This window comes from Peromyscus maniculatus, chromosome 2 (genome assembly GCF_049852395.1).
Source record: "Peromyscus maniculatus bairdii isolate BWxNUB_F1_BW_parent chromosome 2, HU_Pman_BW_mat_3.1, whole genome shotgun sequence".
In the NCBI taxonomy this organism is placed as follows: Eukaryota; Metazoa; Chordata; class Mammalia; order Rodentia; family Cricetidae; genus Peromyscus; species Peromyscus maniculatus.
Genome location: NC_134853.1, coordinates 2,987 through 55,910, shown reverse-complemented (window position 1 = coordinate 55,910; position 52,924 = coordinate 2,987). Strand labels below are relative to the sequence as shown.

The 52,924-nt window shown below is 42.3% G+C and overlaps 1 protein-coding gene across 1 annotated transcript; it reads left to right on the top strand.

Moving 5' to 3' along the window:
* The first annotated feature begins 12,515 nt into the window (after positions 1–12,515).
* Ggh (gamma-glutamyl hydrolase) lies at positions 12,516–34,892 on the top strand. The gene is made up of 9 exons (XM_076563648.1): positions 12,516–12,681; positions 16,122–16,236; positions 19,064–19,114; positions 21,271–21,355; positions 22,220–22,358; positions 25,819–25,925; positions 26,022–26,112; positions 32,943–33,080; positions 34,521–34,892. The coding sequence occupies exons 1-9, from the start codon at positions 12,573–12,575 to the stop codon at positions 34,640–34,642; spliced, it is 957 nt and encodes a 318-aa protein (XP_076419763.1). The 5' UTR covers positions 12,516–12,572; the 3' UTR covers positions 34,643–34,892.
* Positions 34,893–52,924: the final 18,032 nt, after the last annotated feature.

Sequence of the window (52,924 nt, the reverse complement as noted above, 5' to 3'; positions counted from 1 at the left end):
GCAGGTTGCTAGGAGTCCATCTTTTAGGAATTCAGGGCAAAGGTCAACAGCTACTAAGGAGGGTACCTGGTACAGATCAGTGTTTTCTTAGCCATCACACACTGTAGACCTGCATAAGAGTGATCCATAATAACCACATGATGCAGTCAATACTAGGGCATCTTTAAATCTCCTCTACCAATGCCATTAATCCAAAACTCTTCAATTTAGCATTAGGCAGATTTTTAGGGCAAGGGTAAAAAGCAACCACATTCTTCACCAAAATAACACAAGAATGGTCTCCAGGTCAACAGATAATATTCTTCCCCTCTGAAACTCTGGAGCTGAGCCCTCACAGTTCACATGGCCCTTAGCACCACTATTTTGTATGCACCTATTGTTATGGACCATGAAGCCCTGTTTGCAGTATTCAATTGGTTTTCTAGTCCAAAGTCCTGAAGTCTTCCATATTCTTTAAATAAACAGTATGGACAGGTCTATCACAGCAATACACCACTTCCTGTTACCACCTTCTATCTTAGTCACTGTTCTATTGCTGTGAAGAGACATCATAACCAAGGCAACTCTTATAAAGTATTTATTTGGGGGCAAGTTTCAGAGGCAAGTCCACTATCATCATGGTGTAGAACATGGCAGCTGGCAGCCAGGCAGGCATGATGCTAAAGAAGTAGCTGAGAATTATTCTGATTTACAGGTAGAGAGAGAGAGAGAGAGAGAGTGAGAGAGAGAGAGAGAGAGAGAGAGAAGGGGAGGGGAGGGGAGGGGTGGGGAGAGGAGAGGAGAGGAGAGGAGGGGAGGGGAGGGGAGGGGAGGGGAGGGGAGGGGAGGGGAGGAGAGGAGAGGAGAGAGAGAGAGAGAGAGAGAGAGAGAGAGAGAGAGAGAGAGAGAGAGAGAGAGAGAGAGAACTGGGCCCTGTATGGGCTTTTGAAATCTCACAGCCCACCCCCAGTTACACACTTCCTCAAACAAGGCCATACCTAATTCTCTAAACAGTTCCACTCCCTGGTGACTATGCATTCAAAGATATCCATTACAAACATTAAGCATATACTACTTAGGAGAGAGAAAACAGTGTATCAAAAATAGTCAGGTAACAGTAAAGGGCATTTGAGTAATTCCAATAATGGCAACAGGAACAGCTGAGAGCTCACATCTTACATGGTCAGTAAGAGGCAAAGAGCACAGAGAGAATGGCATGAGTCTTTCGAAACCTCAAAGCCTGCCCCTAGTGACACACTTCCTCTAGCAAGATTGCACCACCTAATCCTTCCTAATCAGTTAGTTCTACCAACTGGGGAACAAGAATTCAAACATATGAGCCTGTGGGGGCCATTTTCATTTAAGAAAAAGAGACATGGGCAGAGACACAGAGAGGTGAACAAGTAGGGCATTTTTGAGAAATAGTAAATAGCCATGTGTTTTGTCAAGAAGGGTGGTATAAGGGAGTGGTTCAATTACCTAGGAATATGGGAGGCCTTGGATACCAATAGCAATAAATATTATAGATTATGTACAGTAGATTTGTAGACTCTGAGTCAGTGGTAGTTCACAGTTCTGTGTTACAGAAGGACATTTTTCTACAAGTATTTTATAGGCTAAAGTTATGTTTTAAGTTTAAATTATTGTGCTTAAGAGATCAATAAAAGAAAAATATCTCTAACCTGTGAGCCCCATTTGCCCAAGGACAGATCAGTTTCTGGAATGCTGGGGCTGTTTATGTAAGATCACAAGCTAGGCGTTTTCACTTCTGTAAACAGGGTTGATTGCCCCAACTGCACAGGATGTGCTTGATCACACATAGGCAGAAAGTATGTCAGGATGTATGTTTGCCCCCATTGAAAGAAGCCAGGAAAAACATAGCCTTGTGGGTTTTGCCTTTAATAAACACCTGACTAACATAATTTGTGGCCTCTCGCTAGGAATCTTTAGCATGGATCTGGTCAGTGTCTATTGTTCTGACCATTATTTAATTAAATCTTGCTTCAAATTTGGGTCCAAAATTGTAGTAATGGTCTTATTCTTGCCCAGTGGGATAAACACTCTACATTGCATGTTGAATGTATCCCGCATCCTATTCTCAATCCTTGCATTTCCCCTCCTCATCTCTTAAGTTCTCTTGGTTGCTCTAGAAGATTTCTACTTCATACCACATATACATAAATGACTGTGTATCTTTATAAAGATTAGAAACCATACCTGAGAGAAAATATACAATATTTGTTTTTCTGACTGGCTCAATTCACTTAAAATGATTATCTCTAGTTGCATCCATTTTTCCTGCAAATGACATCTTTGTCCTTTACGGCTGAAAAAAATCAGTTGTGTATGTATACCACCTTTTCTGTATTTTCTTTTGTTGCTCCATAGCTAGGTTGGTTGCACAATGTACCTATTGTGAACAGTGCTGCAATAAATATCAATATGCAATCATTTCTGTAATATGTTGACTTGGAGTCTCTTGGGTAAATATCCAGGAGTGCTATAGCTAGTTTATGGTAGATCTATCTTTAAACTAGTTTTAAATTATTTGTTGTTGCATTTATTCTGTCTGTGTGGAGTTGAACATGCCTATGCCACAGTGCATAAGTGGTCAAAAGATAATTTGAGTGAGTTGATTCTCTCCTTTCAACATGTGGGTCCTAGGAATTAAACTCAGGTTTACTTGGTGATAGCTATATTTACCCACTGAGATTTTTTAAGAAATTGTTTTTCATTTTATATACCAACCACAGATCCCTCTCTCATCCCTCTTTCTGTTCCCCTCCAGCTTCCTCCCCCCAACCCCCAACCTACTCCCCACTCCCTCCTTCAAAAGGTTAAGGGTTCCCATGGGGAGTCAGCAAAGCTTGGTACATTCAGTAGAGGCAAGACCAAACCCCTCCCCACTACATTAAGTCTGAGCAAGGCGCCCCACCATAGGTAATGGGTTCCAGAAAGCCAGCTCATGCACCAGGGATAGATCCTGATCCTACTGCCAGGAGCCCCTCAAACAGACCAAGCTACACACTGTCTCCTGTACGTAGAGGGCCCAGTTTGGTCCCATACAGGCTCCACAGCTGTCTGTCTATAGTTCATGAATTCCTATGAGCTTGGTTCAGTTGTCTCTGTAGATTTCCCTGTCATGATCTTGACACACACACCCCTTCACTCATGTAATTCCTCATCCCTGTCTTTAACTGGACTCCCAGAGCTCAGCCTTGTGCTTGGCTGTGGATCTCATCTGCTTCCACCAGTTAGTGGATGAAGGCTCTATGATGATAGGGTATTCACCAATCTGATTACAGGAGTAGGCCAGTTCCGGCATCCTCTCCACTATTACTAGTAGTCTAATCTGGGGTTGTTTTTGTGAATTCCTGGAATTTTCCTAGCACCAGGTTTCTCCCTAACCCCACAATGTCTACCTCTATCAAGATATCTCTTTCATTACTCTTCTACTCCGTCCCTCTCCCAGCTCGACCATGCTGTTCCCTCAAGTTCTCATCCTCCATTCTCTCCACTCTATTGCCCCCCACCTTGTCCTCAGTTTACTCATGGAGATCTCATCTATTTCCCCCTCCCAAGGTGATACATGCATCCTTCTTAGGGTCATCCTTGTTTCCTAGCTTCTCTGAAGCTGTGGGTTGTAGTCTAGTTATCCTTTTCTTTACATCTAGTATCCACTTATGAGTGAATAAAGACCATGCTTGTCTTTCTGAGTCTGGGGTACCTCACCCAGGATAATATTTTCTAGTTGCATCCATTTGCCTACAAATTTCATGATGTCATCTTTTTTTTTTTTTTTTTACAGCTGAGTAATAATCTATTCTATGTATGTACCACATTGTCTTCATTCATTCTTTGGTTGAGGGGCATCTAGGTTGTTTCCAGGTTCTGGCTATTATGATATTATGAATAATGCTGCTCTGAACATTGTAGAGCAAGTGTCCTTGTGGTATAGCTGGGTATGCTGTGGGTATATACCCGAGTGGTATCATTGGGTCTTGAGGTAGATTGATTCCTAGTTTTCTGAGAAGTCACCATACTGATTTCCAAAGTGGCTGTACAAGTTTGCACTTCCACCAACAGTGGAGGGGAGTTCCCCTCCTCCACATCCTCTCCAATGTAAGCTGTCATCAGTGGTTTTTGTCTTAGCCATTCTGACAGGTGTAAGATGGTATCTCAGAGTCATTTTTATTTGCATTTCCCTGATGACTAAAGACATTGAGCAATTCCTTAAATGTCTTTTGAGCAGTTGAGAATTCACTGTTTAGATCTATATCCCATTTTAAAAATTGGATTGTTTGGTATTTTGATGTCTAGTTTCTTAAGTTCTTTATATATTTTGCAGATCAGCCCTCTGACAGATGTGAGGTTGGTGAAGATCTTTTCCCATTCTGTAGGCTGTTATTTTGTCTTATTGACCACGTCCTTTGCCTTACAGAAGCTTCTGAGTTTTAGGAGGTCTCATTTATTAATTGTTGCTCTCAGTGTCTGTGCTACTGGTTTTATATTTAGGAAGTGGTCTCCTGTGCCAATGTGTTAAAGATTACTTCCTACTTTCTCTGTTATCAGGTTCAGTGTTGAGGTCTTTGATCCACTTGGACTTGAGTTTTGTGCATAGCAATAGATAAGGACCTATTTGCAATCTTCTATGTGTTGACATCAGTTATGCCAGAACCATTTGTTGAAGATGCTTTCTTTTTTCCATTGTACAGTTTTGGCTTCTTTGTAAAAAATCAGGTGTTCATAGGTGTGCAGATTAATGTCAGGGTCTTCAATTCAATTTCATTGGTCCACATGTCAATTTTTATGCCAATACCAAGCTGTTTTTATTACTATATCTCTATAGCAGAGCTTGAAATCAAGAATGATGATACCTTCAGAAGTCAATTTATTGTACAGGATTGTTTTAGCTGTCCTAGGTCTTCTGTGTTTCCATAGGAAGTTGAGTATTGTTCTTTTGAGGTCTGTGAAGAATTGTGTCCGGGATTTTGATGGACATTGCATTGAATCTGTAGATTGCTTTTGGTAAGACTGCATGGGAGATCTTCCCATTTTCTGATATCTTCTTCAATTTCTTTCTTCAAAAGACCTTGTTATACAGGTCTTTCACTTGCTTGGTTAGAGTTACCCTAAGGTATTTTATATTATTTGTGGCTATTGTAAAGAGTGATGATGTTTCTCTGATTTCTTTCTCAGCCCATTTATCATTTGTATATAGGAGGGCTACTTTTTTTTTTGAGTTAATCTTGTATCCTGCCACATTACTGAAGGTGTTTATCAGTTGTATGGATTCTGTGGTAGAATTTTTGGGGTCATTTATGTATACTATCATATCACCTGCCAATAGTGAAAGTTTGACTTCTTTCCATTCCAATTTGTATCCCCTTGATCTCTTTTTGTTGTCTTATTGCTCTAGCTAGAACTTTTAGTACTATATTGAACAGATGTGGGGAGAGTGGACAGCCTTGTCTTGTTCCTGATTTTAGTGGAATTGCTTTGAGTTTCTCTCCATTTAATTTGATGTTGTCTGTTGGCTTGCTGTAATTGGACTTTATTATGTTTAGGTATGTTCCTTATATCCCTGATCTCTCCAAGACCTTTATCATGAATGGGTGTTAGATTTTGTCAAAGGCTTTTTCAGCATCTAATGAGATGGTCATGTGTTTTTTTTCTTTCAGTTTGTTTATATGGTGTATTACATTGACAGATTTTTATATGTTGGACCATCCTTTCAGCATCTAATGAGATGGTCATGTGTTTTTTTTTTCTTTCAGTTTGTTTATATGGTGTATTACATTGACAGATTTTTATATGTTGGACCATCCTTACATCTCTGGGATGAAGCCTACTTAGTCATGGTGAATAATTTTTGATGTGTTCTTGCATTGGGTTTGCCAATATTTCATTGAGTATTTTTGCATCAATGTTCATAAGGGAGATTGGTCTGTAATTCTCTTTTGTTGTGTGGTTTGGGTATCAGGATAACTGTAGCCTCATAAAAAGAGTTTGGCAACGTTTCTTCTGTTTCTATTGTGTGGAACCATTTGAGGAATATTGATATTAGCTCTTCTTTGAAATTCTGGTAGAATTCTGGTCTGAATCCATCTGGCCCTGGGAATTTTTTGGTTGGGAGACTTTTGATGACTGCTTCTATTTCCACAGGTCTATTTAAATTGCTTATCTGGTCTTGACTTAATTTGGGTATGTGGTACTTATCCAGAAAATTGTCCATATCTTTTAGATTTTCCAGTTTTGTGGAGTATAGGTTTTTGAAGTATGACCTGATAATTCTCTGGATTTCTTCATTGTTCTTGTTATGCCTCCCTTTTTGTTTCTGATTTTGTTAATTTGGATATTCTCTCTGCCTTTTGGTTAGTTTGGATAAGGGTTTGTCTGTCTTGTTGATTTTCTCAAAGAACCAACTCTTTATTTTATTGATTCTTTGTGTTCTCTTTGTTTCTGTTTTATTGATTTTAGCTCTCAGTTTGATTTCCTGGCATCTATTCCTCCAGGCTGAGTTTGCTTCTCTTTGTTCTAGAGATTTCAGGTATGATGTTAAGTCACTAGTGTGAGATTTCTTCAGCTTCTTTATGTGGGCATTTAGTGCTATGAATTTTCTTCTTATCCCTCTTTCATGGTGTCCCATAAGTTTGGGTATATAGTACATTCATTTTCATTGAATTCTAGGAAGTCTTTAATTTCTTTCTTATTTCTTCTTTGACCCAGTGGTGATTCAGTTGAGCATTATTCAGTTTCCATGTGTTTGTAGGCTTTCTGTAATTTGTGTTGTTGTTGAATTCTAACTTTAAATCATGGTGGTCTGATAAAATATGGGAGATTTTTCAATGTTTTTTTTTCTGTCTGTTGAGATTTGCTTTGTGACTAAGTATGTGGTCAATTTTAGAGAAGGTTCCATGGGATGCTGAGAAGAAGTTATATTCTGTTGTGTTTGGGTGGAATGTTCTGTAGATGTCTAGTAAGTCCATTCGAGTCATAGCATCTGTTAACTTCCTTATTTCTCTGTTAAGTTTCTGTCTGGCAGACCTGTCCATTGATGGGAGTGGGGTGTTGAAGTCTGTCTATTAGTGTGTGGTTTGATGTGTGATTTGTGCTTTATTATTTATACACAAACATGTGTGTAATGTTTCTTTTATATATGTGGGTGCCCTTGTATTTGGGGTATAAATGTTCAGAATTGAGACTTCATCTTGATGGATTCTTCCTGTGATGAATATGTAATGTGCTTACAATCTCTTTTGATTAATTTGAGTTGAAGCCTATTTTGCTAGACATTAAGATAGCTACACCAGCTTGCTTCTTTATTTTTATTATTTTATTTTATTTATTTATTTTTTACCAGTTTGCTTCTTATGTCCATTTCATTCAAAAGTCTTTTCCCAACACTTTAGTCTGAGGTAGTGTCTGTCTTTGAAGTTGAGGTGTCTTTCTTGTATGCAGCAGAAGGATGGATCCTGGTTTTGTATCCATTCTGTTAGCCTGTTTCTTTTTATAGGCAGATTGAGTCCCTTGATATTAAGGGATCTTAATGACCAGTGATTATTAATTCCTGGGGTTTTTTTTTGGTGGTATTGTGTGTGTGTGTTTTCCTTCTTTGGTATTTGTTGGTGTGGGATTATCTATTGCCTGTGTTTTTATAGGTGCAGCTAACTTCCTCTGGTTGGATTTTTCCTTTTAGTGCTTTCTGTAGGGCTGGATTTGTGGATAGGTATGGTTTACCTAGTTCTGTCATGGAATATCTTGCTTACTCCATCTATAGTGATTGAAAATTTTGCTGGGTATAGTAGTCTGGGCTGGCATCCTTGGTCTCTTAGTGTCTGCATAATACCTGTCCAGGACCTTCTGGCTTTCAGAGTCTCTATTGAGAAGTTGGGTGTTATTCTGATGGGTCTGCCTTTGTATGTTACTTGGCCTTTTTCCTTTGCTGCTCTTAATATTCTTTCTTCATTCTGTATGTTTAGTGGTTTGATTATTATGTGGTGAGGGGACTTTTTTTGGGGGGGGGGGTCCAGTTTATTTGGTGTTCTGTAAGCTTTTTGTATCTTCACAGACATTTCCTTCTTCAGGTTGGAAGGTTTTCTTCTATGATTTTGTTGAATATATTTTATGTGCCTTTGAGCTGATATCTATCCCTATTAATCTTTGGTTTGGTATTTTAATGGTGTCCCAAATTTCTTGGACATTTTGTGTTATGACTTTGTTGGCTTTAATGTTTTCTTTGATTGATGAATCTATTTCCTCTATTGTATCTTCAATGCCAGAGATTCTCTCTTCCATCTCTTGCATGCTGTTGGTTATGCTTGCATCTGTCGTTCCTATTTGTTTACTCAGATTTTCCATTTCCAACATTCCCTTGGTTTTTGTCTTCTTTATTGACTTTAGTTCAATTTTCAAGTCTTTAACTGTTTCTTTCACCTGTTTGATTGCTTTTTCTTGCGTTTCTTTAAGGGATTTATTGATTTCTTCCAATTTTTTGTTCATCTTTTCCTTGATTTCTTTTTTTGTTTGTTTGTTTGGTTGGGTTTTTTTTTGTTGTTGTGTTTTGTTTTGTTTTTCGAGACAGGATTTCTCTGTGTAGCTTTGCACCATTCCTGGAGCTCACTCTGTAGACCAGGTTGGCCTTGAACTCACAGAGACCCACCTGCCTCTGCCTCCCAAGCGCTGGGACTAAAGGCGTGCGCCACCACCTCTGGCTTTCCTTGATTTCTTTAAGGAAATTTTTCATTTCCTCTTTAAAGGCTTCTATTATCTTCATAAAGTCATTTTTAAGGTCATTTTCATCTGTTTCTTCTACTTGGGATGTTCAGGTCTTGCTGTTCTAGAACTGATAGGTTCTGGTGGTGCCATATTGTTCTTTATGTTATTGAATGTATTCTTTCACTGGCTTCTACCCATATCTACCTCCAATTGGTGTTAGCTGTGTCTGTGTCTCAGTGAGACACTTTTGGTCCAATGGGCACTGGTGCTGTTTGTGTCTCGGGGAGCTGCTGGGATCTCAGGGGATGGGTTGGGTTGGGGGATGGAGTGGGACTTGTAGATTGCAGGGTCCATTGGTGGTAAGGCCTGTCCACAGGAGTCTTGCTTGCTGGCCTGCAACTGGGGCTGCAATTGGTGGTGATGGTGGGGAACAGGTTGTGCCTCCAGGCCTAGAGCCCAGAGACTGGACTGACTGGCTGTGGAGAACAACCACTCACCTCTTGGTCCAATTAGCAATGGAGTTGTTTGTGTCTCTGGTAGCAGCTTCAGTCTTGGGGATGAGTGGGTTTGGGGGATGGAATGGGGCTTGTAGGTTACAGGGTCCGATGTGGGGTGGTGGTGGTGGTCAGGCCTGCCTGCAGGAATCTTGCCTGCTGGCCTGCAAGTCCCCACTGAGATTTTTAAATAGCCCCTATTTTTTTGAAACACTTCCATATTGATCTATGTAGTAGATGGACTAGTTTACACTCCAGTCAATAGCCTCTGAGTTCCTTTTTGCCCATATCTCACTTAGCATTTGTTATTTCTTTAAGACTGTCATTTGAGGTGAGATGGCATATCAATGTAGTTTTAATTCATTTTTCTCTGATAGCTAGTGGGTTGAATATTTAATGCATTTATTAGCTATTCGTGTTTCATCTTCTGAGAACTATTTTATTAACCAAGTTGTTTGATTTTTGTTGTTGTATATATTTTTGAATTTTTTTTTTTTTGTTTTTCAAGACAGGGTTTCTCTGTGTAGCTTTAAAAAATATATATTTTAGGTTTTAGTACTTTGACAAGTGCATAACTAGTAAAGATTTTTTTCCTACTCAGTATGCTATTGCTTCACTTGATTAACAGTTTCTCGTGTCTCTAGAAGCTTTTGAATTTCATGAGATTGTGTGATGGTTAGTCTTCATTGCCAACTTGATGGGATATAAAATCACCATGGAAGCGGTGGTACATGCTTTTAATCTTGGTACTTGGGAGGCAGATCTCTGTAAGTTCCAGACAAGTCACCAAATGACAGCATAACAGGCCATAAAGTGAGAGGATTCTCTTTAAATCCTGGACAGGTGCTTCATTAAGAGTGACAGCTTAAAGTCAGAGAAGAGAGAGAGCTGTTAAAACACGATGGCAGGGGAGGCCAGAGGGAGCTTTCAGAGAAATCCACTGAACAAAGGAAAATATGTGGCTTTCATATTTAAAATATACATACACATGCACACACATCCAAATCCATGGCATCTCATTGTGTAACCTCAGCTGGCCTTGAACTCACAGAGATCCACCTGCCTCTGCCTCTTGAGTGCTGAGATTAAAGGTGTGTACCACATCTAGCTTTTTTTTTTCCAAATAAAATTTTGATGGACGGTAGGAACTTTCACATCACTTGATTTAATCTGGGATTATACATGTGACAAAGCACCTGGAGGAGCCAGGTCGTAGTTAGGAACACAGACAGTGGCAACTTCTTGACTCCTTGTCCTGGGGAGAGAGCAACAGGGTTCATGGTCTGATTTCTTCAGGCTGTCAGATCTGGTTTCTTAGTGTGAACAGTATCTTAAAGGGTAGGTCTCCATTCTAACAGGAACTAGCATTTGTCGGTCTCTGGTGAGAGCCTCATGGCCAGTGCCATCACAGTTAGCAAGAACACATATGGATGTGGGGGAGTTTACATTAGGCAGACAAGAGGAAGCAAGAGACCCAAAAGGGGCTAGTCTTGTTCCATATATAACACACTCCCCTTCAAGAGAACTATCTGCTCCTACCAGACCAGATCCACGAATCTGTGATAGCATTTGCCTATTTATAAGGGTGGAGTCCGACCTACTTATATTCCATTAGGCTCTACCTTCTAAATTTTCCATCTCATCATGGTCTCACTGAGGACAAAGCTTCAAGCATATGTGTGTGGGTGGAAGGGCGGCAAATCATAGTGAGTCTACACAGTAGGCATATACTTACATATGAGAAGTGGTAGATTACAGAATATGTAGCTTTCCACCTCTACCGGACATTACCTAAGAGCTTCACAAAATGGTTAAAATAATTGACAATGTACCAGAAGTATTAAACTTTAACATGGACCAACCCATTCAGTTTTCAATAATAATTCATTTTTAAATGTTTTATGATGTTCATAAACCCGGTTTAAATGTTTTATGATGTTCCTAAGACTGGTTTTATGAACACATCTGACCATCAAAGTTAGGAACACACATATACACCTCTATTTACCTACCAAAGTCTAGTATTTCACCTTTCCCACTTACAACTTCTCCATCTGGAGTTGATTTTTGTGAGTAATGGCAGGTGATTTTTTTTCCTCCTTTGTGGATAGTCAATTTCTCCACCAGCACAGATGTATCTTTACTATAGATCCTTATCAACTCAATTAGGCTCAGACCTACTTGGCATTTTCTCAGTATCTTTCCCCACATCTTTTAGGACTTATCTTTCACCACACCCTTCTGCAATACTCTTGCTTTGTTAAACTAATCATTGCATTACATTTCTTTTTCTGGATGCATGCCAGAGCTTTGCTGTTGTTTTTTCCACAAGGTACTTTGTGGAAAATTTTTCTAAATTGTAAACCTTTTACACAAAAGACACCATTTAATACACCTTTTCATCTTCAATAGATTTTTCTATTTTAATCTGGGGTCTAACTGAGCCTTGATAACTAGGAACTTCCCTGTGCTTCAGGCTATGAATGCATGCATTATCCCGGCACCTTCAAAATACATTGATCAATACTGAGTCTTTAACTGCTTATCTATTTCTCTTGTAATCATTTTATAAGATAACTAGTGCTTTTCTGGGATTAGTGCTAACAGCGAAGCTTATCTAGGTCCAAGCATCCATTGAGTGTGGCCTGCTCTTGCCTTTTTGGACTAGGTGCCAGCAGTCAGTCCTTTCCTTGACCCAGTCCTAAGGCTAGCAGAAGGGAGCGTGAAGATGTGCGCTTCAGTCCCTCCAGACATCCATGTGCCCAAATAAACAAAGATCAGTGGAATGTCACCTCCTGTCCTAACATCGAATGCGGTCAGCATATCTGAGCCAGGGACCGATGCTTTTATGCAGCAGAGTTCTTTGACGACTTCTAGAACCTCGCGGGCCCCCGCTGCTTGGTTACCACACAGGGCTCGGCGGGACCCGAGCTCGCCATCAGGTCCTGGACTGGCCGCCTCGGTTCAGTGTGGGTGACCTCTGCCCGGAGACATAATAGTTCACGGGGAGACCTTGCCGCACGCGGAGGCCAGCGGGGGTCCACCCGCCGAGTCTCCACAGTCTCAGCTGAGGCTGCCGGGCGCGTGCCCCTCGCGGGGCCGCGGGTCGCGGGTCGCGCGCAGGGCGATGGGACGGCGCCGAGCACGCTCCCTGAGCCGCCCGCCCCCGCCCCGCGGCCGCCGCACGCGCGCGCCCGGCCTGCATTTCCCATAGGCCCGAGCGGCGCGGCCGTGCGCGCCCCCGAGGCCCAAGCACCGCCCAGGCCGCGGGGCCGCGGGGCCGCGCCCCCGTTCGGCCCCCCGCCCGCGCGCTCACGCTCGCGCGTGCGCGCCGCGCCGCCGAGCCTTTGAAAGGCGGCCGGAGGCGCGGGCCCGGGGGCGATGGCGAACCTGGGTCGCCTGCTGTGCGTGCTGGGTCTGCTGCTGTGCGGGCCCGCGAGCCCCGGGTTATCCAGACCCCAGAAGCGCGGCCCCAAGAAGCCCATCATCGGTAAGGGACCCGGGACCACGGCTAGGATGTACTCAGCGGGGTGGGCACCGGTGTCGAGGAGGGGCAGCCCGTGAAGCTCTCACGGCTTCGGAGGTGTGCGGGGGTGGGTGGGGGGTGGGTGGGGGGTGGCGGCGCCCGCGGCACGCTTTTCATCAAAGGGACTTTGTACTGATTCCTTCTACAAGTGTCAGCGTCCGCGGGGTCCGGAGAAAAGTGTAGCTCCACGCCGCCACCCGGAGCAGCCTGAGACGGTCCTGTAATCATTAGGAACCACAGCTCAGGCACACCCAGGCTTTGAGGCTTCCAAGCGGAAGAGAATGTCAGGGAGAGCGAGGTGTGAAGCCGAGCTGGGATTTATCAAAAGTGGGAAGAGAAGCCCTCAGTTTAAGAGTGAAGCACGCGGGAGAGCGTGGTGTGGCTTCTCACAGAAGACTCCACTTCTAATGACTTGGTGGTCCTTGTTCGAGAGGTCTCCACAGGACCTCAGTCTCCATTCCTGTTCTCCTCTTCTATGATGATAATAAGGATCCTTGAATAGGATAAAACCAGGAACGACTAGGCTTGAGCAAGGGGTTACAGTGTGTCCTTCTGCAAAGAAGTTTCCAGTGAAACGCCTAGAAAAATTAAAGGTTTACTGCACAGAAGGAAGAAAGGCCTTAAAAAAAAAGGTGAATTTACTCTTGAGTGTTAGCTGGTGGCAGGATTCAACAAGACTCCACCTTGAGGGATACTTTTCCTGCCCTGTGTCCCCACCATTTTCCCTGCCTGTCCTGACCCAGAAATTCTGTACATGATTAAATTTACTCAGATTTCTTTGATTGAGGACATATATGAAGATACAATACCATTAGATATAAAAGTGGAATAGGTAAGAAATTAAAATGTCTTGGACTTTGTCATTTTTAAGTGACAAGAGTGGCTCTGAGGATCTGAACGTCAGTTCTGTTTCAAATAAAGCATGTCATACTTTCCAGCATATTTGTGTTTCAAACAGGGCAAAGTTGGTTTGCATTTATGTCTGACATTTGAAAAGCTACCAAGGAGAAATCAGCCTGTAGTTAAAGTTTGACAAAAGAAGTTTATGGGTAGACACATGTAGGATTATGCCATTGTGTTATAGTTGAGCACTAAACAAACCAGAAAGTTGTTTTATATATCAGGGTGACCCAGTTTTCAAATGGGTTGCTTATCAATATTTGGAACCCTTCTTCCATAGATTCTTCAAATTGAATCATATAACATATGTAGTGAATTTCATTTGTGGGTTTAGGGGAAAGAAAAAAAAGAAAAGGTGACAGAAGATTCATTTTTGTTTTGTAGAATTGAGGCAACTCTCAGTAGAATATGGCAAAAAATAAGTTTTTGATTAACCTGATCAATTGCATTTTTCTTTTATAGTTATCATTATTTTGTGTGTATAGTTATTTTTCTTTATATTTATAGTTATTAGATACATGTGCATGCTTGTCACATGCACCTATGGAGGTCAAAGGACAACTTGAGGAGTCAGTTCTCTCCTTTCTTCATGTGGGTCCTGGGGACTGAACTCAGGTCTTCTGACTTTGCAGCAAGTGCCTGTACCTACTGCTAAGCCATCCTGAAGCCCCCTCTACCCAATCAATTAAGATAATGTAGTTGACTGAGCACATAGTCTGTGTAAGCTATGACTTGAGGAGGCACAAAGGATTCAAAGACAAGAAAGCCACAGAAGTTGTGGGATCCCCCAAAGTGCATATGATGTTTGGGGCACATGTTGAAAGGCAGGGCACACAGTCTGAGCTCTTTGCCTAAGAACAGGAAAGATGAATGGGCTGGGGTGTGATGGTAGAATGAATTTACTGTGGAGGCACTTGAGTTCCCACAGTTCTGCATGCTGCCCTTGTGGCTCTTCTCCTCCTGCTTTACTTCACTCTTTCCTTCCCAGAGTACTCCTGTACTCTTCTTTTCTTAGCCAAATTTCGTTTTCTACTGTGAAGACCATCTCATGTAACGGGGAGGAGAGAAACATTCTTACTAGATACATTTTGACATTTTATATTCAGTAGTGATTCATGTCAACTATTGTAAGAAGCTGAGAATACAGATGTGATGAGTATAAATGGTGGATGTTGTGTCCCACTGAGGCAAATCAGATAAAGTGACATACTGACTCACAGATAGTCAATGAGCAGATATGATATTTTGTTGTTGTTTACCTTTTGGAGACCAAGGATTAACCCAAGACATTGTCCATGTTAAGCGTATGCTGTCATGCTTTGATGTATGTTGGATGTCAGTAGTGTGCTAGACTTGGGTCATTGGTAAGAGGAAATCAGAGAGATGAGAAGGACAGCACATGAAGTCTAGGAACCTCTGAGGCGTGTAATGAAGATGATAGTCCCTACTGGCCTGTGTTTCTCCGTCCCATTAACTGTTGCCTTCTTGCTTTCTCTCACATCTGATGGACTTCTTGCAGAGTGACCGGCTGGCTCATGACCTTGGTATGCTACTGTTCTTTTGCCCTGAATTGTTCTTCTTCCAGACGGGTGTATGGTTCATGGCAACACCTCACTGATGCCTTGGACTAAGTGTTACATTACACCTTCCCAGGAAGGACTTGCTCCACCTCTCTCAAATCCTGTTCTGCCTTTTCAGGGAGGACCTGCCACCCTGTTTAAGAGACATTGTAAATGGGACACCCGTTTCTTTGACTTCCTTCTTAACACAAGCACCAGCCCTCATAATTGGATCTAAAAATAAATCTCTATATTGTTTGTCTTACCTGTTTCCTCTCCCACCCACTACCATTAAAGCAGGTGGAGACCTTTCTTTCTTTCTTTCTTTCTTTCTTTCTTTCTTTCTTTCTTTCTTTCTTTCTTTCTTTCTTGTATTGTATCTTTCTTTTTTTAATTCCTGTGTCCTAAGCACCTAGTTCAGTGCCTGGCATGCAGTGTGATTAAGCAATATTGAATGGATGAGGGAATGGTGATGTAGTCAGCTTTATTCCTGTGGAAAACTGAAGTTCAAGGGTTCCTTAAGAAAAGATGAAGACTTTCTAATAGTCATGGGTTTGGCGAATGCTGGTTACTTAGAGTATGACAGTAGTAGAGAGATGGAGATGAAAGGTATTTCTACTCTGGCTTTGCTTACAAGTATAGAACTGTGTCTTCGTGGGGGAAGGGGTGGCACATTATAGATTTAGTAAGTTGTCTATGGATAGTCTAAGGTTGTGTGAAGAAAGTTGGGGCTATTATAAATTTACTCTGGGAGCTTCTTCAACATTCCTGGTGTGATAAGAAACTCTGATCATCCTTCTCTACTGCTTTCCCAATGACTATGGGTAGACTTGCAGGTCTCTGAGCTGAGAAACCAAAATAGTGACATTTATACTCTGCCACGATTCAGTTTTGAGTAAGAAATAAATGAAACTGCTTAAAATTACTGCTTTTTTTTAAATTTAGGAATATTAATGCAAAAATGCCGTACGAAGGAAATGATAAAGCTGGGAAAATACTACATTGCTTCATCCTATGTGAAGTATATAGAGTCTGCAGGTGCAAGAGTTGTACCCATAAGGTATGCTTCTGTGATGGTCACTGTAGTTGTAAAGATTGGTCTTTTATTTCTATAAGTAATGCTTTCTTTCCTATGATTGCATCATTAAATGTAAGGATGTTGTATTTTGTAGATGAATTTTTAAACAGTCTTATTAAATAAGAAACACAGAGCCGAATACAGAGGTGAAATCCTTAGAGATCAGAGAACTAGTGATAGACACCAGCCAACCTTAGCTCACCATGCTGCTGTAGCTTCCCAAGAGAGCTGAACCATCTTCTTCCTGTCTAACCTGCACCTTTATTGCCCTGCGCTTCTGCCTTCTCATTGGCTCTTAACCCAGCCACCTCACTTCCTCATCACTGCCTGTCAATACAGACCTCCAGGTCTCTATGGTTGGTACTAGGATTAAAGGCATTTGTCACCACGCTTGGCTGTGTCCTTGAACACACAGAGACTCTGCCTGCCACTGATCAGATTAAGGGCGTATGCTACCACTGCCTGACTTCTGTTTATGGCTGGCTATGACCTCTGATCTCCAAGCAAACTTTATTTATTAACATACAAATAAAATATCACCATAGCATCTGATTTCAGCCATAAACTTATTGCCTATAGTCTCCCACTAAGTTGTTTATGAAGCTCTATGTGTCTGTAATGTCACTGAAAGTATGCTATATGTCTGTTAGCATATAGAAAGACATAATAGCTTTCTTCACCCCAGAAAAGACACTCCTCACAGACACCATAAAAATCGTAATAGAATCTCCAGTTTAGCCAGCTTTCTGCCTAGTACTAGTGTGAGGGAACACTGAAGGAATGAAGGACATTTTTTAGAAGATGGCTGTCTTAGTGTTGCTGTAGTGTAAATGATAGGTATTCTAGTTTTAAAGGTGTTAAGTTTGGGGTTGGAGACAAGCCTCAGTGGTTAAGCGCACTTGATGTTCTTCCAGAGGATCAAAGTTTGCCTCCTTGCACCCATGTATGGCAGCTCACAACCACTTGTAACTTTAGCTCTATGGGATCCAACACACATGTAGTGGACATTCACACACACACACACACACACACACACACACACACACACACACACAACTTAAATAATAATAATAAAAGTACCTTTATAAAGGTGCTACGTTTTTTTATGATAATATGACTCAGTAAAAATAATATGATTGATCTCATACTTTAATTTTGAAGGGATTGAGTTCATCACACATTGTCACTTGAAGAGTTAATAAACTAAAATCTTGTAAGCACTTGCATTGTCAGCTAAAATTAGTGCATGAGAGTCTCATGGAATTCTCCTCTATTAGGAAATTTTATGCACAAAACACAGCCATTACAACCTATTTTGCAAATAATTACAATAAAGAGTTATAATCTATATATTATTAGTAGTCAAAATATTTGCATTTTATTTATGATTTAGAGCAGTGATTCTCAACCTTCCTAATTCTACAACCCTTTAATATAGTTCCTCATGTTGTGGTGACCCCTAACCATATTTTTTTTTGTTGCTACTTCATAACTGTAATTTTGCTACTGTTATAAATCTTAATGTAAATATTTTCAGAGCTAGAGGTTTGCCAAAGGACCATGACCCACAGGTTAAGAAACTCTGATTTAAGGTTTTATAAAAACAGTAGTCTTTATATTGAGATTCATAAGGATTGTCTTGCTTCACCTTTCACAGTTGATTAACTGTCTATACCCTTAAGGTTAGTGTTCAATTTGTTTGTACTGAATCTAATCTCATGTGAAATCATATACTCAAGTTTTAGAGCTGAGAAAGAGACCCCTGAGAGTCTCCAGCACAGTGTCTCAAAGTTTTGATTATGGAAGTTTTAAAATGCAAGCTCCGGAAGAGGCTAGTGCAAATGTGGGAGAGACATTGCAGAGCTGTCAGAGTGGGCAGCCCAGTTCAGAGGCTGCTGGAGAATGCTGGGTGTGAAATGAAAGGGGAGAGCCACTGAGCAGCAGTTGTGAGGTTGTGAGTTGATCAATAGGTATGTGTCCTTAAAAATCGGTCAAAATGATGACTTATCAAATACAAAGGGTGCAGAGAAAGAAATAGGTGGGAATGATGCCAGTTTGAAAACCCGGGGAGTATTGAAACCAGATGACTTGTGGAATATTAGCATTTGACAAGATATTCTGAAAACCTGCTTGGCAGCATGTAGGCTAAATTCCAGCTTTGGTATCAAAGTTCATTTTGAGACTTACTGCTTTAAATTGGAATCATGTGATTCTATAGTAACTATAATCTATGGCATGGAAATTCTTCGTGTAAAATGAATGTTCATTAGTCCAATCTTCTGCAGGCTCTGTGCAGATCATTGCAGCTGCTGTGAGTTCATGGGTTACACAGTAGCCTGTGACATTCTCTGGAAGAGCAGCAAGAACTTTGAACTGTTGAGCCATTTCTTTATCCTCATAAAGCTTTTAAAATTTTTGTCTTTATATAAAATGGCTGAATATTTTTAGGTTTCTTGGCTAACAGATACTGTTAGTGTTGTTCATTGTTTGATATATTAGCATCTACTTTAAAATATTTCATTAAATCCCAGAAAAACAAATTTTCCTTTCTGATTATCTAACCAGGGTATAATTTTGAGATTTTCATAGCTTGACAAGAATACCTCTAATGTAGAGATGCAATGTTGTTTGATAGTTAGGCAAAAGTGCTGTAGTGTTTGCCCTGTATGTTCAAGTCCTTGGGTTCAATCCGCAGTACCTCAAACAACTTATCTTATTTTTCATTTATTAAAAATTAAGGTGATGACTTCTTTTTCCTCCGGCTTCAGAAATTGATTTTTATTTGTAAAACTGTTTTTATTGTTTTCAGGCTTGATCTTACACATATAGAATATGCAGAACTTTTCAAATCTCTTAATGGGTAAGTTGTCATGATATTGTATCAGGTCTTAATACAGTGTGTCAGTGAGCACACATCACAGCTTTGCAAAATGTCTATGTAAGTACTGTATGTTTCTACAGAGCTATCTTAAAACTTTCTGTTCATTTCCTAAGCGCTCTTGTTGAAATGTTTTGAAGGGAGATGTAAAGCTCCAGTAAAGAGTGAGAGGCAGCACACGGCAGGCCTGTTATGTAATTCCAGTTCCTAGGGAGGCTGCGGGAAGAGAGCAGAAAGTTCACCAGTCTGAGAAAGAAAACAAAGAGAGAGAGAGCTGAGAGTGCAGCTCAGTGGTAGAGCACTCGCCTGGTCTGCGCAAGGCTCTAGGCCTTGTCCTGGTGCTGAGTAGGGAGCAAGTAGGAAATATGTAATTGTTACATAACAGGCCCATTTGTTTTATCGTAATCTTTGTTTAAATGCTTAAATATTTTGAAATTTCAAACTCCTATGTCTGATCTGAGGTTGCTGATTATCTTTTAGAGGTAATTTGAATAGTACTTAGAAAAAAATTTCTTCTCTGCTTCACCATAAAATACGTGAATAGTTAGCCCACAGAACAGGATTTGAAATCAAATGAAAATTACCCTTTATTGCTCTCGGCTTAAGGAAGTTCACTGACCTCCTCCCAAAGACTGACACTTTCTCCACAGCACAGGCGCTGAACTGGACTGGTGAAAATTAAGGGTTGTAATTTACTGTTTCTGAATGGAAACAGGGAAAAGAAAGTACAATAATGTAAGTTCAAAAATACTTTCCCTGAGGTACCATGGAGTGGACCCCACACTGTTTTGTGGGCAAACACCTATCGGACAAAGTGCGGAGCCTGTCCTAAGGGAGACTGTCATCTGGGGGTATTGGTCCAGTTTTACTGGTAAAAGAACTGCAAGGTTCCATAGATCAGACTTGGTTGGAGGTGGCTTTTAGAATACTGAGTTCATGGGGAGTGGTCTCTTTTCTGCTGTGGCTTTGTGGCAGCTGTTTTAGCAGACTGGTGTTTAAACTTTTTCCATTATACTGTGAATCTCCTAACAGTGGAGACCAGCCTTGTCACAGGCTGATACTGAACCTGATTCACAGAGGAAGAACGATGTATTTCTTAAATGAAAAAATAGCCTCTGGCTGGTAAGATGGCTTAAGATTTGCTCATCACACAAGCCTGGTGAACTGAGTTCCATCTCCACATGTGGAAAGAGAGCATGTGTGCCTGTTCTCACACATCTCTCTCTCTCTCTCTCTCTCTCTCTCACACACACACACACACACACACACACACACACACATTAAAAAATAAAATAGTCTCAAGCATAATATTTCAAACTCATATTTAAATATTTTTACAATTTTAATATGTTTAGCCCAACTTTTGTTGGCCAGAAAAGTCAGGCCACTTTTGTATAGCCTTGATTATTCAAGGATATATTGAAGATTATTGGTTTTTTTTTTTTTTTTTTTTTTTTTTTTTTTTTTTTTTTTTTTAGTATATTGGTTATTTCAAGAATGCAAACATTAACATTAAAGACCTGGTATAAAAATATGGTAAATTTTTTTTCTATACTTCATCAATTTGGATAGAAAGAAAGAGAATCTAACATTTATGAGTCTTCCAAGACAGCTTCTAGAATGATAATTGTGTGGAATTTCAGGATCTCCTAATATATGTTTATTTCTTAAGAAATATCAGGACTGTGTAAAAGCAAATTCTTGTAGATATTTAATTCTACTCCAAGTACGTGTTATGATTATTATGTGCTTTGTAGTTTCATTATCAATTGGGAGTTAGAATAGGTGTATATTTATAATTGGCTTGGCCTTGCTGATCGCCTTGATTCAAAGCCAGCCACACCTGCAGTTTTGTTTCCTCTTCATCACACTCTTTGGTTCCCCCTCTTTTTTTTTTTTTTTTTTTTGCTTTGTTTTTTTTTTGTTCAGGTTATGCTTTCTTCAATGAGAATATGTGCAAAGTTGTTAACCACAATAGTTTCTGAATGGCTAAGATTATTAATAATATATATGTAGTATATTATATGTGTAGTATATTATATATGCATACATACATAATAAGGACATTTTTCTTTAATGAAGCATGTTTATTTGCTCGGTGAATGGAGGAAAATACATCTTAATTGATTTTGTTTCAGAGTCCTATTTCCTGGAGGAAGTGCTGACATAATGCATTCAGATTACTCCCACGTTGCCAAAATGTTTTACAGCAAGGCCATAGAGGTAAATATCTGCTATTACTTATCACTCCAAATGGGTTGTCTGTTTCCATAAGGATGGTTATCTTTCATAAAGTGTATAGTATTGCTTCCTTCACAGTTATTTTAGCCTTATTCCCCTTAATAGTCAGACACCTGCTCTCTGGGAATCAAGTGTCTGTTTCCACCTGTTAGTTTGGCGTCCTGTAATTTGGGAACTCATGTGTGAACCATACTTTGTAGCTAGCAGAGCCAGTCCCTCCCTCTGACCACCTCTGTTATGTACTGGGTATCGGGCCTCTGCTAATAACTCCCCTCTTCTCAGTTATTCCAGACAGATGTGGCTTCATCAGAGAACTTGAGCTCACATGCTGTGGGCCCTGTGTGTTTACCATGCAGAGCCCCTGGCTACCATGCCACGCCTCACCTCGAGCCTGCACTTCTGCTACAGCTTCTTAGATCCCCTTTTCTCCCTTGAAATAGCGTCAGCAACCTTTCATTTACCATCTCTGGCATTCAGATCTTGCCAGCCTCTCTTAAACATTTTCCTCAGTAACAACTTTTTTGAGATACTTGCTTAATAACTTTTACTAGCTAGACTAAATAACTCATGACCTTTTATATTCTTTGGGTGAAGACATAATGTGCCCTCAACTCACTCTCCTTTTCCATCTTGCCTCAGAGTATTTTTGAAGACAGATTAAGTAGTAGCCTACTTATGAATCTCAGAGAATTCTGCAAAAATCTGTGTTGCAGTTCTAACAAGCAATATGTGTGTATTGCTTGTTATACACACATGTATATATATATACACACAAATATATATATGTATGTATATATAAAGTTTGAATCAACATAGTTTTCTCTTTCTCTTTCATTCTCCCAAAAGAGTTATGATGATGGAGATTATTTTCCTGTGTGGGGAACATGCCTTGGATTTGAGCAGCTCGTCTTCCTGGTTAGTGGACAGAACTTATTAACACCTACAGACACTTACTCAGTGCCATTGCCTTTGAACTTTACTACAGGTAAGAATAAATACCAAATCTTCTCAAAATATTTCCCAACAGCATTAGTAAACACCAAATATCAAGTCAGAAATGTTTATTGTCTTTGAATATTTGAAGACCAAAACTATGAGTTCACTCTTTGGTACTCATTTGTGAGGATGACAAGAAAGTTTGTATTTTGATAATGCATTGTTTCTAGTGGTCTCAGGATCATGTGATTAAGAATTCAGAAAACATCAGTTTCTCTTAGCCTCATATCTTTTCACTGAAAAAGTTTCTACCTCTGTAAATTCTTTCTGAGAATTAATCAAGATGATGATTTCCAGTTTGTATATGTAATACTTTAAATACAGATCTTATAAATATCAGATATTATTGCTATTAAGATAGCATTTTCTCTTTGTCTACATGTGTTGTTTTTTTCTTGAATGTATTGTCTTACACTTTTATTCCAGCACTAAACACTTGGAATTAATAAGACTTCACAAAGGGCTTGGTGCCTAACAAAACCATTGTGTTTGTGTTCTACTGAAAGACAAATCACCAGGCCACACACACTCTCTTGCTAGCTGCTGCAATTTCACAGAGCTCAAGAAAGTACTTGTATTTGCTTAACATATTGGAACTTCCATGAGCTTGAGTTTCTAGAGTTCCAGAATTTTTATTGGCATTTCCTTTCAAAGCATAAGTGAATCATTGTTCATCTGGCTGAATTCAGTTTCACAAGCCTTTTCTATTTCCAGAGTTTGAACTGCTTGAAAGTGCTCTAGTCACATGATCAGTCCCATTCTGAAGTAATGTAAGGGTTAACAATGAATCATCTCATTAGCATAATATGCTCCTATCACTCAGGAAATTTCAGTAGTTTAAGAAACTCTTAGTTAGAAATCTAGAACAAATTCCATACAAATCCTGGATCATTATGATTAAGTGCTACAACTATAGATATTCTCATTAAGGATTTGGGGAGGGAAGAATAATGGTCATTCATAGAATTCATAGAATGTCACATACATTCAAAAGTCTTATTTTCATTATTTCAATCACTGCAAGAACGTTATGGGAAGTATATGTTTTAGGTTGGATTTTTGGGGTTGCAATATAACAAAAGCCCAGTTTTCACAAGAAAGCAGAGTTATTCCAAGTGCTTGGGTTCTCAAAGGAGGCCTTTAGCAAGAGTGTGAGGTCTGGCTCAGCGCAGACCTTGAGCACTGCAGGTTTGTTTTCATTCCTCTGTTGGTTTTCTGGTCTGTGTTCCTGACTACAGTCTCCTGTGCCTCTTCCATTCCCCAAGGATGGGCTACTTCAAAGTCCTCTAGTCACATGACCAGCCCCATTCTGAGGTGATCCACAGAGCTTCCTTTGTCTGTTTCTAGAGTAGATCTTTTCGTTGGCTTAATGCTCTTTTCTCCTCAGTTGGTCTCCTTACTCTTACTTCAGTTGATTAAATTCATTCTTGGTCAGTGTCACACATGAATACAATGTATGTTTCTCTTACCCACACTCTCTCATCTCCCTCTTCTTCCACTTCCCCATTAACTGCCCTGCTTCCTACACATGCCGTTCCCTCATTTCTGTCTTTCTGATTTTTGTCTTGTGACTCACTGATTTTAACCAGGTCTCTCTCTGATCATGGGTTTCAAAAGATATCTCTCATCCCTTCTGTCTTCATATTTTTACATCTTCTTCCTCCTCCTTCTACCATGTTCCTTAAGCTTTAGAGAAAGTGGTATGAATGTCCCGTTTAGGGCTGAGCATTCAAGCATCACTTACTCTTATCATTTGGATGAGCCATGAGTCTACATTCATTGCACGGAGAAGCTTCATTAACTAAAGGTGGGACTAGCATGTCTATAGATATACACATAACTATCTGGAATGCACTTGGTCACCATGTCAATTTAGCTAAACAGCAGTAATGAGTTCCCTGTTAGGCCCCCTGACTTTCCCAACAGCCAACCACAGGCACTTCTCTGGAAACACTGTGTTTTGCTTGCCATTTACTCAACTTGATTATGTCTTATTAATGACTGTTGTTTGACCATAGGTAAGTGACTTAGTGGATTTTATTTTTTTCATGTATAAGTCATTTCTCTGCATTGGTTTTATAGGCCCAGGCATATATTCTTTCCTCTGAAGAGAGCCTCAAATCTAATCTGAGAGCAGTTGCTTTATTCCTGGAACAATCATGGCATTTATTGTACCAAGGAGCTTATCCTGCTTTTCAGGCTGGCATTGTAGTTTATAGGGTTCGCAGCTCGATAAGACCATGGCTGCCTTTTCTTCCTCAGCAACTTGCATGACACTTCCTGGTACCATGCAAGCTATCCAGTAGGGAAGAAGCTTCCACCCCAGTTCCAGCTTGATTTCTTCATATCTTGTATCCAAGAGGTGTGGTATCCTCAGCAATGGGGTCTTATCATCTAGTTCTGGTGGGCAACCAAGAGGAATGGCAAGAGCTTACGTGATTTTAGGAGTCTCTTTGGCCTCCCTGGCCAGCAGTTCATAAGGCTGTGCCCCACACCTGCCACTGGGATTTGTAGGAGCAGCATGTCCTAGTCATGCAGAATATCTCTTCTTTTTCTTTTTTTAAAAATGTATATATTTTAAAAGATTTATTTTTATTCGTGTGTGTGTGTGTGTGTGTGTGTGTGTGTGTGTGTGTGTGTGTGTACCAGAAGAAGGAGTAGGTTCTCCTGGAGCTGGAGTTATAAGTGATTGTGAGCTGCTGTACATGGATACTGGGACTTGAGCTTGAGTCCTCTGCAAGAGCAGCAAGTGCTCTTTACTGTGAACCATCTCTCTAACACCGTGACTTAAAAGTTTTAATTGGCCGGGCGTGGTGGCGCACGCCTTTAACCCCAGCACTTGGGAGGCAGAGGCAGGCGGATCTCTGTGAGTTCGAGGCCAGCCTGGACTACCAAGTGAGCTCCAGGAAAGGCGCAAAGCTACACAGAGAAACCCTGTCTCGAAAAAAACCAAAAAAAAAAAAAAAAAAAAAAAAAAAGTTTTATTTGGTTTACAAAAAAGTAGGTTCCCTTGTGGCCTTTCATTTTGGCTAATCTGCCTTCCATGCCCTCTCTTTTTAAGTGCTGTATACCTTTGAAGATACATTGGAAATGCTAGGTCTTTTTCTGGGAACACAAACATACATATTTGGAAATCATTCTTATTTTTCAGAGGTTTCTGAGGAGCCAGCATTAAGATTCTCTGCCCTTCCATGGCTAGCCCATTTGTAGTTATTCGTATTAAAAACTTTAAAAAGTGGTAATTATATCTGGAGCATATCATCTCTCTCTCCATGTTAGACGTGCCTTGGCCTGACTCAGGCACTTCTGGGGAAATGTTGGGCTTTACTCACCATTTCCTCCTCTTAATTATGTCTTAATAATGGCTGCTGTGTGGCTGCAGGTAAGTGACTTAATGGGCGTTATTTTTTATGTGTTTAAGTCATTTCTCTGTGCTTCAATTATTTTAGATGCGTTACAGAGCAGAATGTTCCGGAATTTTCCTGCTGAGCTATTGGTGTCGCTAGCGTTAGAGCCTCTGACTGCAAATTTTCACAAGTGGAGCCTCTCTGTGAAGGTATCACATGATTACACCAGCAGTATCTCCCCAGTGAGAAGAACACTTTTACGATAGGTACAGAGTTGAGCCCTCTGTTTTATTCTCATATTTTAGAACTTTACAGAAAATTACAAGTTAAAGAAGTTTTTCAATATATTAACAACAAATACAGATGGTGAGATTGACTTCATTTCATCCATTGAAGGTATGTACAGCTATGGAGCTCCTAGACGTCATTTTCTCTTTTTAATTTTATAGCCCTCCTTTCTTGGGAGTGAAGTTATGTGACTTTAGAGCTCAAAGACAGAAGTAGGGTTATTTTTGAAGACAAAAGACCCATTCCGTGCATGTTCCAAATCAGTTGAGGCTTACCTGGGTAGTTTCTGGAACTGTGGTGAAGACGAAGAAGAACAGTGAGGACCAAGGAAGGGTGGGGATGAAGAGCTAGATGGAGAAAGTTGCTCTGTTTCTAGAGTCATCACAGGTTAAGCACCTTGACAAGCTTTTCAGACAGGTAGAAAGATGAGTTGATGGAGGAAAACATTTTTAGAAATACATTAACCAGGTGGCAAGAAAATAAAAGTCTTAAAGCCTGAAATTCTGAGAGTATTACTGTTGGTCCAGATCAGAGACAAAGACTGTCTGTATGTGGAGAGGCCACCATGGAGCAGGACTGCAGGCTATACTTGCCATGCTTGGCCAAGCTCAAAAGGCCCTTGGAATCCTGACCATGGAACTTCAAGGAGAATTGCTTGCCTGAGCATGCTAAAGGCATAGAGTGAGGTGAGGTGAGTGAGCCTTAAGCACTCACAGTGACAGGCCAGTTTAGTGTTGCCTACGTTATACTAGCTGGGAATGTGGACAGAGGGCAGCTTGAAATGTTTACTTTATAGGTGTCTTCTGGTAGCACACATGTACATGGCAAAAACAAATCAAAATACTTGTCTTGGAAAGGACAAGGATCATCCATTCCATGCTTCAGGAAATTTCTCCAGATGAAGTCTGATGGAATATGAATGGTTCATGCCCCAGATCACTAACACACAGCAAAGCAGAGTACCATGAGTGTGAATTTGGAGAAACCACAGATAGCCAGCCTTGCACAAACTTCAGCTGTTAAAAACTATGACATTCATTAGAATACCTTAAGTTTTAAAGAAATAAGGAACATTTGAAAATATATGGCTGGCTGTGGTGGCACACACCTTTAATCCTAGCACTTGGGAGGGTTTCCTGGTTGACCTCAACAGATAAACTGAGATGATAGTTTTAGTTCAGAATTGATCTGAATGTAGATTTACAGTCTACGTGTACAGCTGGCTAAGTGAGATCGCTTTCACAGTTCTGCATGTATCCCATCGGCTCCCCATTAGTCACTGAACTCTTAAAACTGGTATTGTAACATTACCACAATGTTTTGCGCCAATTTTATAAACTTTACAGTGCAATGTGTGTTCCTTTTCTGAGGCAAACCAAAGGTATATTTCTCAAGGTTCTGCTTCTATCGGCAGGGTTGATGGAGGATTTTTTATACATTTGTAATAGATAGAAATAAACCAGAGAAAAAAAAAAGAAGAAAAAAAAGTGGTGGAGGAAAAGGTGAACACTGTAAGAATACTCAAAAGGGCTGAGAGTTGCAAACGCCAAGAATGGCTTTGCATAGTAAATGGAATAGAACAGCTCTGAACTATAGCTTACTTTTCCTGGTTTGGTCTGACAGAATGATTGAATGCTTTTGTACAAAAATCAGAGCCTTAAAAACAAGGATTTGGTGAGATTGTAAAATGGTGTGCCACTTTGGCAAAACAGTTTGGTGGTTGGTCAAAATGCAAAACATTGTTACTCTGTTACTCAACAATTCTACCCTTAGGAATATATCCTCAAACTACTGAAAATGTGCACCTATGAAACATGTACATGAAGGTTTACAGCAGTGTGTTGCTAATAGTAAAAAAGTTAAAACAACTCAAATAGCTATCAAATACTGGAGAGAAATAAAATGTGGCTTATTCATACAATAGAATATTATTAAGACATAAAAATGAATGAGAAACTGACAGATTAAATGACTTTGGTGAACCTTCATAATTTCATTTGTAGATCTTTCCATTTCTAATTTATAAATACATTTGGGGTTATAAATTATAAATGTACTGCCTCCTGTCAACATTGTATACTTCTATTTGATGATTTCTGTGTCAAACATTATATGGAAATGTTTCCAAGTATTTTCTGTATTAACTGTGAATGAATAGAACAAAATAAATTGCCTGTGATGGAAAAAAAAAAAAAAAGAAAAGAAAATATATGGCTGGCTGTGGTGGCACACACCTTTAATCCTAGCACTTGGGAGGCAAAGACCAGTCTAGTCTGCAGATCAAGTTCTAAGACAGCCAGGGCTATGCAGAGAAACCCTGTCTTGGGATGGGGGGATAAAAAACACAGTGTAAAAGAAATTTGAAAAGAATAAATTAAGTTATTAAACATGAAAGAAGTTCAAATGAAGTCTCAAAAGAGGTCAATCCTAAAACACACAAAGAGAATGAACTAGCACAGAAGGGAGATCCAAAGGAAACCTCCAAGGATCCATCTTAGATGGCTGTGAAATGTGGTGGCACAGCGGTGGAAATCTGCCAGTGGCCGGAGGTAAGGCATTCCAACAACAAACTAGGTGCTGGGAACACAGGAGGAAGAGGGGCAGAGACTACTTGTTTTAATGTTAAAGAAGATGTTCAGGTGGCTAAAAGACCTTAGTGGAGAGTTGAGTTACTGAAAGGCTTTGGAGAAATAAAGGAGAAAGTGTCTATGATCTTGTGTGAGGGAAGAAGTTTTCAGGACAAGAAGAAACGTAAGCCACACATGAAAAGACAGGGAAATTCAACTGAATTAAACAGTTATATATGAAGAGAGAGGAGAGAAAAAATATATTTATAATGCATATAGCTGCCAAAGGGTCTGTGTTTACCTTATAAGAAATAAACTCAGTAATAAAGAAATTAAGTAATAACGTCTTATAAATAGCTAAAATCCCTGAAGTGGTACCTTGGAGAATGAACTTCTGTGTGTTGTCTATACCTAGCTGGGTGAGGGAAGTCCTCAATGTAATTACTAAGTAGTAGAATGCCAGTAGTGGAAGCATGAGAAAGAAACCGCCTTACATCAGGACTGCAAAGTGAAGACTGCTGATAGCAAGTTCCACCCAGGGTGCTGCACCGGGCACATCAGGTAGTTAGAGCACAGTGGGAGCGTCTGTAGCACTTGGACTTCTCTTGTAAAGCTGAACCTCTTCCAGGCTTGTTACCCAGCAGTTCTCTTCCAATATTTAAAAATGCCTTAACAGAGCTGGATGTGGTGGCACACACCCCTAATCTTAACACTTGTGAGGCTGAGGCAACAAGATTGGTAGATCAGGCCAGGGCTACATAATAAGACTGTGTCAAAAACAAATAAAACCCAAATAAAAGAAAAACAATACCAACAAAACTATCTTAATGAAACCCTTTCATGTACATAGAAATGTGAATATAATTGTTCCTATTAGCAAAAAGGAAGACTGTTAAAAGCCATCCAAATGCCCCACAGTACAAGGAAGAAATAGTAGAATACTATGCAGTTATTCAAATCACTGCATATCCCTGTGGTCCTCATTCTTGAAAGGACTTGGAAAACACTTTTGAGTTAATAAAAAAAAGCACAACAAAATATATACTCTATTTTTGTTTGCTTTTTGAGATACTCTCCCTCTGTGGTGCAGGCTAGCTAGGAACTCATATCCCAGGCTGGCCTCTGGCCTGCAAGAGTCTGCCTGCAGTGCTCTGTGACCACAGGTGTGTGCCGCCATGTCTCCTCCTGTATGGTTATATATAGTTTTCATTTCTGTGATCTTTCAAAACATGATGGGAAGATAGCTCCATAACTCTTGATGGAAACTTGATGAAAATATTGAGGAGATAGACAATTGATTACAGTAGCTGTTATACCAAAGAGGGGATTTGGAAGTGTTGATCACACTTGATGTTTTAGTGTCTGTGATGCTGAATCAAGAAACTTATGGGTTTTACAGTTATCCCAAGGGATGTCATATTACAGACTTTATGTTTTGTCTCTCAGATTGTGAGATGACTGGATGGCTGTAAACTTAGATGGGCCTATCTAGGAGCAAAGGCCAATGGGGTATTTGGAGGAGCTGGAAACAGGAAAGGGACCCAGAGATAGAAGATGCTTTCTCTGCCTCTGTGTCAGGTAGACTGTGATTTTCTGAGGCTGGAGAGAGGAACCTGAGAGGACAGAGTCCTAGAGAGGAGTGAAGCACACTGAGGTGGGAGCAGAGGGTGTTACTTGGAGATTGGTCATGTCACTATGATTTAGTCTGTTTTATGCTGCTGTGACTGAATCTCTGAGACTGTGTCATCTAAGAAGAATAGAGGCTTATTAATCTCCACTAATCTGGAGGTTGGTGAGTCCTGGAACTAGTGCTAGCATCTGGTGAGGACCTCCTGGCTACGCCGAGCATCACTGAGTGTCACCTGGCAAAGCAGGAAGGGATGCTAGGCCAGTTTTCCTTTTTACAGAGTCACCGATGCTGCTATGGCCTCACCTGTCTATCCTCCTCTGATTCTGATTCCTATAGGTTCCACTTCTATATACCATTAACAAGGTTTGGGAATTAACTTTCCAGCATCCAAATCTGGCGAATACTCCTAAACCACAGCATATTATCAAATCAAAGGTGGGGAGAAACATCTATGCAGGCAATTCTGCAATATGTTGGCCAGCTCAGGGGGAAGTGAGGTTATTATCTTCCCACATAGTTGCTAGTATCATCAGCCCCCAAACATCCTGCAGTAGAAACCGCGTTGGCTTCTCTGCCTCATTATCTACTTGTAAAAATTTTAAACTGATTTCTGCTTCCCACGTCTATCTTATTTGTGCTTTCTCCTCTCTATCCAGACCCCTCCTAACTGCCCATACAGTTATCTTCCCACTAGGCATGGAATCTCACCGAAAAACCAATCTGATTGTGCTGCCTTAAAAAAACAAAACAAAAACAAAAACCCTCAATGGTTCTTCACTATTGGAAGACAAATCTAGATTTACCTGAGCTGCTTTCCCTGCAGATTGTGTCCCCTTGAGATTTGTGCAGCCCATTGCTGCCCTCTACAGACAGAGCAGTGCTTTCCACCTCTCTGTTCTCCCATATTTTCCCATGTCATCAAAAGCTCCTCCTGTCCCTGATGTCTTCTGATGAGCTTTCAACTACCTTGAGAGACTCAAGCTAGCTGTCTCAATTTTGAGAAGCCTTCTTCATCAATCTCCTCTCCATGTCTTGGTAATCTGTATGTTTGCTTTGTGTTCCTTGGGAGCGTTGCTTTTTACTTATATTTGTTCAAGCCCCATCTTTCCCTCTAGACTAAGAGCCCATTGAGAACTGGAGTTTTGTCTTACTTTTCTGTCTCTGGGGCTTTGGGGAAAACAAGCGATGGGTGAATAACCATTTAAACAATAGTATAGGGTTGGGAACTAGAGGTTTGGGTTCCTTGGTTCTTCTGACGATGTCATCACACCAGGTTCATGTGAAGATTTCAGAGCCTGATGATTTTATGACAGCTGTGAGTTAGGACCCATTGATGCTCTGCTGCTTGCATAATTTCATTTCCCTCTTGACGATCTTATTCTAAATTAGTGATGCAGGTTATAATTTGTACAGTTGCAAAGAAATGTCACGGGGCTCTCAGTACCAGTTTTCTAAAGGGGAAGCCTTACTTGTTTCTGAACGTCAGCATCTGTGTGTGTGTGTGTGTGTGTGTGTGTGTGTGTGTGTGTGTGTGTGTGTGTTGGGTTATCAATAAATCTCCACTTAGGCATTTCTATCCTCAGCCTTGCCCTTGCCTGTGGGTCATCCCAGAATGGAGAAAGCCAGTGCAGCAGCATGAGAGGAAGAATAAGGCCGAGGGAGTGAGGGGCTCTGTGTCTAGAGCTGCTTGCTGGCAGGCTTTGCTTCTTGTGGACTCCAGTATGATTGGGACGATGGCTTTACTTTGTCTCAACCCACTATGCAAGTGGGAGAGACTAGTGAGTCGGGTGTGAGAGGAAGGTACTCTTTCTCTGGATGGCTGTGTTCTCCAAGTGCTTGCTGGGAACCATCATGGTCTCCATTCTAAAGCGTTGATGGGAGAGGGGAGAAATTACTTTCTATTAAAACAAGGAAAGACACATGTGAATAAAAGAGAAGACTTTTTAATTTTCAGAGACATATACCTTCCTAAAAAACTGTGAAACTTTTAAAGCATGTAGGAAAAATGAGGAAGTAATACATGAAATTTTCTCAGGTTTAACCAGTCAACATGCAAATGGCCATTCTTTTATATGACTTTCTTCCCACACTGAACTATTTTTCAATCAAATCTAAGGATGTAAATAATTTTATTTAGCTAAGACTATGTATAGTATCTAAGAGTTCTAACAATAATTGAATTATAATCACCAAGGGTACAAATGTTTTTAAACTATTAAAATTTATTTTAACAATAGTTTTCCTAAAGTCACTAGTTATTCCATAGAATGATGGCATGGTTTGTTTTTATTTTCTTAAGTCATTATGGGATTAGAAAATGTATGAAGAGGGGTAAGATATAGACCTAGAAATGTGTGTCACCATCTAAGTGTGCACTCAGGCCTGAAGATACAAGTCAGTGGTAGGGTGTATACTTAGCATGGGTGTGGCCCTTGGTTAGATGCACAGCCAAAAGAAACTGTTCACTTGGCTGTTGAGCTGGAATGAGTCCCAGGCCAAACTGTTTTACTTTACTCTCATTTCCTGGAAATGCAACTTATATTCACATTCTAAGGATGCAAGTCAGTGAGATACACTGAATACGAGCAGTCCTTTGTGTGAGAGAATATATACAATGCTGACACTTTCTAATTCTGGTGAGTTGTAATATGATTTATGTGGCATATGCATGGCATGAAACAATGTAGGAACGCCAGAGTAAACCACTTTTTTGTGCTTACTGATGTGTGTTCTCCACACAGGATATAAGTATCCAATATATGGTGTCCAGTGGCATCCTGAGAAAGCACCGTATGAGTGGAAGGACTTGACAGGCATTTCCCATGCACCAAATGCCGTGAAGACTGCATTTTACTTAGCAGAATTCTTTGTTTCTGAAGGTAATGTATATATGGTATAATCTCTTCACTCCATTAGGACTTTTGAGAGAGAGTGCATGCCCTTCTCTGGGCTCCTGTATATTTTTTATTCTATAACTGATAAATAAGGTCCAGAGAGTTAACTGGAAAATATTAAATAATATGAAAGCCTTGAAATTGAGATATTAGGTATTCAATAAAAATCAGGGCAATTATTTCATAGAGTCATCCATGATCTTATAGAATGAATTATTGAACAGTTGATTTAAAGGATATGGGGTTCTTCCTTCTTTCTCCTTGAATACTTTCAGTTTTGATTTTCAAGAACAATGATGTACTTGCAACAATCTTTGGGCATTATATGTTATTTTTCCAAGACAATGATATAAATTGAATTATATCCTGTCACAGTCTGGGCCTTTATTGAATGTCTTTCTGTAGGCAGTGGAATGCTGGAGAAAAGTTACTAACCCAGATTTGCATGCATTTTTAGACTTGTGGTTAAATAGAGAATTCGGGCATTCATATTTATATCTTAGTTGAGTGATATGGGTGGGAGCAGTAGAGGCAGAATGCAAGGGGCAGAGCATCATTTGGTGAGGAGTGACCAGTTGAGGACTGGATGAGCTGAGTACTCATCTCAGTCCCAGCTTGTCCCCTGTGCTTTCTGTCTACCTTCTTGCCCATATTAGGAACCTAACAACCTCTATCTGGTTTATTTGTGTTTGAAATTATGTATAGTTGAATGGAGGAATTCATGAAAAAAAATCCAAGTGAGTGTTAAACACAACAAAACCATTCCACACATAGTGTCGGTCCAGTGGAGCCTTTTCCCCTGTGGGTGGGAGTGAACAGCCACAGTGGGCAGAATGGACTTGGCTGTAGCTTTATCTTGTGGTGGTGGTAATTGGGTGTGTATCTGCCAACATTCTTTATAAAACTATCAGAGGACCTGTATTTACTTGGACATTATTCTCAAAGCTTAGTTCTCACCCATTGACAAGCTTTTCCCTGGCCTCCTTTGTTGAATAATTTGGCCTTGTTTCCTCTGCTGGCATTCACTTTATTTTCTCCACGCCTTAAACTCATGTCCTATCTTGGTGCAGGTGTACCATAAAGACAGACCACCACTGGATTCTGCATGTCTGCTAAATTATAGCTCTCCAGTCACGGGTCTGTGTGCTGTCTCTGAGTTCACCCCAGGCCTCCATCAAGTCTTGTGCACATCCAGCCTTGTAATGAACGTTGTACTGAATTGGGGCCAATAGGTGCTGTAACAGCACCTGTACTTACGCTGGCACAGCTGTCATGGGGAGGAGAAACGCTAAGGCGATTTTCTTCTTGCCCTTGCTTCCCCAGCAAATAATTCTGATCTAAAGAAAAACTATTATAAAGAAGTCTCTTGAAAATAGTGTCAACCAATCTTTAAAAAAAAAAATGAACAATATTTTTCTCTTGCAGCTCGGAGAAACAATCATTACTTTGCGAGTGAACTTGAGGAGACAGCATCCTTGATTTATCAGGTTAATCCAGTTTTTACTGGAAATATTTCTTCATTTCAGCAATGTTACATGTTTAACTGAAAGTCTTCAATATGATAACAAAGCAACTTGGAGTAACTCCGTGATTGAACTGCTAACTCACTGCTCATGACAATATGAGAAAGCCACACAGATTCCTTTTCTGTGCCTGGTTCTGATTCTTCACTTAGTACATGATTATTTTTATCAGATTTGATAACTTGACAATGAAAAAGATAAATAGTCTTGGTGTTTTTCATGCAATAGCTTTCTGGTGTCTGAAGATTAAAAAATTAATTTTTTTGAAAATATACTTTTTGTGTGATTTATTATCGATTCCCGGAGAAAAAAACCATCTCAAATTTACCCATCTTATTTTGGCTAAAGTCTTTTCAAGTTCCACCTCCAGGTCCCTATGAGTTGGGTGTCAGGTGTGTGTGTGTGTGTGTGTGTGTGTGTGTGTGTGTGTGTGTGTGTGTAGAAAGATACATTGATATTTTTATTTCTGCTTTGTTTTAGCCCATGGTTAGTATACTGAAATCAGAGTCTGTATATTTCTCTTTTTATCTGCCACAACATGTAACAATAAACTCCCAAGAAATACTTGTGGCTATTTGTAAAATGAGCATCCCCTCCAATGGAAAATATCTGAAACGTATTCATACATATATTTCTGGTGTGTTCCAATATATTTTTATGTTTGTACTACTCTCCTTGACCACTTCCCATCCGAAATATATCCTCAGAAGTCTGAAAAGTAGGTATTCCTTGGGGACCTGTGAGCTGCTAGGAAGTAAAGTTTTTTTTTTTTTTTTTAAGTTTTAAAAATGTTTACTCTGTGTATTTTTGTGTGTCTCTGTGTGGTGTGTGGGTATGTGTCTGTGAATGAACTAGGCCTGACGTGTTGGTTGCTCTGGAGCTCGAGTTACAGGCTGTTGGAAGCCACTGACATGGGTGCTTAAAATCTGACTTGGGCCCTCTCTCTGCAAGAACAGTACATTCTCTTAACTGCCACTCTGTCTCTTCAGCCCCAGAAGTAAAGCACTTGATCAGTGTCTAAAAAATGGTGCTTAGAATTTGTTTTCCACTGTTGTTGAAGATGATATATGGGAAATGGAATGACATATGAATGATTTTATGTACAGAAAAGTCAGAAGAGTGATCTGAATATACTATGAGAAACCGTACTCTCTGGGCAGTAAGAACAAAGAGAGCACAGAAAGCAAGAGATTGAAGTTCCAGTCAGCCAAGACAGCTCTGGTGGCAGTGTGGCAGATGTGGTTTCTTACTGAATATTGTCAAATGCCCCATTCCCAGCCAAGTTCATGTGTCTTGCCACTTAAAGAGAGGCATCTATGACTTAGCATTCCTGCAGGGTGTGTCAGAGCTTCATAGATCTGCTTGGCTCTGGTAGCAAAGCCCTAGTAGCTTTTCTTCTGCTTGCTCTAGAGCTCCCTGGTTTGTTGATGGTGACCACAACTACATGAACATGTAAATGATAGTTTTTCTGCTCATGTTAGGTCTGCTAGTTTCCAACTGTGTGCTCTTTTGTTTTTGAAGTCTTTACATTAGGATCTATTCATTCCAAGAATAGACTCTTCAAAGTTTCCTCCTCTGCCTTCCTCACAGCAATACAGGAAGGGTAGGCAAGGGCTTGACAGTATGTTTGAAAAGCAGGCCCTCTCATCTGTTCAGGTGTTCTTTCATCAGGGGAGCAAGAGACAGGGCAGTGGGCAGAAGAGCCTGATGATACCGCTAAACCATGACTGTGGAAGATGGAGATCTGCTCCTGGTGGCTTGCAAGAAACATGCTGTGGAACCTGTGGAGGGGGAGGACCATGTACTGTACTGCTATCAGAAAGGGAAACACAGGCTGAAAAGAAAAGTGAGGTGGTGTGTGTGGACTACAAAGAGCAACCGCAAGAAAGTGCAAATGAAGGTTGGGGGAGCTTGGGTCTGTAACATGCAATAAACACTCTTCTCTTAGTGGTCAGCTGATTGTGTCTTTGAAGGCTGTTTGGAGAATGCTCTATTTCTCCCTCTTGCATTTCCCTTCCTCTCACCTAAAGAATTATATAAATGCAGTGATGAGGTTGTTCATAAGGAGCCATTTCTATACTCGTTTCTAGTTACTACATAGTTCTGTGGGCCCATTGCCCTGAATTTGAGGCCTGGCACAAGATGTTTTATGGGGGCTGTTGAGTAAGCCATTCCATACTCGAGAGGAAGGGAATCTCCTAACCTTTGTCATTAGGCCACAGTTCCATGGTTAGGATGGTTCTGTGTCTTCCAAAGGTACAGAGATAACTCACCAGGAATTATTGAAGCCTGAAGCCTGGTACAGAGTAGGACTCATGTAAGTTCCTGGCAATGTTAGCTTTGTCAGTCAGACACATCCTAGAATTATCTTAAAAGAGAGCCACAATTAAGGAGTTATCTAGATCATATTGGCCTGTGGGCATGTCTGTGGGGAAATTGTCTTGATTATTAATTGATGTAGGAAGGCCCAGCCAGCTGCGGCAGTACCATTCCTAGGCAGGTGGTCCTAGGTGGGATAAGGAAGCTAGCTAAGCATGAGTCAGTGCATGAGCAAGTAAGCAGTGTAGCTCCAAGTTGTCTCCTTTGGGTCACTGTCTTCCCTCAGTGATGGGCTGTGACCCCTTCCTTCCCTTAAGATGCTTTGGATTATGGTGTTTGTCACTGTAACATGAATCTTAAAAAGTTCTTATTAATAAGATCAAACCCGGACCAGGTATTGGGGTGAACTGGAGGATCAGAGAGCCAGAACAAGCCACAGCTACCTCACCTCACTGGTCTTGTTTCCTCAGACTGGAGGCCTCTTGAGTCCTCATCCAGAATGGGTCTCAGCTGAACTGCTGCTCAAAAGCCTGAAGCTTAACCAGCCAAAGTGCTTCTAGTTTCTGGTCTCCACGCCCTATATATCTTTCTGTTTTTGCCATCACTCCCTGGGATTAAAGGCTCACTTCTTGGGATTAAAGGCGTGTGGCCTTGAACTCACAGAGATCCAGAGGGAGTTCTGTCTCTGGAATGCTAGGATTAAAGGCGTGTGCTTCCACTGCCTATCCTCTATGTTTAATATTGTGGCTGTTCTGTCTCTGACCCCAGATAAGTTTATTAGGGTACACAATATTTTGGGGAACACAGTACCACCACATGTCACAGCAATAGAGATCAACTAAAATAGAAATTGGTACCAGGGCAGTAGGAATGTGGTCATGGTGAACCTGGCCATGTGGTTTTTTATGCATTTACACTGTTTTGTTGGAGGGTTTGGGAGGATTTTGGAGCTGGAAATTCCATCGAATGCTCATAGCTTTATGAGCTGTTGCTGTGGAAGCTTGGGCAGTAATGTTGAGAGAAATGTGGACTGTAGAGGTATGGTTTATAGCGCTTCAGGAGGAACAAGGACTTAAGAACTGGAATAGGAATCATTCTTGTGATACTTGGACTAGTAGTTTGTGCTGGTTGGTTATGCTGGTCCTAATCAAGTGTGACTAATAAACCCCACACCACTGAAGTGAAAGTTTTTGTGTTGTATCAGGGCATTATATGATGCTGGTCTGGCTAGGATGAAAAATCATCTGTGATTAATAAAATGTCAGCACCACTGAAGTGAAATCTGTGCATAGGAAAGTGTTTCTTCAGGGTTGGCACACAAAAGTTTGCTCCAAGGGATCCAGGGCTTCATCTCAAGCTGGCAGCTGAAGTTGGAAATGTTTAATGGCTACCCACATAGTACTTGTTTTGAAGACATGAAAGCTTCAGGATTGAAGAATTTATAGAGTTGCTGAGGCCTAGATTTTGGTCATGGTATTTCTCACAGCAGCAAGAAGGCCAACTAGAACTGTGCTCTACACAAATGTGGGGTGTTGTTGAATATACCCTCCAGAATTGCATTACAAAATATACCATAGGCTAATTTTCTCATAGGAGAAAGAATTAATTTCATTTCTACAAAATGAAAAATGTAAAACACATAAATTGAAGACACCAAAAGGTAGAGACTTGCCATGGGTATGGATTGGTAGGATGAATAGAGTAAGGATGACCGTTCTATGAAAAGCAATCCAGATTCAGTGGAGTCCCCATCAAAATTCCAGTTCTTCACAGAAACTGAAAAACAAAAAAAGCTTAAAATTCACATGGAAGCACAAAAGACCCAATCCTGAACAATGAAAACATTGCTGGAGCTATCACCAGTCCTGATTTCAAATTATACTACAGAACATAGTGAAAACATATGGTCCTGGCACACACAAAACAGTATGTTGGTCAGAAGAATAGAAGACCCAAATATAGGTCCACAGACTTACAGCTACAGGATTTTTGACAGAGGCCAAAAACAGAAGTTGGAGAAGAGAGCCTCTTTAACAAATGGTCCTGCAAAATGGCATATACACTTGCAGAAGAACTAAATTTGATCATTACATCCCACTTGGCACAAAAAGCAATTCTGACTAGATTGAAGACCTCAGTGTTATGCCTGAAACTTTAGAGGAACGAGTAGGGAATCAACCCAGATATAGGCTTGAGTACAGACTTTCTGAATAGGATCATACAGGGAAGAGGAGCAATAATCAAGTGGGACCCTGTGAGATTAAAAACTTCTGTATTGCAAAAATCTTAATTGATGGAAGAGGCATCCTACCAAAACAAAAACAAAACAAAAACCTATGAAGGGAAACAATCTTTATCATCTATACATCTGACAGGATGAGTTTCTATAATATACACAGAACTAGAAGATCTAGGTCTGTCTCCCTCTCATTTGACCCCATTCTCTTTAGGAGTTCATGGAGACTTTTACAAGTCACCCCCTCCTTGAGTCATAAGAAAGCCTGACAGTCACTGCCTGGTGTAAACTCTTATCTGCTTTTATGACCCTGAAAGAATGCAAGCCTGTGACCTTGCTTTGGCCAGAGAATTGCTGATTGTATGTGTATAAAAACTGGAAACTTCAGAGACTCAGAGTAGAACTAAGGTAGAACAGAGAGATCAGAGGCAGAGAATTAGCTTATCTAGAACAACGAAGTGGATGGACTGAAAGAGTATGGTGTGTGTAGATTCATCTTGATATCCTAAGGTTAGATTTCCAGTTGGTTGTAGATTCTCCCACAGACCCTGGGAAAGGGTTGTTTGGGGCTGGACCCCAATGGCCCTCATTAGTTTAGTCTCTGCCAAAGTGTTTATGTGAGACCTACTATGTTCCTCAAGTGTCTCTCCTTCCCTCTACATCTGGACCATCTTTAAAATCCCACCTTAAGGTTTTGGAATAACCAATAAAGTTATTAGTTTCTATCTATGGGAGACAGAAGTAAAAGTCATATGAAAAGCTCTGTTCTACTACATTCATTGCTTAGTCTCTTTACAGAGTTCATCTGAGCTTACTTGTACATTAAAGCTGTTTTCCAAAAGAAGCCTAGACATCATGTCTCTGTTCAGAATCCCATAATACTAAAATAGGACATAGAGAAATCAAGCTGGTATTGATGTGGAAGCTTCCTCCTAGCTTGCTAGCTTTCAAAGTACCAGCAGGCGCTATACAGGCTGCTGGGGAGAAGTCACCAATGGTCTTAGCTAGTCCTGAGCCCTGCCAACTACAGCAATGACTGGCCTGACAAGGTATACCCCTGAGTACAATAGTGTCATGAATGTTATGGGGTAACCACTGCTTTCTGATTGGATTTAAGGCCTGCTCCATAGGAGGAAACACATGCTTGGTACTATAACTGGCCAAGACCTGGGAAGGTCATAGGTGTAGATGTAATTCTAAATGGTCTTATTAAATAAGAAACACAGAGCCAAATACAGAGTTAAAAGCCCAGAGATGGAGCAGTAGCCAAGAGCTAAGACCACCTTCTTACCACTCCGGCTGCTGCTGTCCTTCCCCTGAGAAAGAGACCTATTTCCTGTGTGTCTGTATTTTTATTGCCTTTCTGTTCTGCCTTCTCATTGGCTGTAAACCCAACCATGTGACTTCCTTGTCACTGCCTGTCTATACAGACCTCTAGGTCTCTATGGTTGGTACTGAGATTAAAGGTGTGTGTCTCCATGCTTGGCTGTGTCCTTGAACACACAGATATTCTGCCTGCCATGTGATCGGGATTAAGGGCATGTGCTACCACTACCAGACTACTGCTTAATGGCTTGCTCTTAGCTCTGATCCCCAGGTAACTTGATTAACAAACAAATAAAATCACATTTTAGCATAAATAAAATATCACCATACATAGGCCTTAGAAGGAATAATTTTGCTAAATGGACATAATATCAAACTGCCTTTTAAATATGTATTTCTACCCATAGGTTAGTGTAGCTCTCGGTCCTCATCAGAGAAATTTCTTTTTACAATAGATGGCAGTTAATACAGAAACTCCAAACTGGCCAAAGTGTAGAGAATAAATATCTCAAATAAATAAATAAATAAATAAATAAATAAATAAATAAATAAATAAATAAATAAATAAAGGTATCCATAAACAGGAAGTTTATATTACATATCTTCCTCAAAGCTCAGGGACCATAGAAGAGGAGTGGGAAGATCTTAAGAGTCAAAGGCTGGGGAGCACTGGGATGAAGCAGTGTCTTCTGGGCATGACAGGATTGTTGCACTGATGAGCTAATAGCAGCTGAGCTTGCTTACCCAAGAGCTACACGAGACCAAGCCAGTGAGCATTCCACCTGGGCTGGGGGAGGGGCACATGGGCCATGTCCTAGTCACTTTAATTGTTTAATATTACTCTACAGCCTAGAGTAATATAAGAAATGAGTGTCCACTGAGGGATTGCCCAGAACAGATTGGCCTGTGGGGAACTGTCTGGAGTCTTACTTGATGTAGGAGGCTCATTGTGTGCTGTTCCGTTCCCTAAAATAGGTGGTCCTGAACTGTATAAGGAGGCTAACTAAGCCAGAGCCAGTGAATAAGCAGCTCCTCCATGGTTTTTGCCAAGTCCCTGCTTGAGTTTCTGCCCTCATTTCCCTCAATAATAGACCAGTGGGGCCAGAGAGATGGCTCAGTGGTTAAGAACACTGACTGTTCACCCAGAAGACCCAGATTTGAGTCCCAGCATTCACATGGCACTTCACAATCATCAGTAATTCCAGTCCTAAGGGATCAGATGCTCTCTTCTGGCCTCTGTGAGCCAGGCACACAGACATACATGCAGGCTGTCCTGAATAGATTTTATATCATTTTTGACAAAGGTAGAGTCATCTAAAAGGAGGGAACTTCAATTGAGAAAATGTCTCCATAAGATAGGACTGTAGGAAAGCCTGTAAGGAATTTTCTTAATCAGTGATTGATGTGAGAGGGTCCAGTCCATTGTGGGTAGGACCACCCATGGGCTGGTCATCCTGGATTCTATAAGAAAGAAGGGTTAGGGGTTAGGGTCAGGGTCAGGATCTTAGGGTTAGGAATCATGGTTAGGGTCTTTAGGGTTTAAGGTTAGGGTTAAGGTTTGTGGTAAGGGTTAGGGTTCTGGATTAAAGTTCGGTTTCAGGTGAGGTTCAGGTTAGGGTTCAGGTTCGGGTTAGGGGTTAAGGTTAGCGTTCTTCAGGGTTAGGGTTAGGGTTAGTTCAATTCACCCTAATACTTGCCATCATGTTTGATTTTTATTACTAAGACCCTTGAGGATTCATGCTACACCAACCCCTCACCATGACTCTGACACTAAAACTACACCTGACGCTAACCCTAACTCTTCCAACCCTGACTATGACTATGACCCTAACTCTTTTAACCCTAACCCTGTAACCCACCAACCTGACCCTCTAAACCTAACCCTCTAACCCTACTCAAAACCTAACCTTGAACCCTAACCCTCTAACCCTAACCCTAACCCTTACCCCTACACCTAATTTTTCTAACCCTGACCCTAAGCCTGTGTATTGGAGTTAGTGTTAAGGTTTAGGGTAAAGGGTTAAAGGGTTAGAGGTTAGGGTCAGGGTCAGGATCTTAGGGTTAGGAATCATGGTTAGGGTCTTTAGAATTTAAGGTTAGGGTTTAGGTTGGTGGTAAGGGTTAGGGTTCTGGATTAGAGTTCGGTTTCAGGTTAGGTTCGGGTTAGGGTTCGGGTTCGGGTTAGGGGTTAGGGTTAACGTTCCTCAGGGTTAGGGTTAGGGTCAGGGTTAGGGTTAGGTCAATTCACCCTAATACTTGCCACCATATTTTATTTTTGTTACTAAGACCCTTGAAGATTCATGCTACACCAAACCCTCACCATGACTCTGACCCTGAAACTACACCTGACACTAACCCTAACTCTTCCAACCCTGACTATGACTATGACCCTAACTCTTTTAACCCTAACCCTGTAACCCACCAACCTGACCCTCTAAACCTCTAACCCTACTCTCTAACCCTACTCAAATCCTAATCTTATACCCTAAGGCTCTTAACCCTAACCTCAACCCTTACCCCTACGTCTGATTTTTCTAACCCTAACCCTAACCCTGTGTATTGGAGTTAGTGTTAAGGTTTAGAGTAAAGGGTTAAAGGGTTAAGGGATAGGGTCAGGGTCAGGATCTTAGAATTAGGAATCATGGTTAGGGTCTTTAGGGTTTAAGGTTAGGGTTTAGGTTTGTGGTAAGGGTTAGTGTTCAGGATTAGAGTTCAGTTTCGGGTTAGGTTTGGATTAGGGTTGGGTTGGGTTAGGGGTTAGGGTTAGCATTCCTCAGGATTAGGGTTAGGGTTAGGGTTAGGGTTAGTTCAATTCACCCTAATACTTGCCATCATGTTTCATTTTTGTTACTAAGACCCTTGAGGATTCTTGCTACACCAAGCTCTCACCATGACTCTAACCCTGAAACTACACCTGACGCTAACTCTAACTCTTCCAAACATGACTATGACTATGACCCTAACTTTTTTAACCCTAACCCTGCAACCCGCTAACTATAACCCTGTAAACCTCTACCCTACCCCTCTAACCATACTCAAAACCTAACCTTGAACCCTTAACCTCTAACCATAACCTTTACCCCTACACCTGATTTTCTAACCCTAACCCTAACCCTGTGTATTGGAGTTAGTGTTAAGGTTTAGGGTGAAGGGTTAAAGGGTTAGAGGTTAGGGTCAGGGTCAGGATCTTAGGGTTAGGAATTATGGTTAGGGTCCTTAGGGTTTAAGTTTAGGGTTTAGGTTTGTGGTAAGTTCCTCCTCAGGGTTAGGGTTAGGGTTAGGGTTAGGGTTAGGGTTGTTAGGGTTAGGGTTAGGGTTAGGGTTAGGGTTAGGGTTAGGGTTAGGGTTAGGGTTAGGGTTAGGGTTAGGGTTCCTCAGGGTTAGGGTTAGGTTTAGGGTTAGGGTTAGGGTTAGGGTTAGGGTTAGGGTTAGGGTTAGGGGTTAGGGTTAGGGTTAGGGTTAGGGTTAGGGTTAGGGTTAGGGTTAGGGTTAGGGTTAGGGTTAGAGGGCACCAGAAGAGGGCACCCTCCTCCTCAGGGTTAGGGTTAGGGTTAGGGTTAGGGTTAGGGTTAGGGTTAGGGTTAGGGTTAGGGTTAGGGTTAGGGTTAGGGTTAGGGTTAGGGTTAGGGTTAGGGTTAGGGTTAGGGTTAGGGTTAGGGTTAGGGTTAGGGTTAGGGTTAGGGTTAGGGTTAGGGTTAGGGTTAGGGTTAGGGTTAGGGTTAGGGTTAGGGTTAGGGTTAGGGTTAGGGTTAGGGTTAGGGTTAGGGTTAGGGTTAGGGTTAGGGTTAGGGTTAGGGTTAGGGTTAGGGTTAGGGTTAGGGTTAGGGTTAGGGTTAGGGTTAGGGTTAGGGTTAGGGTTAGGGTTAGGGTTAGGGTTAGGGTTAGGGTTAGGGTTAGGGTTAGGGTTAGGGTTAGGGTTAGGGTTAGGGTTAGGGTTAGGGTTAGGGTTAGGGTTAGGGTTAGGGTTAGGGTTAGGGTTAGGGTTAGGGTTAGGGTTAGGGTTAGGGTTAGGGTTAGGGTTAGGGTTAGGGTTAGGGTTAGGGTTAGGGTTAGGGTTAGGGTTAGGGTTAGGGTTAGGGTTAGGGTTAGGGTTAGGGTTAGGGTTAGGGTTAGGGTTAGGGTTAGGGTTAGGGTTAGGGTTAGGGTTAGGGTTAGGGTTAGGGTTAGGGTTAGGGTTAGGGTTAGGGTTAGGGTTAGGGTTAGGGTTAGGGTTAGGGTTAGGGTTAGGGTTAGGGTTAGGGTTAGGGTTAGGGTTAGGGTTAGGGTTAGGGTTAGGGTTAGGGTTAGGGTTAGGGTTAGGGTTAGGGTTAGGGTTAGGGTTAGGGTTAGGGTTAGGGTTAGGGTTAGGGTTAGGGTTAGGGTTAGGGTTAGGGTTAGGGTTAGGGTTAGGGTTAGGGTTAGGGTTAGGGTTAGGGTTAGGGTTAGGGTTAGGGTTAGGGTTAGGGTTAGGGTTAGGGTTAGGGTTAGGGTTAGGGTTAGGGTTAGGGTTAGGGTTAGGGTTAGGGTTAGGGTTAGGGTTAGGGTTAGGGTTAGGGTTAGGGTTAGGGTTAGGGTTAGGGTTAGGGTTAGGGTTAGGGTTAGGGTTAGGGTTAGGGTTAGGGTTAGGGTTAGGGTTAGGGTTAGGGTTAGGGTTAGGGTTAGGGTTAGGGTTAGGGTTAGGGTTAGGGTTAGGGTTAGGGTTAGGGTTAGGGTTAGGGTTAGGGTTAGGGTTAGGGTTAGGGTTAGGGTTAGGGTTAGGGTTAGGGTTAGGGTTAGGGTTAGGGTTAGGGTTAGGGTTAGGGTTAGGGTTAGGGTTAGGGTTAGGGTTAGGGTTAGGGTTAGGGTTAGGGTTAGGGTTAGGGTTAGGGTTAGGGTTAGGGTTAGGGTTAGGGTTAGGGTTAGGGTTAGGGTTAGGGTTAGGGTTAGGGTTAGGGTTAGGGTTAGGGTTAGGGTTAGGGTTAGGGTTAGGGTTAGGGTTAGGGTTAGGGTTAGGGTTAGGGTTAGGGTTAGGGTTAGGGTTAGGGTTAGGGTTAGGGTTAGGGTTAGGGTTAGGGTTAGGGTTAGGGTTAGGGTTAGGGTTAGGGTTAGGGTTAGGGTTAGGGTTAGGGTTAGGGTTAGGGTTAGGGTTAGGGTTAGGGTTAGGGTTAGGGTTAGGGTTAGGGTTAGGGTTAGGGTTAGGGTTAGGGTTAGGGTTAGGGTTAGGGTTAGGGTTAGGGTTAGGGTTAGGGTTAGGGTTAGGGTTAGGGTTAGGGTTAGGGTTAGGGTTAGGGTTAGGGTTAGGGTTAGGGTTAGGGTTAGGGTTAGGGTTAGGGTTAGGGTTAGGGTTAGGGTTAGGGTTAGGGTTAGGGTTAGGGTTAGGGTTAGGGTTAGGGTTAGGGTTAGGGTTAGGGTTAGGGTTAGGGTTAGGGTTAGGGTTAGGGTTAGGGTTAGGGTTAGGGTTAGGGTTAGGGTTAGGGTTAGGGTTAGGGTTAGGGTTAGGGTTAGGGTTAGGGTTAGGGTTAGGGTTAGGGTTAGGGTTAGGGTTAGGGTTAGGGTTAGGGTTAGGGTTAGGGTTAGGGTTAGGGTTAGGGTTAGGGTTAGGGTTAGGGTTAGGGTTAGGGTTAGGGTTAGGGTTAGGGTTAGGGTTAGGGTTAGGGTTAGGGTTAGGGTTAGGGTTAGGGTTAGGGTTAGGGTTAGGGTTAGGGTTAGGGTTAGGGTTAGGGTTAGGGTTAGGGTTAGGGTTAGGGTTAGGGTTAGGGTTAGGGTTAGGGTTAGGGTTAGGGTTAGGGTTAGGGTTAGGGTTAGGGTTAGGGTTAGGGTTAGGGTTAGGGTTAGGGTTAGGGTTAGGGTTAGGGTTAGGGTTAGGGTTAGGGTTAGGGTTAGGGTTAGGGTTAGGGTTAGGGTTAGGGTTAGGGTTAGGGTTAGGGTTAGGGTTAGGGTTAGGGTTAGGGTTAGGGTTAGGGTTAGGGTTAGGGTTAGGGTTAGGGTTAGGGTTAGGGTTAGGGTTAGGGTTAGGGTTAGGGTTAGGGTTAGGGTTAGGGTTAGGGTTAGGGTTAGGGTTAGGGTTAGGGTTAGGGTTAGGGTTAGGGTTAGGGTTAGGGTTAGGGTTAGGGTTAGGGTTAGGGTTAGGGTTAGGGTTAGGGTTAGGGTTAGGGTTAGGGTTAGGGTTAGGGTTAGGGTTAGGGTTAGGGTTAGGGTTAGGGTTAGGGTTAGGGTTAGGGTTAGGGTTAGGGTTAGGGTTAGGGTTAGGGTTAGGGTTAGGGTTAGGGTTAGGGTTAGGGTTAGGGTTAGGGTTAGGGTTAGGGTTAGGGTTAGGGTTAGGGTTAGGGTTAGGGTTAGGGTTAGGGTTAGGGTTAGGGTTAGGGTTAGGGTTAGGGTTAGGGTTAGGGTTAGGGTTAGGGTTAGGGTTAGGGTTAGGGTTAGGGTTAGGGTTAGGGTTAGGGTTAGGGTTAGGGTTAGGGTTAGGGTTAGGGTTAGGGTTAGGGTTAGGGTTAGGGTTAGGGTTAGGGTTAGGGTTAGGGTTAGGGTTAGGGTTAGGGTTAGGGTTAGGGTTAGGGTTAGGGTTAGGGTTAGGGTTAGGGTTAGGGTTAGGGTTAGGGTTAGGGTTAGGGTTAGGGTTAGGGTTAGGGTTAGGGTTAGGGTTAGGGTTAGGGTTAGGGTTAGGGTTAGGGTTAGGGTTAGGGTTAGGGTTAGGGTTAGGGTTAGGGTTAGGGTTAGGGTTAGGGTTAGGGTTAGGGTTAGGGTTAGGGTTAGGGTTAGGGTTAGGGTTAGGGTTAGGGTTAGGGTTAGGGTTAGGGTTAGGGTTAGGGTTAGGGTTAGGGTTAGGGTTAGGGTTAGGGTTAGGGTTAGGGTTAGGGTTAGGGTTAGGGTTAGGGTTAGGGTTAGGGTTAGGGTTAGGGTTAGGGTTAGGGTTAGGGTTAGGGTTAGGGTTAGGGTTAGGGTTAGGGTTAGGGTTAGGGTTAGGGTTAGGGTTAGGGTTAGGGTTAGGGTTAGGGTTAGGGTTAGGGTTAGGGTTAGGGTTAGGGTTAGGGTTAGGGTTAGGGTTAGGGTTAGGGTTAGGGTTAGGGTTAGGGTTAGGGTTAGGGTTAGGGTTAGGGTTAGGGTTAGGGTTAGGGTTAGGGTTAGGGTTAGGGTTAGGGTTAGGGTTAGGGTTAGGGTTAGGGTTAGGGTTAGGGTTAGGGTTAGGGTTAGGGTTAGGGTTAGGGTTAGGGTTAGGGTTAGGGTTAGGGTTAGGGTTAGGGTTAGGGTTAGGGTTAGGGTTAGGGTTAGGGTTAGGGTTAGGGTTAGGGTTAGGGTTAGGGTTAGGGTTAGGGTTAGGGTTAGGGTTAGGGTTAGGGTTAGGGTTAGGGTTAGGGTTAGGGTTAGGGTTAGGGTTAGGGTTAGGGTTAGGGTTAGGGTTAGGGTTAGGGTTAGGGTTAGGGTTAGGGTTAGGGTTAGGGTTAGGGTTAGGGTTAGGGTTAGGGTTAGGGTTAGGGTTAGGGTTAGGGTTAGGGTTAGGGTTAGGGTTAGGGTTAGGGTTAGGGTTAGGGTTAGGGTTAGGGTTAGGGTTAGGGTTAGGGTTAGGGTTAGGGTTAGGGTTAGGGTTAGGGTTAGGGTTAGGGTTAGGGTTAGGGTTAGGGTTAGGGTTAGGGTTAGGGTTAGGGTTAGGGTTAGGGTTAGGGTTAGGGTTAGGGTTAGGGTTAGGGTTAGGGTTAGGGTTAGGGTTAGGGTTAGGGTTAGGGTTAGGGTTAGGGTTAGGGTTAGGGTTAGGGTTAGGGTTAGGGTTAGGGTTAGGGTTAGGGTTAGGGTTAGGGTTAGGGTTAGGGTTAGGGTTAGGGTTAGGGTTAGGGTTAGGGTTAGGGTTAGGGTTAGGGTTAGGGTTAGGGTTAGGGTTAGGGTTAGGGTTAGGGTTAGGGTTAGGGTTAGGGTTAGGGTTAGGGTTAGGGTTAGGGTTAGGGTTAGGGTTAGGGTTAGGGTTAGGGTTAGGGTTAGGGTTAGGGTTAGGGTTAGGGTTAGGGTTAGGGTTAGGGTTAGGGTTAGGGTTAGGGTTAGGGTTAGGGTTAGGGTTAGGGTTAGGGTTAGGGTTAGGGTTAGGGTTAGGGTTAGGGTTAGGGTTAGGGTTAGGGTTAGGGTTAGGGTTAGGGTTAGGGTTAGGGTTAGGGTTAGGGTTAGGGTTAGGGTTAGGGTTAGGGTTAGGGTTAGGGTTAGGGTTAGGGTTAGGGTTAGGGTTAGGGTTAGGGTTAGGGTTAGGGTTAGGGTTAGGGTTAGGGTTAGGGTTAGGGTTAGGGTTAGGGTTAGGGTTAGGGTTAGGGTTAGGGTTAGGGTTAGGGTTAGGGTTAGGGTTAGGGTTAGGGTTAGGGTTAGGGTTAGGGTTAGGGTTAGGGTTAGGGTTAGGGTTAGGGTTAGGGTTAGGGTTAGGGTTAGGGTTAGGGTTAGGGTTAGGGTTAGGGTTAGGGTTAGGGTTAGGGTTAGGGTTAGGGTTAGGGTTAGGGTTAGGGTTAGGGTTAGGGTTAGGGTTAGGGTTAGGGTTAGGGTTAGGGTTAGGGTTAGGGTTAGGGTTAGGGTTAGGGTTAGGGTTAGGGTTAGGGTTAGGGTTAGGGTTAGGGTTAGGGTTAGGGTTAGGGTTAGGGTTAGGGTTAGGGTTAGGGTTAGGGTTAGGGTTAGGGTTAGGGTTAGGGTTAGGGTTAGGGTTAGGGTTAGGGTTAGGGTTAGGGTTAGGGTTAGGGTTAGGGTTAGGGTTAGGGTTAGGGTTAGGGTTAGGGTTAGGGTTAGGGTTAGGGTTAGGGTTAGGGTTAGGGTTAGGGTTAGGGTTAGGGTTAGGGTTAGGGTTAGGGTTAGGGTTAGGGTTAGGGTTAGGGTTAGGGTTAGGGTTAGGGTTAGGGTTAGGGTTAGGGTTAGGGTTAGGGTTAGGGTTAGGGTTAGGGTTAGGGTTAGGGTTAGGGTTAGGGTTAGGGTTAGGGTTAGGGTTAGGGTTAGGGTTAGGGTTAGGGTTAGGGTTAGGGTTAGGGTTAGGGTTAGGGTTAGGGTTAGGGTTAGGGTTAGGGTTAGGGTTAGGGTTAGGGTTAGGGTTAGGGTTAGGGTTAGGGTTAGGGTTAGGGTTAGGGTTAGGGTTAGGGTTAGGGTTAGGGTTAGGGTTAGGGTTAGGGTTAGGGTTAGGGTTAGGGTTAGGGTTAGGGTTAGGGTTAGGGTTAGGGTTAGGGTTAGGGTTAGGGTTAGGGTTAGGGTTAGGGTTAGGGTTAGGGTTAGGGTTAGGGTTAGGGTTAGGGTTAGGGTTAGGGTTAGGGTTAGGGTTAGGGTTAGGGTTAGGGTTAGGGTTAGGGTTAGGGTTAGGGTTAGGGTTAGGGTTAGGGTTAGGGTTAGGGTTAGGGTTAGGGTTAGGGTTAGGGTTAGGGTTAGGGTTAGGGTTAGGGTTAGGGTTAGGGTTAGGGTTAGGGTTAGGGTTAGGGTTAGGGTTAGGGTTAGGGTTAGGGTTAGGGTTAGGGTTAGGGTTAGGGTTAGGGTTAGGGTTAGGGTTAGGGTTAGGGTTAGGGTTAGGGTTAGGGTTAGGGTTAGGGTTAGGGTTAGGGTTAGGGTTAGGGTTAGGGTTAGGGTTAGGGTTAGGGTTAGGGTTAGGGTTAGGGTTAGGGTTAGGGTTAGGGTTAGGGTTAGGGTTAGGGTTAGGGTTAGGGTTAGGGTTAGGGTTAGGGTTAGGGTTAGGGTTAGGGTTAGGGTTAGGGTTAGGGTTAGGGTTAGGGTTAGGGTTAGGGTTAGGGTTAGGGTTAGGGTTAGGGTTAGGGTTAGGGTTAGGGTTAGGGTTAGGGTTAGGGTTAGGGTTAGGGTTAGGGTTAGGGTTAGGGTTAGGGTTAGGGTTAGGGTTAGGGTTAGGGTTAGGGTTAGGGTTAGGGTTAGGGTTAGGGTTAGGGTTAGGGTTAGGGTTAGGGTTAGGGTTAGGGTTAGGGTTAGGGTTAGGGTTAGGGTTAGGGTTAGGGTTAGGGTTAGGGTTAGGGTTAGGGTTAGGGTTAGGGTTAGGGTTAGGGTTAGGGTTAGGGTTAGGGTTAGGGTTAGGGTTAGGGTTAGGGTTAGGGTTAGGGTTAGGGTTAGGGTTAGGGTTAGGGTTAGGGTTAGGGTTAGGGTTAGGGTTAGGGTTAGGGTTAGGGTTAGGGTTAGGGTTAGGGTTAGGGTTAGGGTTAGGGTTAGGGTTAGGGTTAGGGTTAGGGTTAGGGTTAGGGTTAGGGTTAGGGTTAGGGTTAGGGTTAGGGTTAGGGTTAGGGTTAGGGTTAGGGTTAGGGTTAGGGTTAGGGTTAGGGTTAGGGTTAGGGTTAGGGTTAGGGTTAGGGTTAGGGTTAGGGTTAGGGTTAGGGTTAGGGTTAGGGTTAGGGTTAGGGTTAGGGTTAGGGTTAGGGTTAGGGTTAGGGTTAGGGTTAGGGTTAGGGTTGTTAGGGTTAGGGTTAGGGTTAGGGTTAGGGTTAGGGTTAGGGTTAGGGTTAGGGTTAGGGTTAGGGTTAGGGTTAGGGTTAGGGTTAGGGTTAGGGTTAGGGTTAGGGTTAGGGTTAGGGTTAGGGTTAGGGTTAGGGTTAGGGTTAGGGTTAGGGTTAGGGTTAGGGTTAGGGTTAGGGTTAGGGTTAGGGTTAGGGTTAGGGTTAGGGTTAGGGTTAGGGTTAGGGTTAGGGTTAGGGTTAGGGTTAGGGTTAGGGTTAGGGTTAGGGTTAGGGTTAGGGTTAGGGTTAGGGTTAGGGTTAGGGTTAGGGTTAGGGTTAGGGTTAGGGTTAGGGTTAGGGTTAGGGTTAGGGTTAGGGTTAGGGTTAGGGTTAGGGTTAGGGTTAGGGTTAGGGTTAGGGTTAGGGTTAGGGTTAGGGTTAGGGTTAGGGTTAGGGTTAGGGTTAGGGTTAGGGTTAGGGTTAGGGTTAGGGTTAGGGTTAGGGTTAGGGTTAGGGTTAGGGTTAGGGTTAGGGTTAGGGTTAGGGTTAGGGTTAGGGTTAGGGTTAGGGTTAGGGTTAGGGTTAGGGTTAGGGTTAGGGTTAGGGTTAGGGTTAGGGTTAGGGTTAGGGTTAGGGTTAGGGTTAGGGTTAGGGTTAGGGTTAGGGTTAGGGTTAGGGTTAGGGTTAGGGTTAGGGTTAGGGTTAGGGTTAGGGTTAGGGTTAGGGTTAGGGTTAGGGTTAGGGTTAGGGTTAGGGTTAGGGTTAGGGTTAGGGTTAGGGTTAGGGTTAGGGTTAGGGTTAGGGTTAGGGTTAGGGTTAGGGTTAGGGTTAGGGTTAGGGTTAGGGTTAGGGTTAGGGTTAGGGTTAGGGTTAGGGTTAGGGTTAGGGTTAGGGTTAGGGTTAGGGTTAGGGTTAGGGTTAGGGTTAGGGTTAGGGTTAGGGTTAGGGTTAGGGTTAGGGTTAGGGTTAGGGTTAGGGTTAGGGTTAGGGTTAGGGTTAGGGTTAGGGTTAGGGTTAGGGTTAGGGTTAGGGTTAGGGTTAGGGTTAGGGTTAGGGTTAGGGTTAGGGTTAGGGTTAGGGTTAGGGTTAGGGTTAGGGTTAGGGTTAGGGTTAGGGTTAGGGTTAGGGTTAGGGTTAGGGTTAGGGTTAGGGTTAGGGTTAGGGTTAGGGTTAGGGTTAGGGTTAGGGTTAGGGTTAGGGTTAGGGTTAGGGTTAGGGTTAGGGTTAGGGTTAGGGTTAGGGTTAGGGTTAGGGTTAGGGTTAGGGTTAGGGTTAGGGTTAGGGTTAGGGTTAGGGTTAGGGTTAGGGTTAGGGTTAGGGTTAGGGTTAGGGTTAGGGTTAGGGTTAGGGTTAGGGTTAGGGTTAGGGTTAGGGTTAGGGTTAGGGTTAGGGTTAGGGTTAGGGTTAGGGTTAGGGTTAGGGTTAGGGTTAGGGTTAGGGTTAGGGTTAGGGTTAGGGTTAGGGTTAGGGTTAGGGTTAGGGTTAGGGTTAGGGTTAGGGTTAGGGTTAGGGTTAGGGTTAGGGTTAGGGTTAGGGTTAGGGTTAGGGTTAGGGTTAGGGTTAGGGTTAGGGTTAGGGTTAGGGTTAGGGTTAGGGTTAGGGTTAGGGTTAGGGTTAGGGTTAGGGTTAGGGTTAGGGTTAGGGTTAGGGTTAGGGTTAGGGTTAGGGTTAGGGTTAGGGTTAGGGTTAGGGTTAGGGTTAGGGTTAGGGTTAGGGTTAGGGTTAGGGTTAGGGTTAGGGTTAGGGTTAGGGTTAGGGTTAGGGTTAGGGTTAGGGTTAGGGTTAGGGTTAGGGTTAGGGTTAGGGTTAGGGTTAGGGTTAGGGTTAGGGTTAGGGTTAGGGTTAGGGTTAGGGTTAGGGTTAGGGTTAGGGTTAGGGTTAGGGTTAGGGTTAGGGTTAGGGTTAGGGTTAGGGTTAGGGTTAGGGTTAGGGTTAGGGTTAGGGTTAGGGTTAGGGTTAGGGTTAGGGTTAGGGTTAGGGTTAGGGTTAGGGTTAGGGTTAGGGTTAGGGTTAGGGTTAGGGTTAGGGTTAGGGTTAGGGTTAGGGTTAGGGTTAGGGTTAGGGTTAGGGTTAGGGTTAGGGTTAGGGTTA

Bases quoted from the DNA above. Each gene is read 5' to 3' on its own strand.
- Ggh (XM_076563648.1), top strand. From the start codon at position 12,573: ATGGCGAACCTGGGTCGCCTGCTGTGCGTGCTGGGTCTGCTGCTGTGC. The intron at 16,237-19,063 runs GTATGCTTCTGT...TATTGTTTTCAG, and splicing joins GCAAGAGTTGTACCCATAAG to GCTTGATCTTACACATATAG. The intron at 25,926-26,021 runs GTATCACATGAT...CTCATATTTTAG, and splicing joins AGTGGAGCCTCTCTGTGAAG to AACTTTACAGAAAATTACAA.